This window comes from Tyto alba, unplaced genomic scaffold, assembly GCF_018691265.1.
Source record: "Tyto alba isolate M040663 unplaced genomic scaffold, T.alba_DEE_v4.0 Super-Scaffold_27, whole genome shotgun sequence".
Taxonomy (NCBI): Eukaryota; Metazoa; Chordata; class Aves; order Strigiformes; family Tytonidae; genus Tyto; species Tyto alba.
The window spans coordinates 7,314,741-7,375,688 of record NW_024881301.1 but is presented as its reverse complement, the minus strand read 5'-3'; the positions used below and the strand labels follow the sequence as shown (position 1 = coordinate 7,375,688).

At 41.7% G+C, this 60,948-nt stretch overlaps 2 protein-coding genes across 2 annotated transcripts; both read left to right on the top strand.

Annotated features, from left to right (window-relative positions):
* Positions 1 to 2,350: 2,350 nt before the first annotated feature.
* On the top strand, positions 2,351 to 8,820 carry LOC104361756 (histamine H3 receptor). Its single transcript, XM_009967953.3, has 3 exons — positions 2,351 to 2,639; positions 5,246 to 5,412; positions 7,746 to 8,820. Exons 1-3 carry the CDS (start codon positions 2,351 to 2,353, stop codon positions 8,538 to 8,540), a joined length of 1,251 nt encoding a protein of 416 aa, XP_009966255.3. The 3' UTR covers positions 8,541 to 8,820.
* A 5,121-nt stretch (positions 8,821 to 13,941) lies between these two features.
* LOC104361747 (histamine H3 receptor) lies at positions 13,942 to 19,662 on the top strand. Its single transcript, XM_009967941.3, has 3 exons — positions 13,942 to 14,238; positions 16,976 to 17,142; positions 18,877 to 19,662. The coding sequence occupies exons 1-3, from the start codon at positions 13,950 to 13,952 to the stop codon at positions 19,660 to 19,662; spliced, it is 1,242 nt and encodes a 413-aa protein (XP_009966243.3). The 5' UTR covers positions 13,942 to 13,949.
* The last annotated feature ends 41,286 nt before the right edge of the window (positions 19,663 to 60,948 follow it).

Genomic DNA, 60,948 nt, shown 5'->3' with positions numbered 1-60,948 from the left:
GCCTCATGGCATGCCCACTTGTGCGTTTTTTATAAAATTATATTCTTTCAGAACACAGTTTGGATCTATGATTTTTTTTTATGCTTTTATAAGATTTTTGCAGCCTTTTAATCCTCGTGGGTCTCCTCATGGGAGATTGTAACAAATCATTTTCTTCTGAAACTGGTGGCTGTGCATTGATTGATCATAGATACCAGTCTGTAGAAAGCCTGCCAGCTCAAGCTGGCACTTCTGGCCATTTCAGGGCCAAGTTAGGAATCAAAACTATATCCAAAAGTTTCCAATAGAAAAGAATACTTAAGAGCTTGGGTCTTCTCCCCTCTTCCGCAGTTGAAAAGGGGGAAGCGTTACTGGGAAGGGGAAACCTGTCCCAGGACTCCTTCCTGACTGAGGGCAAGCAGCCCCATGTCTAAAAGAAGAAAACCTTTTACATACTTTCCTCTAGGATATGCGATTCAGTGCAGTTTCTGAGCACCCACTGATGCAAGTGTGCAGCAGGTAGTACTGTGTGTGTACGAGCTGCCCTTGTTTCAGTGCTTCTTACCAAGGGATTGTCTCTGAATGCACAGGAATGAGCTGCTGCTCCCATGATTAGGTGTGATCAGTCAAAAAGGACTGGTTGCATTTTGTATAAGGAAAGAAAAAGTATAACTGGGACATGGTAAAGGTTTATGTAGGATCCATGATGTGGCAGTATCCATGGAAATTTACCATGGCAATTTTACTTTGAATGCAGGAAAGCAATCACAGAAGGACTGTTACCCTCCTTGGAGACATATAGGAACCCTGTGATGCCTTTTATTATCAATAAAATGCAGAAGCAGAAATTCTTGGGGTAAGAAGGTGACTGTTTAGAAGAAATGGTGAAAATAAAATGATCAAATGTCACTTCTGGTACCATATTGGCACCTTGAGCCACAAATCACTGGAAGCATGGTAAGCACACCCGCACTGTATTTTGCCATGTTCTTACATGCTTCCTTAGGCTACAGGCAACTGAGAGAATACAGGCTTCTATGAACCCTTAATTTGACATCACATTTGTTCACCACTTTATTTGCTTTTCAACGACATAAATATCTTGAGTGTCAAAAACTTCAGGTAGATCAACTTCAGTATTGCTAGCAGAAGTAAGTCTAGTAGTATTACTTAGTAGTCATTGCCAAAGTGTGTTTTATAAATTTCAAGCATTACCTGGAAATGAAATAGAGCTTAAAGCAGTAATGGACAGACATGCTGTGAAGATATTTGTATGGATAATAAAGTTTTGCATTTTTTGTACTGCTGCCATTCAAACATGTAGTAAAAGGACTTGGTAAGTTCTAATGAATTTGTTCCCACAACAGAAGCACAGACATGACAGCCAACATTTTTCAAATTTAAGTATCTAAAATTAGACATCAAAGTGTTTTTAGAACCCATAATAAAAATTATTGCATTTTTACAACTATGGAATACTCACAGCTCTCTGCAAGTGGCTTCATTACTCATACAAAATATAAACACTTGTGGAAGACACACAATTTCTCCCACCAGTGTGGAAAGAAAAGCCTTGTCATAGTAAAGTTAACTGCCAAGCTCTCTTTCAGGGAGTCAGTATTTCTTTCCTGGGTTCTGGGATGGCAGCAGCCAGTGCTGTGTTGCTGGGGCTGCTGCTAAGTTTTGAAACTGATTTCAGTGGGAGTTTTGCAACTGACCTCTGAGGGTTGGACCATTATTTGTTAACTGCTCTGCTAAGTGATTGTATATATGCTTATTTACAGCATATGAGTTTTCAGCCCTAGGGTCCACAGAAAGAGGAACAATAACAGCAACAATGAAGATGACCAGTCAACAAAAAGATATAACACAATAGTGGGACACCACAGACTTGCTAAAATACAATGACACTATATAAACAAGGAGGAAATTAGAAAGTTGTTTAAATTCCCACAAGGATATGTACCCAAGATTAATAAAAAATTCCAGAAAAAATTGTTGTCCATAATGCTAGAAAGAAAAATGGTTCTGCAAGGGAGGGAATGAGAGAGGAAAGCAGGGAGGAAGGAAGGAAAGCATGAGAGAATCTCAAATCAGCCCTCTTGACCTCCACAGATAAGGATCAGGTTGCATAAAGAAGAACTTGCATTTTAAAATATGAGCTTGGAAAAACTGTGTATTTCTTACTGGTAACTCTTCAAGAGATATACATGGTTTTAAAAATCCTGGGAAAACTAGATTTATCTAGCATCAGAACCTTTTAAGTTTTCCCTTCCTGAGTAATTTTTTTTTTTTTTTATGTTTATTGGCTTTTTTGGCCCATCCTGTTTATATTCCTTATGAATCTAAACCTTTTGGATAACTCTGCCAGATGCGACTTTCTTCCCAGACTGAACTGACCTGGATGCACAACATGCACAGCAGCACTGCAGAAACTCCACAGACAGCTGGAACGTGTAATGAGACGCTGCCCACGCAGTCACCAAGCTCCGAGTTTTCACTGGGCGTGTTGGTGCTGCTGGCTTTCCTCATGGTGTTGCTAGCCCTGGTCACCATCCTCGGAAACGTCCTGGTGATCCTTGCTTTCATCATGGACAGAAACCTCAGGCATCGGAGTAACTACTTCTTTCTCAATCTTGCTATTTCTGACTTTGCAGTGGGTAAGTCACAACCATGGAGGCATGTGCTATTTGCTTCTTAGGAGTCTTAGGAGACACAATGGGGCTTATTTTCTGGGTGATTTCTTCTAAGAGAACTCTTTCCAGATGTTTGTCTAGGGGAGGGGTAAGGAATGGTGGAAGCCACATGAAGAATTTTAGCAGCCTATTATTTTTCAGAAAGAAATGGATCCTTTGTCCAGTAAGCAGGTAATGTTTAATGTTATTGCTTCAGGAAAAAAAATACTACTGTGGGTGAATCTATGTGGAATAAGAAGAATGGGTGTTGTCTGTGAAGAGTCTTGGCTGAAGTCTAGATAGTCGAATTGAATACAGCATATATTATCTGGCAGATCTTGCGTACATGGTTGATATCTTCTGTTTCAATCTACTCTCACACAATACAGATAATCATCTGAAGTTTGCAACTGAAGAGTGATGAATAGTATTTTAAAACATTTTGCTGCACCTGCTTTATCTAGAACCATATTTTAGTAATATGTGTTTGTATAGGTAATTAAAAATAACAAATCTATTTCTAAGAAGTTTGATGTTATACACGTATACTTATACATAGGGAGATATTTTATTTTGAAACTTGTACTCAGAAGAAGAACAATTAAAATCCTAGTGTGATATGGAACTGGGGATTAATGTACTGTGATATTCTGTGAAATATTGAGTGTCTCTGGTAAAAGTATTGGTTAAATTATTTGGTATGCAGAAGGATGGTTTTAAACATGTGTGGCTATTTCATTAAATCTATATTCTGACTTGTGACAGCACAACAAAATCTTTCTAAATGGTTTTTATTCTACTATCTTGCCTACATATTTACAGAGGATACTGAAAGAATGGAAGAAACTTTTCTTAAAAATTATTGCCAGTGTCAGAAGTTCTGTTAGGGGCATGTCTTCTAATAGTTGAGTCTTTGTGATGTCCAGATCTCCTTGTATAATGTTTTGATCCCTTCCACTCCTTGTATAATGTTTTGATCCCTTCCACCATACGCTTGACGTCTTCCAGCTTATAATTGCCTGGTGCTGCAGAGCCCTTACTGCCTGTTGTCCAGCTACAGTACACAGGAAAAAAACACAGCAATGAACAGAACAACAATAGACAGAGTGGTGTTTTGTTATCTGGCTCACAACCTAGCAGCATATTGAACAAATGCCAGCATCTAGCTGAGAAGTACGAAGTAAATAATGACTTCTATCAAGGAAGGAAGTAGTTTACTTGGTATTACTTCTATAAATACTTGTTTTGTGATATTATGTTTACCTGAATGTCTAGGGTGTTTTTCTAAACCTGGTTAAAAGCTTTACATAATTTAGAGTCAAACTAATTTGTATTTCTGTAGCTACATAATTTAGATTCAGGGTGTACCTAAATTATCCTTAATTTCTGCTTGATCCTAATTGCTAAAAGCACACACTTTCATGCTTGCAGAGCCCTTTGCTTATTCCTTTAATATATTTAATCTATCTGATTTTGACCTTCAACAACTTTTGCTTTATCTCTGTTCTTCTGAACAGAGAAAAAATCTTGATACTTAGTAGAGGGAGAATAACAGGAATTGTAAGATTTTTAGGGAAATGGAAACTCTCAAAATACTCTTCAGTACCTGTCACAGGAGTACACACCATTATGAAGTAATCTAAAGTTGAAAAAATAACCTTTTTTCCCCCCGTGAATGTTAAAATCTATAATATAATATTTTGCTCAAAAGGACAAGTGTTAGTTACTCTGTAGATGCAGTGATTCCAATTCATTGCAGCATTGATGCTGTTCGCTGCATTTCTGCAACATGGCAAACTACACTGTTAGCTCTTCAGCCTTGCAAAGCTGCACTGTGACTGTGTGTGTAGTGTGATCACCTAGAAATTCAATAAAATGAGATCATATCAGCACTTTCACAACATTTGGATTAAACAGCCTAAATTTAGATACCCATGGGTTGCAGGTCACTCATGTATGTTCCCACCACTTGGTGTGTTCCCATAGATAATACCCTATCAGCTCCCCGCTGAAAAGTGGTTATGATCAGGAATTGTGATGACAAGAAGTGTTAGACTGGGTGTACTTAATTAACTGTGAAGTTTTTGTCAGCCTTTTGAGCATATAGTTTTAAAGATTAGTTTGAAATTCATATTATATTTCTATAAAAGCTACTTCTGGAGCTCTTTCAGTCACCATATCATGCATGTTTCTAAGAGGACAAAAGCATGGCAATTAGATAATTTATTGTAGAAAACAGTTAGTAAATTATGTGGTGGTGGTAAATAAGTTTTTTGTTTGTTTTCATTTCAGTAGTTAATATGGAATAGTGTTTACTTCAGCAGGTAAAAAAGGTCAGCTGCTCCTTCCTTTAGCAGGTGATATAAACAGAAGTAATAATGACGCACAATAAACATGATACATTCTTCAGAAAGATATTAATTATAATAATGTTACTGGTGCCTAGTTTGTAGTAAAGTGTTCATTGGTTGCATGAGAATATACAACTTTCCACATGGCGATTCCAGTCAGTATTGTGCTTTTATCAGATACTGCAGAAATGTTTCTATGCTTTTACAAGCACTGAATGTGCATTTTGTTTATTTCCATAGGTGCATTCTGTATGCCTCTCTACATCCCTTATGCCCTGACAGGGACTTGGCACTTGGGAAGAGGTGTCTGCAAGCTCTGGCTAATTATGGACTATCTCCTGTGCACAGCTTCAGTGTTTAGCATTGTCCTTATCAGCTACGACCGTTTCCTGTCAGTTACAAAAGCTGTAAGAATATTTCTATTTATTACTTTTTATATATATATATATATTTATATAAAACTCAGTGTTCACAATTAACACTAGAAGCTAGACAGTCCTTCATTACTGTACTGTTTTTTTTTCTGGAGAAACGTTGATGTTTCAGTGTTGCATTGGGACTTAGAGATAGCACAATGCCCTGCCTATGATTTCAATGCTTCTCTCCTGCTGCCTGGATTAGAAATTATTTAATTACACTACAGAGGACGTGGGAAGGTCAAGATAGAAAAGGAGCAGCAGAAGTGTGTAGGACTTTGGCTTTGGTCATTAAAAGAGTGGTAGCAAAAACTAGGTTGAGTCAACAATATGCTTAGGCTTGGGATAGGTTTTAAAAGAAGAGGGTAGGAAGAGAGATGTCGTATGGACTGACTGAAGATCAGGTGAGGATTTGCGTTACTGCAGGGGATGACTGACATGTTCTGCCAACAAGCAGTTTCATGGAAACTAATCACTTGAAGCAAAAAAAAAAAGAAGGAATCAAAATATGCACAGAAGTAAGAGGTGTTTCTTGAGTATTATAATTCTTCTGCTTCAGAAGATATCTGAGGAATGCAGTGGTAAATATTATCATTCACTATTTCTACCTGGTGTGTGGTCCAGATGGAAGATGATCAACATCCTTTGCTTTTGATGAGTTTGCTAGCTTGAATGACATGGGCTGTGTTAGATTGGGAGGTTTGCATTTGGGAAGTACTGATACAATGTCTAATCTCTTTCTCTTCTTCCCCATTATTGTTGTTTTAGGGTTGGTTGTTGCTACTTTTATTTTAAAAGCTGAACAATAAAATTTTTAAATCCCTGCAGTTAAGAAATAGTAATATTGAAAATTATTAATGAAGTTGCAGAGCTCAGAATTTGAAAAATGTAAATTAAAAAGGCTTCTGAAACCCGACTGATCTCCATGTTCTTACACACCATTGATGGTCTTTGTTTACATGATCATATTCTGTTTTCCTCCTTCAGGTAATTAGGATGGAGTGAGTCCAGGAGTGTGTAACATAGGGCTGCTATCCAAAGAAAAGATATCATGCTTCCTCATGGACCTGGGATCCACCTCTGCTGCAAACCTAGTTTATGGCCAGGGGCCAGTCATTACAGACTTAACTATTTGTGAAGATATGCTGAGCTTCTTGTTTTCTGCCTATTAAACTGGGATGCTTATGGTCCTGTAAAGGGCTGCAAATTCATTATTGAAGAACTGGAGCTGTGCTCTGAGCCAATATGATGCTTTAAGATGTAGAAGAGTCTGAATCTGCAGGCTACAGATGTTTAAAACAGAGAATCTAAAATAATGTGTGTAACACTGCACTACTGCTCTGTTACTCACTGGTAAAATAGAGACAATGCTCCTTGTGTTGTATGAGCCTGTGAAGATACCGTTCATTACTGTTTATATGGCACACAGGTGCTATGCTAACAAACAGCATAGGAAGCTGATGACGAAGGCAGTAGTTCTGGGTTTGAGTAGAGCCTGGGATGACAAATGTTAAACAGGGTAGAGGAAATAAAATTATCCATCTTCTCATTAACTGATCATCTTGTGCTCTGAAAGATGCAGGGGACCAAAAGCTAGAAGTATGTATTGTACATACTAGCTGGGCTATTACAAGGGTGCTTTTAATGCTCGTATTTCCTAACTTTGGATGACATGATTTTAATTCTTAATATTTTTTTCAAAGACAGATATTTATGGCTAGAGAGTAAAATAAATTAATGCAGTCTGGGTAGGCATAAAAACTTCAAGATTTGCAGTAATACAACGAGCTGTTTACAAGGTAAAGTGAGTGTTAAACCAGAATGTTTCAACAAAGGGATGTTAAAACATATGTGCTGGATATTTTTTTTCTGCTATTGCAAGAGGAAACAGTATTAAAAATTACATTGTCTAGTGTTTACAGTCTCACATTACAACCTGTCTAATACAGAAGGCTTCTACTTTTGTGTGTGCAGGAAAGGAGTCCCACAGCTGCTTTCATTCTCCTCTGAGCCCAATTCTTTATTGCTACCTTACTGGGGTGGTGATGAAAACAAGTCATGTCTTTTCACACCTGGGAGCCAAACGTTAGTTTAGCCATCATAATTTCTATTCCTCTCCAATCCTAAATATTAAAATCAATCACAGACTGCAGTAATTGATGAGCAAGACTAACAGGGTTTTTCAGAACCTTACATAAGTGAAGATGTTCTAGGTGTCTGGAGAATTACAGAACAAATATTGTATTTGACTTGCTTGCTTGTGTTTTTTTGAAATAGTGGTTCCAAAATGTTGCCTGAATACATGACGTCCTTTCCCCTTGCAGGTATCTTACAGAGCCCAGCAAGGAGTAACATCCAACCCTGTCGTCAAGATGGTGGCCATCTGGGTCTTTGCCTTCATCCTCTACTGCCCAGCAATCCTCTTTTGGGAGCACGTGGCCGGACACAGCGTGGTAGAAGCAGACCAGTGCTACGCCGAGTTCTTCAACAACTGGTACTTCCTCCTGTGCGCGTCCACCCTGGAGTTCTTCGTGCCGCTGCTCTCGGTGACCTACTTCAATGTGCACATCTTCCACAACATCCAGAGGCGCCAGCGGCGTGGCAGCACGCAGGACTGCGAGCCTCCAAGGAGCGGCAGCCTGTCCTGGAGGTTTTGCTTCTTGCCAAGGCCAGGAGCATCTTCTCCTCCATCGACAGCAGAGGACAGTGTTTCATCATTAACAGGATCAGGTAGACCCGCAGTCATGGCTAACTGTCCATCTCCAACACAAATCAGTACCACGGCTCTCAAAAGGGACTTTTCTGTTTCTTTCCCTTCAAGGACTGGGTCAAAACTGCATCGGGACAAGAAAATAGCGAAGTCACTTGCCATAATTGTGTGTGTCTTTGCCATTTGCTGGGCCCCATACACTTTACTAATGATTATTCGTGGGGCCTGCAAAGGAAAGTGCATCCACAATTCCTTGTATGAAATAACCTTTTGGCTTTTGTGGATCAATTCGTCACTGAACCCATTTCTTTACCCTCTCTGTCATATGAGGTTTCGAATGGCATTCATGAAAATATTATGTCCCAAAAAGTTTGCAACATTGAGATCACATAACACACTATCTCTTTAGAGGGTTGAAAAATGACTCACAGATAAGGTTCCTCTCTTATTTAGTGCTATTTTTGCATATGTATCTTCAACTGAAATAGACAAAAACTTTTACTAATGGCATTGGTGAAGAATGCAGGAGAGGTATGTATTTGCCATGATTTTGCTAGTTTTCAGGATCTTGTTTTTGTTTTTGCTAGTGTGATGCCACCATCTAGCTCATTGAAAAGAAAAACAAGTTTTGCTGGATGTCCTTCTTCATTTGTGGGTTTGAGGTACTTTTTTTTTTTTTTTTTTTTTTTTAATAGAGCTTGTACTATGAAAGAACTTTTCCATCGATGTCTCCATATAGGTTCATGTAAGGGAGATACCTGTTTGTGTATGGGTTGAGTTAAAATTTATGTCCTATTTGTGAGCCTAAAGCTATCAGTGAAGAAGCAGTTCTGCTACGTTTTTGAAAGCTTATATAAATACTCTCAGGAGCAGTATAATTTCATTTTAAAAACTGTTATGAAGACTAGATAGTGCCCTGTAATCATTGTAATTCCCACCGTGAGCAATATGCAAGTGAATGGACTGCCTAATCTGGCATATCTGTACTTTTCTAATTTTAATATAGTCCATACCTGTTGTTGCAGGACACAGTACATGTAAATTAGTAATTCTGGATGATTTTCAGAGAACGAAAGTTGCCACGATAATGGAATTCTGACATTGGTTATCAAAATTGTCACAGGCGTTGTCACTCTTTTCACCAGTACTGTCTTTTCTCCTGACAGTGGCTGCCTCTTTGGTCATGCTTAAATGATATTTGGTGTCAGATTTGTGCGCTTTTTGATTACCTAAAAAATAGGCCAGGCTTGGGCACATGATCATGTTCCTGTTGAATTAGCAGAGCAAGCAATACATACTGGATTGATGATTTTGGCTGGCTGTGCAAGAATAGACAATACCCTCTTGGGTGTAAAGCTTTGCAAGTGCAAAGATATTCCGTCAAAACGTCTGGAACAAATTTGAACTGACAGAGTGATTTTTATACTGGATCGGTTCTTTGTGCCCTGTTACTGTGACATTATATGGATTTTCTCGGCCACTGAACCAGTATCAAACTGGATTTTTTCTATCACTGAACAAGGGCCATTTTCACAGCTTGAGAATGGGATTCAGAGAGGTCTGAAAGCTGACACAGAGGTGTCTTAAGCAGCTGTTAATAAACAAAGCAGTTGAATATGCAGTACTGAAAGGAGTGGGTAAATACGTTGGAGAAGGCGATGGAGCTTTATTATAACCCATTCCGTGTGCCAAACTTTCTTACCTTGTGTTGGGTGTTGCAACTCACCCAGAAGGCCTTCATGGATGGGTAAGTCACGGTTAATTTTTATTCCTCTCCTTATATATAATCTTTCCTCTTTGTAGATAGAAATGTACAAAATATGGAAAGAGAAATCTGAAGCAGAGAACAATGAAGAACAATAGTCAATTTAAATAGTATTTTTTATCTAATTTGAAGAAGTAGAAGTGTTGCAAAAGCAGACTTTTGCAAGCACAATTCAAATGCGTGTAAGCAGCTTAATCATAGCACAAAAGCTGATGGCTTTGAGGAGCTAAAATGCTCTTCTGTTTAGAGGTCTGGAACCAAAGACGACTTCTGTCAGTTTTCTCACTGGTGGAAGATTATCTTTCACCATTCTTTCTTGTTCTGCTGCTTTGCCTCACATGGATAGTGTTATGGGTTGTGAGCCTGATCGCTAAGAGAGAGACAGCTTCAGGAGATCATCGATTCAGCACAGCTGTTTTCACTGTCATGAGCTAAGGTGCTGGCATAGATTTTGTGGGGTTTGTTTTTCTGTGAGGCTTAAAAAAACCCAAACACACACACATATTTAAAACATTTATAGAATAGCTGGTGTACTAAATAAACATCTGTTAAACAGAGAAACTGTAGGTAGGCCCAAAATGGGAAAGTATTTGAGTTGTTTACTTTTCTATCCCTATGCTTTTAGTATAAAAATTCAGTTTGCATTTTGTGATTAAAGAATGTGTTGTTTACTTTGGAAAAATGGCCTACAAAATTAATTATTGACTAGGTAAACCGTATCCACATTTTGAAGTACTGGAAAACTAGTTTGTCAGGGAGTACAATGTGCAGCAGATTTGAAGCCACATAGAGTAGTGAAGCTACTAGAGATCAATGGTTTTGATGTTCTATATTACACACACAGTGTTCAAACTCTTTTGTCACACCACTCCTGTATATTTGAAGAATTTGTTGTATTTTTCTAACTGTTGAAAATTTTGCTTAGTGCTCCCAGGGTAAGGTAAGCACTTAGTTGCTGTGCTCACAGCATTAAAGCTGTCTTGGTCAAGGTGGCATCCTAAGTCTTCTCCCTATTGGAAATATTGCAGGGTTATGGTAAGATACTTCTTCAGCATTTGTTCTTGGGCATACCTTTCATGCACTGACAGAAATTAACTTTAATTGCCAGAGTGATTTCTAAGCCAAGTCTCTCTATCCACTCACTTGTCCATTTCACTATTTCATGTCCTTGAATTTTCTTCTGTATTTGAAGACGTCCAATAGGTCTTGTAAATACATGGTGACAGTAGGCGTATGACTGTGCGAGGTTCAACTCAAACCACAACAGTGTTTGTCTGATTTGACCGTCCCAGATCTTAACCTCCCCTGCCCCAAATAAAGCATACACGTTGGCAGAAATTGTGTTATCTTTTGTTTGTTTGTTTGTTTGTTTATTTCTAGAATGAGTATTTAACCCTAATGAGCCTCATAACATCTGTCTCCTTTATGTTAGGCTACGGTTTTCCTCCACAGGAAGGAAGAAAGCAGAGACCACATAGATTTCTCCCTCAGCCTCATAAAGGACTATGATTAAAACTTCAACATTTCATTTATTCCTTAATTTTTAAAGGCAAATGACTACTCTTTCCTTGTCCACTAATCTAGTCATTTTATCAAAGAAGATAACCACGTTTCTCAGGCATGATTTATTCTTGGTAAACTCACACTGATTGTTTCCATTCACCTTTTTCTCCTTTCCTAGCGGATTGTCTCCATTATTTTCCCAGGGACCGAAGAGGGGCTGACCTTTTGTCCTTGTGACATCATTTGAAGATGGTCGCAACATTTGACTTTCTTCAGTTCTTGGGAACCTCTCTTCATTGCCATGACCTTTCGAAGAGGATAGGAAGTGGATCTTCAAGAGTGGTAGCTGCCTCTATCAGCAGCCTTGGGTGCAGCCCTTTGGGTCCCATGGACTCTTGTGGGACATGTTGTCTCAAGTAATCCATGCCTTAGTCTCACCTGCTCCTGACAGGTCTCCTCCTTGAATTCATTTACTAAGCATGGCGGAGAGGGAGACCTAATTAGTGAAGAATGAAACAAAGAAAGCATTGTGTACCTCAGCCTTATCCACATCTGCTGTCACTGGATCACTCGCTCCATTCAACAAAGCACCTACCTTTTTCTTACTCAACATTTACTGTTAATGGTGTGGCATGTTGTTCTTGATGTTCTTTACAAGCATGAACTCTAGGTGAGCTTTGGTTTTCCTGACATCATGCTTATATGGCCAGGCAAAATTTCTAAATTCCTCCTTTGTAACCTGTCCCTGCTGCAAACTCCTCCATGCTGCCTTTTTGCATTGTTGCTTCCCTGGTTAGCTGGTGTCTTGGTATGTCTACTTGTTTTCTTGAGAACAGGGATGGTCTTTTCTTGTACATGGAGGTTGCTGTCCTTAGAGGCCTGCAGGTTCCCTGAGCTCCTTTTCACTTCAGAGCTTCCTCCCATAGGATCCCACCCACCACTTTCCTGAATAAACAGAAGTCTGACCACCTGAAGTCCATGGTCTGTACTGCTACTCTCCTTCCTCACCCCTTTTAGGATCTTGAGCTCCACTACCTCATAGTCAGTACAGCCAAAGCTGCCACTGAATATGCATCCCTAGCCAGCTCCTCTTTATCAGTGAACAGCAGATCTAGCTGAGTGCTACTTCATTGGCCCATTCAGTACTTGTATCAGAAAGTTCTTCCTGACACCCTCCAGGACTCTTGTTGACTGCTGCTACCTCCTGTGTTGCATTTCCAGCAGACGTCATGAACACTGAAGTCCTGCACAAGAAACAGGGTCTGTGATCCAGAGGCTTCCTTGATTTGTTTAAAGAAGACTTCATCACCTCCCTTACCCTGATCGGGGGGCTCTGCAACACACCCATGTCACCTATGTCACTGGCTCCATGACTGGTGGCTTTGTGATTGCAAAGGCAGCTCCAGTTCCTCTTGTGTATTTCCGAGGCTGCATTTGTGCATGTGCACCTGTGGCAGGTTTCTGTTTGCCATATTTTATCATTCCCGAGGTCTCTTCTGTTCTTTTTTGCCCTACACCTTTTGCTTTAATTACGCTTTACAATATATTTCCCTTTGTTCCCCAAGACAGGATCAGAGCACTGCACCTCTCCTCCCCGCATCTTGTCCGCTCTCTCTTTCCTTGTTTCTTGCCCTATGTCTCCTCAAGCACCCAACATGATGGCTGCAATCCGAACAGCCGGTCACAGGGTGTGCTGTGGTGCTACGGAGCTGGTGAGCTGCAGGAATGAGTCACAGCCATGGCCTGCCAACTTCTGTGCACTCTTATCAAAATAAATGAAATTGTGATGAGGAAGGAATATGCCTTCTCACACCTACAAAGGGATAAGGGTTTGGCACTTTGTGGGGTGGAAACTTACCTGGAATTGCTTGGGAAATGGGGGATTAGATAGGCCACGCTTATAAAGCCCTCCAAAGTCTAGGTATTTTGTTTGCTGTGCCCAGGACTTGACTTGTTTCTGATCAGGATGAACTGAAAAGGTACTGGTGATACCTCTGCTGTGTATAACTGAATTTTAAATGCTCTGTAACCAGCAGCATTAAGAAATATTCATCTCTCTTCTTAACTGTAAAGTTTTGTAAGTGGTATAGCAGCAAGTGCAACAGTGCCTTCATTTTATTGTAAGAGAAATAGAATTGTAATAATTTAAATCCTGTAGACCACTGGGGAAGTGAAAATGAGATCTGTTTTTAGCTTCAGTAGAATTCAATGTGTAAAAATGCTTACTCAATGCTAACATGCAAACTGCTTGACTGTGAAAAGAGTTGTTTTCAGACTAACTTTTCTGACCTCAGTAGATAAGGATCAGTGTTAAGGAGAGAAAGAGATAATTTGTTTCAAAGTGTATACTTGCTGTTGCTTATGAGGTGTCTTTTTTTTTTTTTTTTTTTTTTTTAGGCCAGTAGGTGCATTTAGATCAAGGAATGTTGGAGACTCCAGGCCTTGATATCTTGTGGTCCATTACTTTGATATTGTGAATTTTTTGGATATGTCAGTATTCAGCCCAGCCTGTTAATAGACTTGTCTCAACCTTTTGGATAACTCTGCCAGATGCGACTTTCTTCCCAGACTGAACTGACCTGGATGCACAACATGCACAGCAGCACTGCCGAAACTCCACAGACGGCTGGAACGTGTAATGAGACGCTGCCCACGCAGTCACCGAGCTCCGAGTTTTCACTGGGCGTGTTGGTGCTGCTGGCTTTCCTCATGGTGTTGCTAGCCCTGGTCACCATCCTCGGAAACGTCCTGGTGATCCTTGCTTTCATCATGGACAGAAACCTCAGGCATCGGAGTAACTACTTCTTTCTCAATCTTGCTATTTCTGACTTTGCAGTGGGTAAGTCACAACCATGGAGGCATGTGCTATTTGCTTCTTAGGAATCTTAGGAGACACAATGGGGCTTATTTTCTGGGTGATTTCTTCTAAGAGAACTCTTTCCTAGGTGTGTTTCTAGGGAACGGTAAAGAGTGGTGGAAGATGTTTAAGTATTTTAGCAGTCTATTTTGTCTCAAAATATATTATAATGAGAAATGCATCCTTTTTTATGTAAATACTCTTAACGTTGCTTCGGCAAAAAGGAGCAACTATTGTATGTGAATACCAATTGAAGGAAAGAGGTTGTTTGCTACAGTTTATGATTTCCCTTTGTTCCTCCTGTAAGATTGTTCATCACACATTTCAGAATATCCTTATATTTGACAGTGTAACTGTTTTCTTATACAGCTATCTGTGGTACATCCAGATAAATTACTTCTCTACACTGTACTAATGGCTTATGAGTGTACTACACTACAACAAAACACTTTACCACTATGACTTTTTACTGGCTTCAACTCAATGCAGGCTATGGATCAAATGGATTGTTTGGTGCCAGCAACACCTTGCTGGCATTTCCCATCTGTTTTCCTTATTAGTCCCCTCTTCCCATAGTGTCATTGCAGAAGATGAGGAGACCTGGCCCCTGGAGGTGCTGTGGATCTGATCCTGGCAGGAGATGCCAGGCGAGGAGGTGGGGGACTTGAATGCCAGGGAAACGGCCCATGCAGCAGAGAAAGCCTGACAAAACCATGGTCCCAAGGCAGACGTTTCAGCAAACATCTTGACTTGAGGCTGGCAAGGAAGTATATCTGCACACATGTGCTTTCTCTTCAGGACAGTTACAGACCCCAGTATTCACTGAATCATGAGGAGGGAAAAAACACTCATTGACGTACTCACTTCTGGCAATACCATCCCCCCTAACTTCCATTCCTTTATCAGTGCTGTGTAGTGAAGTGTATTAGTTTAGCCTTTAAGTTTTCCTTTCATTTATGCTATCTATAATCTGTGGTGCCTAATTCTGGGGCTTGTCTTGTGGGGCAGAAACAAAATGATGTGTGTGCTGGAGACTTTGCTTTCCTGCTCCAGGCAGACAGTTTGATAGAGATGTAATTTCTTTGCTCAGGTCTTCTGCAAAAGTCTGTTTCTCCTCATATCTTATATTTTAGTCAAGAGATTTAAATGTCAACCTTCTAAATCAGTTCTTGTTTGTGGCTGGTGCCTCATGGAGTCTTAAATCAGCCAAGAAGAAACGACTGGTATCAGTATTATGTTGGCCTATAAACTATGTGAATCTAAGACTTTGTCTCTGAGATCAGTCAGAAAATACTTTATTTTTTGAAGCTGGTGTGCTATTTTTAAAAATTTCCTAGAAGTCTGGAATCTTTCCAGGCATGTCATTCTTTTCTTTTGCATCCACTAATTAGTAAGTGAGAATAGTTTCAAATATATATGATTAAAACCTGGTTCTTGCATCTGTATTTATATCTATAGCTAAAAGCAGTCATTACTTTTTGACATGGTGCCAAACATTGATCCTGTTGAAGTTGGTGAGAGCAGTAGTTGTCATCAGCAACTATGAAATACGAGCATTTTGTACAAAAAAGATGCTGCTTGTATTTAAGGTATATATTAAAACAAGCCATTGGGATTGAAACTGCAGTGCGCATTTCCCTGTTGATAACAGTCTGTCAGCTCATTGCCCAGAGATTTATTGTCAGTTGGCCACATCAGTCTGGATATATTCAGTAACTTCTAAGAACCTGATGGACCTATTAATAAAAGAATAATCTGAAGAGTTCAAAGTGAATCTTGAGGCTGCACGTAGTTTTCTATTTGTTTCTGGTAGATCAGCATTTTCAGGAATGTAGCATCAGACATTGCATCATACTTTTGAAAGAATATTAGTGGTAAAATGAGGAAGTTGCTGACTAAAAAATAAAACATGAACATATTTTTCTTATAAAAGCACTTCAGTGGAAGACCTTTTGGACAAAAAACATATGTAACAAACCCAAAAATAGTTCTGGACTCAATTCTGGCTGGAGAATGAGCATGAGATTAAAATGCCCCTTAAAAATGGGACAGGTTTCATACCTCTGCTGTATCTGTCCTATCTATGGTAGAAGAGGTTTCCAGACACCATGGAGACAGTCCAATATATTGTCTCTAGCTTACAAATGCTAAACAATCTTACAATAATAACTGACATCAGAAATATCTGTAGATGTGTTTTGGGAAAAACTCTAACAGAGATAAAAGACTAAAGGGTATACAGTGATGAGGTTAAATTTCAGAGCACAACCACAGTGCATATATGCTGCAGCACTGATTATATACCTTTAGAGACTCCAAGTTATTTAGTCTGAAGTTTTCTTCTTCAGCAGATCCTTCTTTGATGATTTGTCCTGAGCTTATTCCCATCAATCAGTATAGAATTAGTATAGAATCATAGAACGGTTTGGGTTAGAAAGGACCATAAAGATCATCTAGTTCCAACCCCCCTGTCATGAGCAGGGACATCTTCAACTGGACCAGGTTGCTCAACATAAATACACTAAGATCTAATACATAGAAAGTCACTGTCAGATTTCACGAGAATGTAAAAATTTCTGTATATAAATTACATATTCACCTTAATAGATTTATTTATTTTTTTAGCCAAATATCAGAATAGTGTCTCTCTCTCTGCTTCCAGAAGTACTGTTTGCAATCCATATGAACCACATGGTGTCTCTGTGGTTTATTTCCACAGGTGTGTTCTGCATGCCTCTCTACATCCCTTACAGCCTGACGGGGAAATGGCATTTGGGAAGAGGTGTCTGCAAGCTCTGGCTAGTTATGGACTATCTCCTGTGCACAGCTTCAGTATTTAACATTGTTCTTATCAGCTATGACCGTTTCCTGTCAGTTACTAAAGCTGTAAGTACCCTATTTATAGCTTCTCTGATTTTGTCGCAAGATCTTTAGATTATATTCACCAACCTTTGTCATGTTGGTGAGTATAAGCCCAAATTTATTAGAGATAATATCCCTCAAAAATGGGCTGGCATGTGGAGATTATTAGATATTTGCAGCTAGATGTGGTGAATACTCTTCACTGAACATGCTCCAGCGCAGAGCCAGTCAAACAGGACTTTCTGCTGCAAGTTGCTATTGTGCTACTGCTTGAGGGAAAGCTGAAAAGGGTAAGGTAGGAGGCTGGTAAAAAAGGGGCAAGGAAGGAGGAAATTGAAAGTAAACTGGATTTGGGCTTGGACCTAAAATCAGGCATGAGAGGAAGCGTCAGTAGGACTAGGGCAGTGAAGAGAAGGATTGGGGGGAGGGATGTCTAGACCTGAGACATGGTCCCAAATGATCCTGGAGTATATTGGGAGCAAGAGCAAACGGGGCAGAGACTGGAACAAGGGTGGACCGCAGCGACTGCCTATGGACATGCAGCAGGAAACTCTTCTCGGTGCCTGGAGCAGAACCCAAAACCTCAGATGCACTCCATGTCTCTGCTTTCTGCAGAGCATCCTGCACACCTTATGTGTGCTTTATGTTTTGGTTCATGCTAAAGATGGAGGCCAGCATTTCTCACTATTTCTTGCTATTAACTCAAGAGGCAGGAAGATGTTGTGGAGAGCTAAAGGTTCCAGCTATTTGGTGATCTAAGAGAATGTCAATCTAGTGTCATATGATAGAATTTTAGTTTTATTTTTGTTAATTATAATTAATCTAACTTACTATAATTGTCTTTTTATTACATTTTATTATTTTATGTTATTTTATTTTATTTTATTTTAAGGAAAAAATCATGGAAATCAAACACTAAAAGATTTTGCACATAAGAAACATTACACTGGAAAGCCAGACTCAGCATTTACAATGTGCAAAATTAAAACCACCAACACAAATGTAATTAGGACCTATGGACATTTGCATGATAGTCTTTACTGACATTAACTTGTACTTTTTTTTTTTTAATCAATTGGATATCTAAGCTCCCAGAATTACACATTCACCCTGTCATCCTGTGAAAGGGATGGAGCAGGATGTGAGCTACAATATGTCTGTCTGTTCTGCAACATACACTGGAAAATATGTACAGGCCCCAGAGTGGGGGAAGGAAGAAAAGGGATGATTTTGTGTTTCATCAGCTAAAGGCTGCATTGCAGAGCTGAAATGTATTCCTACCTCCTCACGAAGTGTGCAATAAACAATTCTCTCAAAGGTGGGTGTTAAATATATGTGACACATTTTCTGTTGACCACTGTGATGCTTATAGTCCTATTTGCTTGTAAAATTCTGTAAAAAGCAGTGCAGTTGTCAGTGAATGGGAGTCACGCTCTGAACAGCTATAAAGCGTTAATTACTCTGGCACTTAAGACCACAGATGTCTCAAACAAGGCATACCAAATTACTAGGTACTGATGGATGATCATGTTTCGTCATCTAGACGAGGACCCTAACACAGTTACATTAACTTGTAGAGAGAAAACCCTTATGTTATGTCAACATCAATGAATTAAACATACTTGAGTGAGCTTCAGCTGATCAGCATAGCTGCAGCTCTAAATTACCAAGCACTCTGTTAAGTTCCTCTTCTGCTACTTCTGTTGGTTTCAAAATGTGTTGCTACAGGTGCGACCTTTTTCTTTTTTTCCCTTGCAGGTATCTTACAGAGCCCAGCAAGGAGTAACATCCAACCCTGTCGTCAAGATGGTGGCCATCTGGGTCTTTGCCTTCATCCTCTACTGCCCAGCAATCCTCTTTTGGGAGCACGTGGCCGGACACAGCGTGGTAGAAGCAGACCAGTGCTACGCCGAGTTCTTCAACAACTGGTACTTCCTCCTGTGCGCGTCCACCCTGGAGTTCTTCGTGCCGCTGCTCTCGGTGACCTACTTCAATGTGCACATCTTCCACAACATCCAGAGGCGCCAGCGGCGTGGCAGCACGCAGGACTGCGAGCCTCCAAGGAGCGGCAGCCTGTCCTGGAGGCTTTGCCTCTTGCCAAGGCCAGGAGTGTTTCCTCCTCCATTGGAAGCAGAGGACAGTGTTTCTTCCTCCACAAGGCCAAAGAAAGGGTCTTTGGTAACTGAGAGCTCATCTCCATTCAGAGGCAATTCTCTAACCCCAGAAAATGACTTTTCTGTTTCTTTCCCTTCAAGGACTGGATCAAAACTGTATCAGGACAAGAAAATAGCGAAGTCACTTGCCATAATTGTGTGTGTCTTTGCCATTTGCTGGGCCCCATACACTTTATTAATGATTATTCGTGGGGCCTGCAAAGGAAAGTGCATCCACAATTCCTTGTATGAAATAACCTTTTGGCTTTTGTGGATCAATTCGTCACTGAACCCATTTCTCTACCCTCTCTGTCATGTTAAATTTCGAATGGCTTTCATGAAAATATTATGTCCCAAAAAGTTTGCAACATTGAGATCAGGCTCTTTTTAGAAGGAAAAAGAAAAAGAAGGCTTCAGAGAGGGTAGATGAGGGATGTACATAACCACAGTTTGAAATTAGACTTAGTCTCTTTCAGGAGATTCATCTAGTCAAAAAACCTAGATAAGCCTTCTGTGAAATATGCTCTCCTTCAGATAAACGTGCATGCCCAAAATTTGTGTACTTTTTCAAGCTATTTCAATTGGATGGTTAAAGGATAGTGCCTCTGTCTGACTTTCCCTAGTAGTCTATTCATATCACCTTCATTCTTGTTGAAGATACTATCTTCAATTACAGTGCGGATTGTATTTTTGTTCACGGGTGGTATTAGTTAAAAATACAAGAAAGGTGGGTATTTGCCATAAGGTCAATAGTATTCTAAAGTTAATGTCTTCTCTATTCTATTTCTTTTGAACAGTTTGTACTGCATTTTTTTCCTTATCATGAAACATCCAGTTAATTTATGACTTTTGTTGTCAGGCACATAGCAGTATTACTTCCTTATACTAAGGCTGTTTGGACATCAGGGGAATACAGGCACTACTTCTAAAAACTCAAGTGAATGTGTTCTCTGCAGAAGGGCATTAATCTGTGTACTTGCTCAGGTGCAACAGTATTTAGTTGTGTAAAGCATTTATGTGCATCTCTGGCTGTTTTTAAAGAAACAAGCCTTTTACAGCTATAGTTTTGAGAGATCATAGAAGAAGGGTAGTATTTGTTCTTACTCATTCAGAGAGAAAATCTGCTGCTGCTGGCCCAGGGGAGGATGTGAGCAGCAGTCCGAGTGACTCTAGCACTGCAGAGCCCTCTTTGTATTGTTTTGTGACTCCCGGTGAGGTTCTAACTCATACTGTGAAAAATGCTGGTCTCACAAGCCCTGCTCACTTCTGAATGCAACAGGATGCACAGGGACCAACTCAATTCCACACCCGAGCAAATCCCCATTTGGTTCAGTGTGACAGAGAGCAAGCAATTTCGAATAATCAAGAAACAGGCTAAATGTGAATATTATATTTAATTTGTCCTCTTTTGTACCTCTTCTATTTCTGAAACAAGCCATTTGTTGGAGATTATGATAAATGGGTAAATTTTGTGTGACTGTGGAAGGCTGTTTTTGGTTTGCTACGCAAGCCAGGAAAATGACTGACCTTGATGACTCCCTATAGTATGTGTGATGACTTAGCTGAGACAGCATAGAGGTAATCGTTCAGTGCACAGTTTCCAAATTGTTAAGGGTTGTTTAGTTGCACAACTCTGCAATTACTAGGTACTAGATTCCTTACTAAATAAACAGTTGTAACTCTCTAGAATGCAAATAGTTTATTTTCATCACACTGTCACTAAGTATCAGGCTAGCAGATAAATGGAAGAATAAATACTGAAGAAATGTGAGAGGTAGAGGATGTCCCTTCTATCTTCCTGTTTTATTTAGTGTATATTCATATAGTATATTAGTATATTTTACCTAACACTCTTATGAATTTTCTCCTTCTGGGCTGAACTACCACTTAACCACAGTTATTTGTTTAGCTACACTATCTGATAATTTAAACTGATCTACTTACACAAGTTACACATGCATTCAGTAATGTAGGAAGTGTTGTCTCTCAAACATGAGCTGAGAACTGTAAGAGTCAATACAAACTACTTCAAAGACCTGTTTTTAAAATACAGCTTTACTGAAGATGGTAATTATGGGAAACAATATAAGAACTGAAAATAACATAATGCAAAGAATGTGTAAAAGAAATACATAACTTTAAAACAAACAAACAAACAAACAAACAAACACCAAAACATAAAGGGAAGAATCTAGATTTTTATATTTTTCAAGTTTTTTAAATGCTAGGAAACACTGATGGGTAGTCAGACCCATCTGAATAAACTTGCTTAAGATTCAGGTATGAAGTGCTGAGGAAAAAGCGTCATTCTTCCACATGTAAGTGGAAACATGAATGTGAGTTCAGTGTCAGGAGAATGATGGCCAGGGTCACAGCCCTAATTTGACCGTCTAATCACTAATAAAAAGCTGCATTATGACAAATACAGCAAGAAGATGTACTTCCATTGACACCATCTCCAGACAGAACAGGTGATTACTTAGCCCAGCCTGGTCTTGTTCCACTGTCATGCTCAGCTGTTGAGATGAAAAGTTCTTTCCCGCTAAGGCCTCTGGCCCATTATAATTTCCTTTGATTATTATTATTTTATTTCTGTTACATTTCTTTTTGGACTAACAGAGCCTGAAAGGTAAACTTACAAAGCCTATGGTGTAACTGAGAGGTTTACAAAAGCATATTAGCTTTTCTACCTCCTCCAGCATTCTCTGAATACACTTCTTTGGTTTTTAGACTAGATGTAATCTTTTTAGTTGATAACTAAACAGCATTGGGCATTATAAGATCTTGGCCAATGAGATGGACGTGTAATTGCTAGAATTCTACAGATATATCCAAAGCAGGTCAGAACATAAAACACATGTGCCCACTACACCCATCTGTATTCTTTAAGATCAGTGTGGACCAGCCTTTTACCCTGCAAAGCTTTTGTCATTCTTTTAAAATGCACCCTGTAGAGTCAGTAGTGTTGATCATGTGCAAACAAATCCCATTGCCTTGTGTAGATAAGGACACATACTCTTATATGTATGACATTTTTTTTTGGTCTTCCTCTTCCTTGCTCCCATCTTTTGCTTGCTTCTCATACCAGCCTGGTCTCTGCCACAACTGGTTGGTACAGGCCTGAACAACGGTTGAATGCTGGTATCAACAGTGACTTATTTTTAAGCAGCCTGAGGCCTTGTGAAGTCTGCAGCAGTGCCCTGGGCAAGGCCTAGGAAAAGCAAGTTGAAGTTAGTTGATAGAAGATACTGAGCACAAACCTAGTTCTTCTGAGGGGCAGCGAAACACTTCATGATGTGACCATGTGGGCTTCGATATGTTAGAAGTTACTGGTATAGTTACTCTAACTGGACAATGCTTCTTGATGCAAACTTGGTTTTAGGGGCATGGGCAGACATTTCAGTAATACCTCTGGTTTATTTCTGGCACCCTTTGCAACCGTACTGGGAAATAAGTTGGGAATCTAGTTGCTCTTGTCTCCCTCACCTTTTGTGAGCTATTGCTAGTAGGATAGGGGATTAAGAAAGAAGCTGATGGACAAGAAAAATTGAGTGGTTTAGGTGGGGGGCTAGGTTAGTCTCTTTATTCTTCTCTTGTAGAAGTTATTTCCCGCAGAGAAAGACACAGGATCTCTGTACATTGCACTCCTTATCCTTCTGCTAAGCAGCAGAAATATTTGGAACTATCAGAGGGAGCGTATAGTCCAAGAAGGTTCTTCTGGACTGTGGGTCCCCATGGAAGTTGCACAAGTAAGTTGCATTACTGACCTAAGTGTTGATGACATTAAATTCTCCCCACACCTGCTCTGAACTCATGGTCAGTGCAGGTCCTGCAAGCCGTGGCATGGGGTCCGTGATGATGAAAGGCATCATTATGGGTGCTGGTTAGAGGGAAAAGTGATACTGCTGCCAGACACAAATTTCACTTCTCCCTTGGATTGACACAACCATATGGGACTTTTCACATAGGCATTATTTGATAAGTGAGAGTGACCAGACAACTTCTTGTCTTTCTTACACACAAAAAATAAATCCCTGTTTCAAAATACCAGAGTAAAACTTTATTTTGAAATACAGAATGTACTTGAAAATTACTGTGAAAATGTGTGAAGAAAAAGCTTTTGTAAACAAAATTCAGATGTATATGTAAGTACAAAAGCTGGAGTTGAATAAAAGACAGTATCACACTTTTTAGGAAGAATCTGTCTAGATTCTGGAGACATGGCTTTTTAATTTTATTACTGAACAACAACACAGTCCTTCATAAAAAATCTTCTTTGGGCTCTAACCAAAAGAACTGATGAAGGATCTCTTGCTGAGCAAATCTTAGTCAAGAACAATTGAGTCTTACTGCTATTTGTGTGAGCGCCCTGTGGGCACCCAATAGTCTTTAACTGCTATGACCAACCTCACCTGGACCCCCACCCTTGCATCAGCCGTGGGCCCTGGAACACTGTTAGACTGGAGTGGTCCTGGTTTGGGCTACATGAGTGCCTGTAGGCTGCTCTCAGTTCTGTCTTCTGCATTTCTTTTGACGTTTTGAATGGAATTCTGAGGTTGGCCTTGGACCCAGCTTGTCACCTCCTGTTTGTATCATGTTCTCAGTCAGACGTACCTGGGGAACTGAAGCCATCCACAGTGGCATAATCTGTGATATCACTCTCAGAAAGAAATCACGCAAGTGGAGCAAATCCAGTCTGATCAGGGGTTCCACAAGAAGTTCTCAACTCTGCCTGCCAAGGGTCTCTTGTCCTTCTTCCCACAAAACAGTTCCAGATCCCATCCTTTCTTTTTATTTTTTTTTACCAATGCGATTCCAATACTTAATCGTTATATCAATCTTCCCTTCAATTGTATCCTTCAATGCTGTTTTTATTTTTCCTTTCAACCTCGCCATATTTTTTGTATTTCTGTAGTACCTGGTTTCCCATTTTGCATCAGGTGATTCATGTTCCTCCATGTTGTTGCAGTGCCTATAGATTTGCTATGGCACATATTTCTGTGTGCCTTGCTCAACAGTTCCTCAGGCATGTTAGTAAGGCTTTTTCAGTAAACTTTTTATAGATTTGATCACTGTTGTCACTTGCATTATCATTTTCTTTCTAATTTCCTATACTGTAAAAATATCTTTATTTTTAAAAGATCTACGCAGAAATTGAATATTCCCTGAGTAAAACCTGTTGGTGTTAATGAGTTAGCAACCTAACACAACCATAAGTACCTCCCCTTACTTTATACAAACTTTACCATTCATAGCTTACCTGCTGTTAGGCTGCTATAATTTTCAGGCAGAATATACGGTTCTTGCATATCATCACTTCAGAACAGGTCTCATCCTCAGTATTTCTAAAATGACAGCGCTGCCTTATCTCACAAGTGCCAAAATCTAATGACCTATGTTCCTAACATATATTGTAAAATCATAGAATGGTTTGGGTTGGAAGGGATCTTAAAGATCACCTTGTTCCAACCCCCCTGCCATGGGCAGGGACACCTTCCACTAGACCAGGTTGCTCAGAGCCCCGTCCAACCTGGCCTTGAACACTTCCAGCGAAGGGGCATCTACAGCTTCTCTGGGAAACCCGTTCCAGTGTCTCACCACCATCACAGTAAAGAATTTCTTCCTTATATCTAATCTAAATCTACCCTCTTTCAGTTTAAAACCATTACCCCTTGTTCTATCCCTACACTCCCTGATAAAGAGTCCCTCCCTAGCTTTCCTGTAGCCCCCCTTAAGTATTTTAAGGTCTCCCAAGAGCCATCTCTTCTCCAGGTTGAACAACCCCATCCCTCTCAGCCTGTCCTCATAGGGGAGGTGATCCACGTGGCCCTGCTCTGGACCCACTCGAGCAGATTCATGTCCTTCTTATCTTGTGGGCCCCAGAGCTGGACACAGTACTCCAGGTGGGGTCTCACAAGAGCAGAGTAGAGGGGGAGAATCACCTTTCTCGACCTCCTGGCCACACTTTGCTTGATGCAGCCCAGGGCACAGTTGGCTTTCTGGGCTGTGAGTGCACGTTGCTGGCTCATAGTCAATTTTCTATCCACCAACACCCCCAACTCCTTCTCCTCAGGGCTTCTCTCAATCTACTCATGGCCCAGCCTATATTTGGGCTTGGTATTGCCTTGACCCATATTCTGGAGCTTGCACATGACCTTATTGAACTTCATGAGGTTTGTACAGGCCCACTTCTCAAGCCTGTCAAAGTCCCTCTGGATGGCATCCCTTCCCTCCAGTGTGTCAACTGCACCACACAGCTTGGTGTTGTTGGTAAACTTGCTGAGGGTGCACTCAATCCCACTGTCCACATCATCAACAAAGGTGTTATACAGCACTGGTCCCAATACCAACTCCCCGAGGAACACCACTCACTGTTCTCCACTTGGACATCAAGCTGTTGACTGCAACTCTTTGAGTGCAACCATCCAGCCAATTCCTTATCCACCGAGTGGTCCATCCATCACATCCATGTTTCTCCAATTTAGAGACAAGGATGTCATGTGGGACCGTGTCAAATGCTTTGCACAAGTCCAGGTAGATGATGTCAGGTGCCCACAATTATAGCTGATTCCATTTTATAGTGTGGAAGTTCTGGCACAATATTTTGCAAGGGTTTTGAGAACTTGGATTAAACATGGTATAAAATGCAAAATTTTTGTTTAAGGCAAAGTGTCTAAAAAGAAAAAATCAACCAAGTTCAGAAATTAAGACATTTTAAGCAAAGAAATACAACAGATGTATCCAGACCAGAAAAATCCAATTTCTCTTTGGTCTTATTTTCTACCCACATACATTTAGTTTCAAAGCAATGTTTTAACAGCAGTGTTAATGAAGTGAGTTAGAAGTAGCTTGCCTAGTATAAATAAAGTGTTATAAAGCTGTGTGTGACAAAACTGGAACAGCATCATACAATGAGAGAAAACGAAGATTAAGTTCAATTTTTTCCTGTGCAAAAGAGACTGATTTCTTGAATAGAGGGGAAATGAAAAAAGCAGACTGTCTGCTTCCTCACATCACCAAAACTAGGTATTGCCTTCTCAAGATTTTCCCCTTCTAGCCCTTTATTTGGCTACTATACTTCAAGCTGAATCAAACTTTCTTGCCTTTAAATGTTTGTGCAGCACTCTGATCTTCACTCATGTGCATAGTTGCTCACCCATTTACTCTCCTTGCTAAACAACTCCACTCAAAGTTTTTATCTGGTGTATACTTCCTTTTTTTTTTTTTTTTTTTTTTTTTTTTTTTTCTGTAGGAACTCTCCCTTATCACTCTTTCTTTGAAGAAGAACATTCATTAGACCTATTGGTTGCAACAAAACTCAATATAACCATTAGTGACTCTTCACTGATGTGCTCTCTCTCGAGCTGTGGAAACATTTAAAATCAGCTGCATGCTTTCCCCCCACTTTCTGTAGGACAAGGTACAATGACTTTTGTTTGTCCTCTTCTCAGTGGTGTCTCCTGGTCACCCCACCTAGCTCTGACAGAGGGAGCAATGCACCCCCCCCCCCCCGAAGATCATGCTTTTATTTCTCATTCCTAGGAAGGAGGACAGTCACGCTGCTGTCTGGGTGCCCTGTAAAACAGAAGGCCTGCTTTCCCCAGCTGCCTGCATTGCCAACGAAATGCTCCTCCAGAGCATGATTTAGAGGAGGGGTCTGACTTAACTCCTTGAGAGAGTAGCTGACAGGGCCTGTTCATCCCCAGGTAGGCTTGTGAAGGCAGGTGCTGTGAATGCATCTGCTGGCTTTCCTTATGATAGCTTCTCACAGAAGCCTCATTCTTGGCGTTTTTGCTCTTGCTGTTCCAACTGACATGCACCTGCAGATGTCACTAGTGCTACATGGTATTTTTAAACCTTGCAAATCCATGGGTTTTTCAAAAGCTGCCATTCGTATGTGTAATCTTGCATAATATGACACCAGCACATTTTTGCTAAAAATGCCACAAGATCTGTTGTGTTACATCTAATATTTACTCTGCTGTGGGAAAGATTAGGGGAAGATCTTATTATCTTGGAAAATAAAGGAATATTTAGTCGTACAGACAATCATAAGTCAGTGCAGGGCTTCTCGCTAAATTGCCCTGCATAGAAGTAGTCCTGTGCTCTCTGCATTTAAAGTGGAGCCTTCTATTGCCTGTGGAAAAGGATCGAGAGCCATACTGAGATGAGAGCAGGTCCTTGGCATTGGCTCATTGAAAAAATGTGTTCTCTCCTCTGATATAAAAGTCTTTGTTCTCCTGATTGTTTTAAGGCTATTCTAATAGTGGACTACTGCTAAAAAAGCTGTCTGGCTCTCCTACCCTTCCTGCTGCTGCTGCCGCTCCTGGCCCTGTGGTCCTGCCCTGCTGCCATCCTGGGTGAGGGCCCTGTGCAGCTGTGCAGGAATTGATCCAGCTGAAAAGTAACTGGTTTTATGTTTGGTTGGTTAGTTTTGGGTGAGTACCTTATTTAGCTTATCACAGAAGCATAGAAGTGCTAGCTGCTGGTGTAACAGAAGAGGTGAGACCTCTCCCAATGATGAAATTGCATCTTTGGATATGAGTACTTGAATATGTTTCTCAGTCATTTTCTACAGATCAGAGCTTTAGCTTGATTGTCTTGGTAAACATCCAGAGACTTTAGCAAAGTTGTCTCAAACTAGAATGGAGCAGGACCTTGCCTGATCTGTACAGTGGACAATTGCAAGGGGATCTGGTCAGCCGGGTTTTTGGGGATAGAGGACTTCCCCAGTGGGACAGATCTCAGTTCTATTGCTTTCCCTGGCATGCTAAGGGTCTTAACAAATTCAGCTCTGTCTCAACTCTTTGTATGGGGGACCCCGTCTGTAACTGTTAAAATTAGTGGAGTTCCCTGCTGAGGCATTTACATCCAACTGATTCTGCTGCTTTTGACAACTGGCTGCAAGTAGAGTCAGTTCTCAAGTATATACAAAGACAGTATGTCAGTGCAAATGCCTGTGTTATAGGACATGAGCCAAATTAATTTCTGGAATAATGCCATGGAAGTTAATGGGTATAGTCTCTGAAGTTTAACTGTTTGCATTATTTGTACTATATTTCAGTAGTAATATCTGGTGTATGCTGATCAATCAGTTTTCAATCTGATCTACTATTGCTATTTCAGCTTAACCCATTGCCTGGATTTTCTGGTATTATACTGACAGACACACTGTTTCTTTTCTGTTCTCTGTTAGGAGGTTGCTCACAGTGGTTAATGTCACAATGCTCTGGTTAATATTTTCATTATTATACATCAGGTTTCCTTTGCCGTGTTCTGCCTGGACAGTTGCCCCTTTGCACCAGACCACCGGGTTATGTGTATCCTGATAGCAAACAGCCCTGGCCTCTGAATCATCTCCTTTTACAGCCTTACATTTGGGTGTATCCTTCCTCTCTATCATGTCAGAGGAACTGGAAATAGAGTCCTTTGAGGAGCTGTATGTAAATGCCTGTTTTTGTTTTGTTTTTTTTCTTTTTTCTTGATAAAGAATGGCTTTTTTTTTTTTTTTTTTTAATATTCTTCCCATCTAACATGCAGGTTTATGTCTTCCTTGCTACTTGAATCTGTGCATATATGAGACTGAAAAAAGGAGAGTTTAAAACAAAACTGCAGTGAAAAGGTGCTTTAATCTCCTTCAGAGTTTCTTTCCATGTCCAGAGCTTAGGCCTTGGTCTCTGTGCAAGTTACTTCTTGTGAAGTCACTAGATTTCTTGCTCCTTGGTATCGTGGGAGAGCACATCTGGACAGGGAGGAGAAGCAGGAGGTTGTTCCAGCTTTTGAGGCTTAAAAGTGAGACCTGAACTCCATTAAGGAGCCAGCATGGAGAGTGAATTACCAAGGTATTAGACATGCAAAAACATGCCATGCTAGGCTGAGAAGCTGCTTTGTCATGTCATTTAAATTATAGAATAAACCCATGACCAACTCGGAGATGGCAATGAGGGCAGGGCTTATTAGGGAAAAATTAATGTCTAATTTGAATGGGGTCACAGGATGAAATCAGTGGTTTTCCTAACACTCATACTGATGGGACTTCAGGCTTCCAGTGACACTGGGAGGTGGGAGGAGAATGACACTAAATCTGTAGCTTCATTTGAGGAGTGACTGTGCATTTTTTTCCTGTTGCACTGGGATACTGGATCCAGTACCATTGGTCAGCTCCAGGAGAGTTTTACTACTCCTAATTTGGCAAAAATATTTACCTTCTTTAACTTTTGACCTGGAATATAGAGCAATAAAATGCATTTTATGTACCAGTGATCCAATGGATAAAAATACATAATCTGTTTTATGGGTGAATAAAATATACATAGACTAGAATACACAAACTGCTGGCATACCTGAATGCAATGTTTTGAACTGCCGTACTTCTGTTTGGACCACACAGATCTTGACAGGTAGGAAGGAAAAGCCTGAACCAGATCAGGGATGTGAGGGGGAGTAATTACTTGCCTATTAAAACAGCAAACAGGCAAAACCCCTCTGGTTTTGGTAAAGAACTTGAGTCATATCTGATTGTCTCTTCTCACATAGCTGCTTACATGCTAGAAAGGACTGTCTGAAGACCAGCTGAATTAGATACTACAGAGGGGTCTAGCAGAATTCTTTGTATGTATTTTTCATGAGAAAGGGAACCAGCAGAGCAATAGGTTTGATTCAGTGCTATGCTATATCCAGTTCTGGACTGGAAAAGATCTGACAGGTTAAACAGTCTTTTTTTTTTTTTTTTTTTTTCCCCAAATTTGTTAGACTTTTAGCTAAGTGCCTTTTCAAAAAGATGTTAGTAGCATTGGTATAGTTTATTAGATTTCTGGGGTTAAAAAAATGCTTTCTCTGATGCCAGCTGTATAAAGAAATATTCAGGGATGGAAAAGTGTGAGTTGGACTTTTGCACTGCTGATAATATCACAGCTTTATGGTCAGGACAGGGTGAGGGGACTACCTCACCCACAGTGGAGCAACTCAAAGTCTGTCTGTAGTGATTAGTATTCCTGCTGTTTATTTCCTTCACTGGAAGGCACAAAGTGATCATATAGGCCATCACCCCCTCTCCTTCCTCCACCTGATCATCCCAAAGCAAAAATTGCCAGTGTAAGAGTTCCCGTGGGTGCTTTATGATAGACCTTGCTGTTAGGATTTTTTAATCTTGGATTACATTTCTTTCTTTCTTGCTCTGGGCCATTAGCCTTTGCCTTGTCCCCTTTGACTGCCCTGCATAATTCCTGCCTCTCCTTGGCTCTCCCCAGTTTAGATTTATTAATTGAAAGGAAAGCTGTCACCATGGCACCTGATGGGCTGCTGAATGAGCCTGTGGTAGGGCAGAAGCCTGCAAAGAGAAGTGCTGTACTTCAGACAGCCCTGATGGCTCTTGCCATCAGCTGGGCATTGCCAGGGAACTTAGCATCCAAATTAGCTTTTCCAATAGGCCAAAACAGCTCCACATCTGTGAGGTGAATTTGAAAGCTGTTCCCTGTCCCAGAGAGAGGAGAGCAGAGATGCAAGGTGGGCAACATGGCACCATGCCCAGGGGACACCTTTCAAGGGCTGGGTACCCTGTGCACAGGGATGTGGATGGCGCAGGAGGCTCCAGTTCTAAATTATTTTCACATGTATCAACAAGCATTGAGGGCAGGTTTGCCTAACTGACGATCTTCCTTGAGCTTGTGAGTTCAAAGCTGGGCAATGTCCTCTGATTCTTTCACTAAATTTCAGGCTTTACAAAAAAAACCACTGTTTTTTTTTTGCCTTCAAGCTTTTGTTTAATTCCTGCTCAAATTTATAGCCAAAAGGTACTTAATCCTCTTTAATACCCCAAATTAAGCTACAAATGCTGTCTCAGGAGGTTTCCAGGCTATAATCTGTTTATTTACTGGTCAGGAGTGAGCATGGTTGAGGTGTTTGCTTGAAGAGTGAAGCAAATAGACGAGGGCCAGTATGGAAGGCCTTTGGTTGACGATGCACTTTGGCTGGGTCCTTAGGCTGCCCCATCACCCCTGCACTGTTGGGGTGTGTAAAGGTGCTGCAGTCCCTTTTCTCTGCTGAGCCATGAATTCCCCCTCCATTGCAGTGTTCAGGGTGGCTCCAGCGACAGGAGCTGCTAGTCCTTTAAAGCCTCTTTTCTTTCCTTCTTTTCCTTCTCTTATCCTTAAGTGCTCTGGACATCTCTTCAGTGCTGAGGAAAGCAAAAATCTCTCTCAATCTCTGTGGTTTTGTTAAGAGAACAGAAAGAAGAAGCAAAGCTACCTTTTATTTACAACAAAAGATGTGATAGGAGGAAGTACAAGGCTACTTAACACTGAGTAGGGAAAGTAGAGTTTCTCTGGAAAATGAGGGAAGTTTTGAAAAAGAAAGCAGAAGAATATGCTGCAAGCCTATTTAAGTTTCACAATATTGGTGACTAATATTTAACGTGTCACTAAAACCCCACTGAGGGAAAACAAAGTCATAGACTGCAGTTATTCATAAAAGCTTCAAATACTGTGGGATACATTCCTTAGTCATAAAAAAATTCTATGGTATCATTTTATTATTCCTTTTTATAGTGTTCCCCAACCCCGTAAATGACAAAGAGGGGTTCCCAAACTTAAGGGATGTCTGCAATATAGAGAGTAAACTATCTCTGAAGTTTGAACCTTCACACAAGTGCAGACTGCCTTTGTGAAGTCAGCTGAGAGCCACATTCAGTCATGACATTTCAAAAACTTCAAAACTTTTTAATAATACAAAGTTTCTACTTTTATTTACATACTTAAGTTTAACAAATATTGATCAGACTGATGCTTGATATAATGACACTGGGATCTTAAGTTCTTTTATTTTAAGGTCCTTGGTGAGCTAAGAGTTTAAGGTGATTTAAGGATTTAGACCAGTAGAAAATAACATACTGTCTTGAAACCTTTAATGCAGCTTAGCTGCAGATTTGCAGGCCATCCCTCAGACATTTTAGAAATTTTAAGGCTTCCTCATGCAGCAGAGTTTGCATCAAATCCAGCATGTTTCAAAGTTGACTTGGTTATACATTATGTCCCTCTCAAAGTGATCTATGCCATTAAAATGACTGTTACCCAAAGTTTCATTTTTTCTCCTCAAACAGTCATGAGTTTAGGGATGCTGTAAGCAGTTTTCTTGTGGCTTGATCTTACAGTGTCACCCTTGTAGGTAGATTGTACCTATGCACTGAACGGAGCCTTCCTGCTTCACGTTGTTTCCAGCTTCCATGAGAGTGGACAGCTGGGGGAAGGGGCTGAAGGGGCCCGTAGTACCACTTCATATAACTGCAGAATAATTTTGGTTGGAGGGGACCTGTGAAGGTCATTTAATTCAAGAGAGAACTTTAAATGTGTAGACAAGATTTAATTTTTTTTCTTTTTTTTTTTTTTTTTTGGTCGTTTCTTCCTGTGTATCAGTTTTTCTGATTCTCTGAGGAAGTGAAAGCACAGAAAGTACAGTGCTACAATTCACAATTATTTTCCTATTTAAGAGATGTCTAAAAAAAGACAGATTTTATATGATGGGGAATGTTTCTCGGACAATGAAATGGGAATAGTTATGCATGGGATCCACCCCAGTGCAATACTTACCTCCCCATCCACCCACCCTGACCCATCGGAGCTTTCACAGGTCCGGGGCACTCTGTCAGCAGCCAGCAACACCTACTGCCACCTCACCTCCTGCCTGCCACTGCTGACGGGTCCTATTTTGTTGACTAGTTATGTAATAACATAGTTGGTGTCTAGCGAAAACTGGACATTAAAGGTGGCAAGTATTAAAAGTGGCAGTGGACACAACGTGAAAACAACTTTTTTCTCTGTTTCTTCCAGGGCTTTACTTCCATTTACTATGTCAGTGCCTCCCAAACTTTGTGCACCTACAGAGCACTGTGAGCCATCACAATTTCTTTTGCAACCTGGTCAGACTTAATAAAATTTTGATTGAAAATGCTATGCCCTGTTACAGTGCTACAGATGGGGAAACCAAATCAGAGTCGGGGAGTGCATGAGTCTTGTCCGACTGATTTAACTGGAAACAGAACTGGACTCTGCATCTTCTCTTACTCACATGGGAAGTCCGTATTAATAGCTAGTAACATCCAGCCCATACCTATACCAATAACTGTGTATTGCTGCTGGGCTTTATTTCTATTCCTAATTTTATTAACTTAGCCATGTGATAAATTATTTTTAAGATTATATTCATTGACATTAAAATACAAGAAATTTTAATACAAATTATGTGAAGCATTATAATGACCCACTTATGTTGGTTCTCAAGTAACCTTGCATTTAATTGCCATTTTGAAAAATTAATAGTAATGCTAATTTTATGCTGTATTTCTTACCATAATCTTATTTAAATAATTCAATTTGAAAGTTAGTTCAGAGCACATTTGATGTAAAACCATAACAACAGTCTTTGAAAAGCACCAAGTGGTAACTGAGGAAATAAAGGCAACCCCCAAGTGTATTGACAGTTCCTTATTCTCAGGTCACTTTGTTGGTCCATCGTTTCTCACATACCCACTGCTCATTCTGAGATATAATTAGCTTTCTGTCTCACAAGTCTTCTTGGAAACCTTTACCTGAGTTGCAAAGCTTTTGCAGCTTGTTTTCCTTCCAGCCTAAATTTACTCTTGACCACTTTGTATGGCTAGGTTCTGTGCCAATGTTGTCCTTTATTTTAAGGATATCTACTTTCCCCAGGCTGCTTCTCGCAGATGCATCCCCAGCCAGCCACCCCTTGTTAGGCTGAACAGTCAGAAGTCTCACATCCATTTTCCTAACCTTCTCGCTGACCTCTATTTACTTCTTCCAGCTGAAAGGTATCGCTCTGAAATGTGGGTGACCAGGATTGTATGCAGTTTTCCATATGGTATCACCTGGATCTTGTACAAAGACATGAATGCTTCCTTATTTTTACTGGAAATACCTCCCCTGATGCCCTCATAGTTACCTTTTCAAAAAAAGAAATTGAGTGAGTCTGGCAAGGTCTACCTTTAGTAAACCCATGTTGCATTTTATCCCATATTGCTTTTACCTCTGCATCATTAATTAGACTCCCCACAGGATGCTATTTTAAAGCCTAGCAAGCTAGTCAAGTGGCTCTAATAGACCTGTAAATATGGGTCAATTTTTTCACCTTCTTAATTGCAGGTCATACCCTTGTTGTTCCTCAGTCCTATGGCACTGTCTACAACTTGATTACTTTATCAAAGAGATTTGCTAACAGACTTGAAAAATCATGTGGCAGAGCTTTCCTAACTTAAGGCAGGATATTTTCTCATCCTTCCTATTTGAGCACCCTGGTGACTTTTGTCTTAGGGAAGCTGTACATGTTCTTTGTATTCAATATTCAGTTTGACTGACTTACCTGCACTTTTGTTCTTTCAAATCAATGATCTAATTTACAAAACATTTTTGTTGTTTTTCCCATTTAATCTAAGCTGAAGCAGTTTGTAATAACTTTGTAAAAATTATTTTCTATGATGAACTGTCTTGTATAGTGCCTTTAATATGAACCAAATCAAGTCTAGACTGTGATCACCTCAAGTTTGTTGAATTAAGGTTGTTAAGGATGAAGATACTTGTTGGCCATCGCAGCTAATGGTATTGTCAGACCATACTACCATTGGAAACCTTTGGTTGCTAACCTATATCTAGGCTGTGATAGTTTACCATAATAACGTTTCTGACAGTACTTAGCCTTCAAACAATCCTAGTGAGATTGTTGGGCATAACCAAACGTGGTAGTGGAATTTAGTGGCTGATCATTGGAAAATGGCTTTGTCTCTCAACAGGGATTTATTTTTTTTTTTCTGTTCTCAAGCTCTTTTTGTATACTGGTATCATCCTTCTTATTATGGCTTCCTTCTCATATAACCACCTTATAAAGTCCAGGTTATTTTTTAAATTTCATGGTGAAATTCAGTGGTCTCAAGAACAAAAAGAAAAAACTCCAACTATATTAATCTCAGGAATAATATTGCACACTTTAAAATGTGCCCTTGCTGTAGGTTTTGGAAAAATCAGTGGGGTCAAGCGTATTGTATAAACTATGTTGTAAGTGTTCTCAGTTGTCAAAGTGGGCTTCTTTTATTGATGGCTTTGATTAGCTGTTATTCAGTTTGGGGACATAGGGAAAATTTGGGAAGAGTGGAAGCCCATAATGAATGGCTAGAAGAACACATTTTTCTAAAACAAAAAAAACCACCAACCAGACTATTCTATAAGCAAATATGCCCAATGGAGATAGTCCAGACAACTGCACCTGGACACCACCTGGATATAATTAGGGTCCCAGAATGGAAGATGTGTTAAACTAGATGCCAGAAAATTTAACACTGTCTCTCCTTTATTCACCTGTGGTAACGGGATGGCATATTGCTCTGAGCTAGATAGTACAGTAGCATGGACCCATAGGACTATGGACATCCCCGAGGAAGACTGTGGGTTTGTGGATCTGCCAGTGTCTCTCTATATATATGCATTGGATTTTCACTGTTTCTTGACCCTGCAAGGAACAACCAGACACAAAGGGTATCACCATGTCTTATGTTGGCTGTGCAAGAAAGAATTCCTTTGGGTGTCTCCCATGCTCATATCCATGGGTCAGGCACAGTCCCTGTGTGTCTCCTGTTCTTCCTGAAAGTGTTAATTCTTTTTAAAACAGCACTCACCACATTGTTTCTTTCTCTTACCCATTACTGTCCATGTTATTTACTTCTGAATGTGTCATTCAGCACTAAACTTTGGAAACACTCATTTAATGTGCTGCTTTATTATCCTGAAGTGGAGAAAACACAAAAAAGTTTGCAGATATTTAAATTTGGCCTATTCAGAGACTGACTTGGTTGAAATGATATCTAATGCTTTGCCTGAAAAAAGTGAAGGGGAAAAATTAAGTTCAGCAATGCAGAATGTAGCAGTTGGTTAAAAGCTAACATAGTGCCTTCATTAATTGTTAAAAATCTCTGTTGAAACAGTATTAGCACAGCAGGGTTGTGAAGAGCCAGAGGTAAATAATGATTCAGAGCAAATAGGCCTCAGCAGGAAAAAAAAGTATGTTTCACCTTATTGTGATCCGAAACTATCCTCATATATGTTCAAAATTATACCTAATCTCATTATTATTATCATTACATATGACCTTGCTAAGTTTCTATAGTAAGTGTAAATGGAAAAAAAAAGCAGTATGAGTGAAGACTTTCTATATATTATTATGTATTATTAGATTTGTAGAGGAACTTGGGACAGGAGTCTGTTGCAATAGACAGTAAAAAGCATGACTTGGTCATGCAATCAGATATTATCATGATTTACATAAATGGAGGCTGACAGACAAGCTGAACCAAGATTTGGCTGTGCTGGGTGCTTTATAATCACAGAATGATCTGATCCTTGCCTGAGAAAGTGTTAACAGCCTTGATACGCAATAGAGTAAGATAAATTTAGTACATGAAGAGCATCTCAGACATCTGCAACTGCTTCTCAGCCTTCAGAGGTACTGGAAGAAGGAGGTCTTGAAGAGGGATCTAGGATGGTGGGTCAGACCTATTTTGTCTGTTGTTGGATTCAGTATTGCTCCTCATTAACAGAATATATGGTAATAAACAAGTATGTGGTGATACATATATAAGAGCAATAACAATGATAAAATCTCTGCCAGCGTGCAGGGTCTTCTGGTACCTCTCTCCTTTGGGTCTTGAATCTCCCTGATGTGGAGTTTTGGTGATTCATCTTTGTTGGAGAAGCTGGGAACAGCTTGGGGACACAGTGAGTGACCAGCATTGTGGTAAGAGTGTACTGCAGGAGGTGGGATCAGCGCGGAAGAAGGTGTGAAAAGGAAAGCAGAGGGAGCAGTAGGTTCATTTGCTTCCTGTGGCTCAAATGGGAAGCAAAGCGGACAGAGGAGCAGGGCCTGTGGGAAGAGGAGGGCAGGCAGAAGGGGTCTGCGCTTTGGGAAGCTTGGCCCTGGCGCAGCAAAAGACTGTAAGGCAGGAGGTGAGCTTGAAATCGGGATCTGCATAAGGAAAAGGACAGACATCTACAAAGGTGTCATGAAATCTGTTTTGAATAGACCCAAGAAGTAATGTGCATCTTGGATTTTATCTCATGTAATCTATGTAAATGATGATGAAGGATTCAATCATGTAGAGATGTTAGTATTTTAAAATCAATTTGTAGTGACTATCTTGGGATACAGACATTGTCCATAGGGCAGGAAAGAGGGTGGTGGTGTTAGGATTTTCCCCATGATAGGAAATAAATGCTGAGCATCCTCACACATAGGATGTCTGTGTAAAAAAGGGAACCCATCTTGTTTCTTTGTGTGGAAGCATGGCTCTATTCCCAGCCAAACCTTCATGATACAAGTGAAGTTAGAACAAAAGAGTATCAAATCAACTAAAGAAAAAGAACATAGGCACAAATAAGTCTTGAAATATATATATTTGGGCACAGTATGAATGTTTAAAAGATATTAATATACCCTCTGAGAGATGAGAAAAGGTTCTGCCATCTCCTATTATCTGGCTTAGTAGGCTGAATAAGTGAATAATTCAAAGAGCAAAGTTTCTCCAATGAATGAGTCACCTATACTCCAAACTATTAGCATGCAGCCAAGGCACATTGAAAAAGGATAGTTCATCCACACTGGTTTTAGTAACTGCTCCACTCAGTGGGGAAATAAATCAGTTTTTCCTCAGTTAACACAAGATGTGAATAACCATCAATTCCCTCCACAGTATCTGCAGAACAAATGGTATCACAGATGCTTGATTGTGGGTATAAATTAGCATATTATGCCCATAGGGGGAGGCTAGATGATGATGGTTTAGTAGCTGAAGCCTGCTGGCCTCTGGGAAAGTGCAAATGTAATGTCAGATGACTCAGTCCTCCAGGTGAGCAAGAGGGGCTCTGCCTCTGCAAAACAAAAAGGTGAAAAATGAAGACATATTTTAGAGCTGTGTCTGTGGTTACAGATGCAGTGCTATGTGACATCAACACTTACTGATGTTTAGATCGGAGGAAAAGCCCTCAGCACCTTTGAAACTTAAATCACTGAGAAGAAATAATAGAGAATTATCTGGGTAAAATGCCACTGCATGGGTCTTTCCTCTTACCTACTGGCCTCTTCTGGAGGAAGGGATATGACAAGTACTTGGAAGTCTTATGAGCTAAGAAGAGTTTTAGCAGCTATCTGTGGAAATTCAAAACTCCATCTAGAAGGCAGTATCTGTGACTGAAGATCCTGACATGGTTTAACAGTGAAAGATAAAACAGGGTAGAAGTCAATAGATTTGCAGATTTTTGCTGGCAGCAGAGACTTAGGGAGAAGACAGAACTGCTGTAACATTATCGTGGTGCCAGACCAAGTTGAATATGGACTTAATTAAGAATCGCAGGTCACTGCATACATAAGCAAAATATTTCAAGTTCTCCACTCAAACCCCAGTGGGATATCATGAGTTTGTGAAGGGCTACTGGGCTAAATATACCAGGAGTCAGTAGGATCATGATGACAAAGAGCAACAAGTGATGGACTTTACTGGTGTTGCAGTAGAATTCCCACAGAGCCACTTCTGGTCCCCAGGGATAATAAGCAACATTACCGCAGGACCAAACCAGGAGGTGGGATCAAAATCAGCACAGCACTACAATTCATCACACCAGCCTGCCTGGGCCACTGCCTTCTTTCCTGTAGTTTATTTCTCTTATTGGACTTCCTCACAACAGGTTTTCCTCCCTGTCTTTTTTCTGTTCTCATCTTTTTTTTGTTCTTGCCACCCACATTTTTTTTTTCTCTTTTACAAAGAATAGTTTGATTCCTATAAATCTTCCAACACTCCACACCTCTCTCCTGGTGGCCTGTTGTTCATGAGGCAGCATCTGCACGGTGCCAGGTGGGATCCTTTGTCAGCGATTGACAGGAGATGCTGCTGCTGGTAGCTATTATGCACATGAAAAGGAAGGCGCTGCCGAAGTGAGGTTGTTAGCGAGCCATGTGGCTCTTTCCTCACGTCGGGAGGACAAGTCTACAGATTTCTCCTTCGTTGCCGCCTGCCAGCATGGAGCTGTCAATTACTGCCTGTGCTTTGACACCCGAGCAGCAGCCTGGCCTCCCCCTCCTTGGCCATCCCTGCCTCCTGCGCTGCACAGAGCTGCCTCTCCAGGTTAATGAGGTGCTGGTGTAACTCTGGCACCCGCCTCTTGTGCTGACAGCCGTACCCTGGCTCCAGGAGTCCTGGCACGTCGCTGACCCAGGGCCCTCTCTGAAGCTGCTGCACACCTAGCAGCAGCTGGTTTCCCATGGGTTTTTCTCTGTTAGGCTTGGGGAGGGAAGACAGCAGCAGTAGCCAACATTGTTAAACAAGCAACTTGGGTGAGAAGGTTTTTCTTACAGGCTAGGTCAGTCCATCTTTCGCTGCAGCTGCTAATGGAGGGGTGGAAAAGCAGAGGCCATCCTCCTCCTCCTCAGCCTCCACACATGGAGCAGTCATGGGTGCCCTGTGATGGGAGTAGCTCCCTGGTGAGGACAGGGAGTGTATCCCTCTGCCTGCCTGCCTGCCAGGGCAGCCAGCAATGGTAACTACAAAAGCAGCAGTGGTAAAAAGTAATTTTATTCTCATTAAATCAGTGGGGTGTATCCTGGGAAAGGGGAGTTTTTCATGTCCTGGGTGTGCACCTGTGCAGGTTCTCCTGTGCCATCAGTCACCTGCTGGTGCCAGTTCATCCAGCTCCGCTCAGGTGCCCATGGCATCCCCAAGATGTTCACTGCTAGTGAGGAAGCCACCTCCAGGATTTCTAGAAAGAAAGTGATTCTTAGGAGGCACGAGCAGTGCTGGAGCAAGCCTGGGGACAAGGCGATGTCCCATACACTGTTGTGAGTGGCAGACAAATGGGAGAAGCAGGCAATGATTTGGAATAAGAGTGCAACCTCCTGCTCTAGCAGGACACCCCAAGGGGACCTGTCCTCCCTCAGATCTACCATGTGGCAGGAGGGGGTGGCCATACTAATGTCCTGCCAATGTCTTCAACCAGCTCAAGGGATGGAGGTTGCACAAGAAAAGGGTTCCACTTCTGGGGGTTGAGGTTGCAGGGGATGACCTGTAACAACGAATGTCTACTTCTTGATTAGTTACTGATTTTTTTGCTATTCACTGAGAGTCCCTAGAGCTGTTGGGAAAGCTAGAAATAAAACTACCAGTTACCTTAATTAATTATCTGTTTTTCTTTCCTCTCAGAAACAAAGAAGCCACTTATCAACATTCATGGGTCATGGATTCCTATATCAGCATCCATGTAACTTATTTAAATGTTAAAGCTATGATATCTACAGTGCAGCCAAGGTTGATGACATTGGAAAGTGGCTTCTCATGTAGTTATTCCAGTCCTCGATCTTTAATGCACAAGCAATAATGCACATGCATGGAGCCCTTCTCCCTCCTTTATGATGGTATTTTTCCACCTGATGGGTATTTTTACTATTACAGATCTTATGGGAGGAAAGATTGTTGTAATGTTCTCAGAAATACTGGTATGTTGCTGTATACAGGATCTTACAGGCAAGGGTGATGATGAAGGGCTGCTTTGTAGCAGGAGAGCTGAGCTGGCGCAGCCGCAGAGCCCTCCAGCACAGGCACAGCTCACAGGCAATGGGCTGTGGCTCAGAGGGAGGAGGGTGAGGAGGGAAGGACACTGAGGCTGAGCTAGGGCTGCCCCAGGCACCGCTAGCGAGCGGAGACTATTGCCTGTTAACTTGCTTCCCATCACTCCTTCGCAGGAGCTTTTGCTAGTACAGCTAATCCTGCTCTAGGGATTTACCAGGAATAAAAAACAGGAATAAAAATGTCACCGCTTAAACCAATGTGGTTCTGCAGATAGAGGTTTCCAGTGCAGACTTAGCCTCGGGTCAGTTTTGTAAGGGTAGCTTTTGTCATCGGTTACACTAAAGCTGGACTGTTGGGGAAAAAAAGTCAGAGAGGTTGGAGCATCACCGACCCTTTGATTTTGCCTGTTTCCCAGTACTCACTATTTTGGAGCCAGGGTTCCTGCAATGGGCAGATATCAGGAGAATCACAGTATTTGGGTTTTTTTCTAAAGTCCCTTGACTGTGGATGGAAGATTTACAGCCACAGTCATGAGATTTGAAACAAGGAGGAGACAGAAAAATAATGTTAAATCAATTTCACTGATATGGGGCTACACCCCATCACTTTTTTGGTTTTGGGGGTTAGTGGCCAAAAGCATGGAGGTGACCTTCCCCTTCCAGAAATATCCTCTCCCCGCTCACCGAAATATTTCAGCCTGCATTCTTTGTGCAGTTTCTGACCCCAGGTCCCCCTGCCTGAACCTCGACTCCTCCTTTGCAGTTGCCTTTAGTAGCGCACAGGTTTGCTGCTGAAGAGCTAGACCTGCATTTCCCGTATGGCTGCTGTCTCACCAGCCTGGTAGTACTTTGCACATCATTTTTTACATAATGAGGGCAAAACATCTGCACGCTCTCGAGTAATGCCTGCAGCGGGAAATACACAGCCTGGCCGGGTGGCTGCAGCCACGGGATGTCACTGTTGTTCTGTGGAAACCCCTCGGCAGCCACCAACAGAGAGATGGAGGCAACTGAGTCATAGAGCACAGATTTTTCATACCCTCCGTGGGATCTGCTGCTTTGTGTGGCTCTGAGCTGTCCTGTCTCACACAAAGGATCCGTATGGATGCTATGGGTGTGGGGTATGGATGCTATGGGTGCCACATGTGGCAAGCTCTGAGGCTGTGCCCTGCCAGTGCTGTGTGTTGTTTGTGATAGTCTGTCCCTTATTGATGCTGGAAGGAAATATTGATGAAATTACCTGAGTTACAGGACAGAAAGAGCTTCCCTGGAGGACTGGTTGGGGCTGTGGACTGGTTCAGAGGACTCTCAGCTGTCTGGCACACAGCCTGCAAAAATGCAATAGTCAGAAAGAGTGAAGAGATAAGGCAACACAAATCTTTGGCCCAAATGAAGCGTTGTTTCAGCCAGGCCCCCAGCAGCAGGTTTAGGATGCCTCTGACATTTTCTGTGGCTGCTCACTTAATGCCTTCTCGTTGCCCGGAGGGCTCTGAGGGCAGTGGGAGTTGAGCCAGGGTGCGCAGGCTGCATCTCATTGTCCAGCGATCGTGGGGACCGAGCCGCAGGGTGCCAGGAAGGGGGCCGGGAGGAGCACATCACCCCCCGCCGGAGCCCGCTTCCCAGGGCAAGCAAGGCTTGAGGGTCTCACCTGGGCGGGGGGTCCGGGGTGCAACTGGGCTGCCCAGTTAGGGAGCTGGGAATTACTCCTGGGTGCTCCCAGTGTAGACAACAGTCGACAAACACCAACAAACCCAGACCGGTGGGTCTGTACAGAGGGAATGATTGCAGCCAGTACAGCGTAAGGCAAACCTGTGAATACTCCTCTTTGTGTTAGGCCTCAGCAGGCTGTAGGGCTGAAGAAGCAGAGAGTGAAGAAGTAATTTTGCTTCTCTTTCCCTCCTTCCCAACACTTGTGCTGAACACAAGCCCCTCATGGGTGAGGACTGGTTTCTAGATCTGAGAGTCCAACACAAAGCTGTTGTGCTTTAAGGAAAGTTTTTTGCCCCCAATTGCCAGTCTGGCTTTAGATTAACCCTGTAGAGATGTCAAGATTTGTCTTCTCATGTCAAATGTCCTACATTTCATAAGGTATAAAGTGGGTATCTGTTGTTTACCTACTAAATCCTTACTGTCCAGTTCATGCAAAAAATTCCAAAAGCGTTTCTAGCAAAAGGAGATAGTCAAATGGTAAGAAAATAGATGTGTACAAATTAATTACTTAAATAAAACTTCAGGAAGTCATAGGCTTTTCCAATACCTGAATAAAAAACGTTCTGGTGAACAAGGTAAAATGTTGCAAAGCAACATTGCTTCTTTGGAGATTTTTTTTTTTTTTAATGTATTCCTTTTCACTTGAGTCTTGACCCAATAAGATATCCACATGTATGACTAAATCAAAGTCATCTGGGCCTAATTCCCTTGGGTTTCTGCAAACAAGGGACAGCCCCATGAGGGACACCCCAAAGTGACCTTGACTGTACTTTAAAAGTAGCAATATTAAAAGTAATTAGGAAGATGCCATGGAAGAGTGAGAAAACAAAACAAGATTGAAAAAGTGAATCCAGCTAAAAGAAAATTAATTGCTGAAATTTCACTACTAGAAACAGATACTGAAGAAAGGCTGGAAATCATCCAGCACCTAGCAGGTGACCTAACACTTTTAGTTAAGTGGTAATCTGTGCAGAGTGCAAGCATCCCCCAGTTAGCGTTAATCCCACAGAAAATCTCCCATGACATAATGAAGCAGTCAGAATATCCCAGCTCAGGTCTAGAAACAGCTTATCCATTCCTCAGCATGTCCCCCAAATGCCTTTGGAGAAACTGTGACCTTCTCAGCCCCCATGTCTCCGTGCCCAGCCAGAATGGGACCCTGACTGTGGCAGGCAGAAGAGGCAGTGAGGTGCAAAGAAGTGTGTGGCTCTCTGAGCCCATCACGCTAGCATCATGCTGCTCACAAGCCTTGCTGTGAATCTTGGAAATATTTGATACTAACATTGCTACCTGGCCCGTGGGGAGGGCCTGACTCTTTTCTGGATGGCTGGGAGAAGGGAAAAGTGAGCACATAAGGTCTTCTGTCTGTGTGGATGTGCCCTATGGATGCTCCCCCTCACCTGGGGGCCTCTGTCCCTGGAGAAGCATGCTTTGCCCCTTAATTTTTGTAACCCAGGAGACTGCTTGAATCATGATGGGCCACTCTAATACAAGGAAATACCCAGACTAGTGACTTCTTAAGCTTTTTTCTCCTTTGATCTTTTCTTCCTGGAGGCATTTATTTGATCTTGGAAGGATCTTAGGGCTACAGTCTGCCCTAGCAAAGATATGACAGACAGTAGAGGAAAGAGATTTTGAGTCTTTTCTTCCGAATATTCCCCTATATAACACAGGCAAAATATTGGCATGATTCTCCCAGGAGCATAGGGGTAGGACATAGCAAATCTGAATGGAGAGAAGCTAAGTGAAATTTCTAGGATAAAAGCAATAGGAAAAGGTTATGGCTATGAGGGGTAGGATGCTCTTCTAGAAAGTATAACATGTGTCTCAGGAGGCTTGGATCCAGGAGACCTGACAGCCTGTGTAAAACCAGGCCTGACAGCCTGTGTAAACCCATGTAAAGGCCACCTGATTGTTTTGTTCCTCAGCTCATCACCTGTGAAATGTCCCCCCCGCCTTCTCTACTTAGCTCTAGCAGGACTGTGACTTTTCCTGTTAATACAGTGATGGACCAAGGGGGTCTCACTTTCTGTTGGAGCCACTAGAGGGGACCAGTGTAAAATGAAAATGATTTTACCATGTAGGCCAATAAAGGCATGTAATCTTTACCCTTTAAATACCGATCTCGGAAATCAACCCAAATGTCAATTAGGCTTCCAGAGTTACCTGCCAAAAATTAAACACCTTCTCTACTTCTTCTTTCTTCCTTGTTTGAAGTAAGTTTCGTTTGCATACCTGGCATTTGCATTGCCTTGTTAGAGGAAACAAATGGTGCTCATCTGTAGACATGAAATATGAAGGGGCCATTTGGGCTGCTCAAGTGCTTCCCTCCCCTCACCACACTCATTCCTGAAAGCACTGAGAGGAGTGTTAAGCACCGGAGAGAGATCAGATTCAGACACAAATGGAGAAAACCTGGGGAAAGCAAAATACAGCACGTTGTTGCTTCCCTCCTGCCTTGTTGTGGCTAGTGAAATAAAGCAAAACCAGAAGGACTCCAGAATGAACCGAGTGGCTGAAAGGAAAGCCTGAGCAAGGCAGCAGCTCGCAGTCCTTCCCCCACTGCTTTGCAGGTCCCAGGACTCCCTTCCCCACCGCCCACCCATTTGCCATCGGCAGTGATGGTGAGCCAGGCAGGGCAGGGACACTTTCCCCGACCTCTCCGGGGAGGGGAGCACGCTGGCAGTGCTATGGGCATAACAGCAGCTCCTAAACCACATCGTTGACAATCAGTCAGAAGCTGAAAGTAAACAACTTATTTACATGCATTTTAAATACAGCTTGGTGCCCGGCAGACCGATTATTTTGAAAAGTGGGTTAAAAAAGTCACTGTAAGGCAAGGACCTTACATATCAAGCTCCAGCCCTCAGTGCATTAATATGGCTGAGTGGAGATACTAACATAACCTTACCTGTAATGGCATGAACACACCACTGTAATAATTCATTTAGAATGATGACACCTGAGACCTAATTTAAAACTCCTAGATGAATACTGTTCTCACATTCAAACCCCAAGGCTGCTGCAAACATACCTAAGAAATCCTAAGAACTATAGTGAGCCTAATTGAATTGGACTTAAATGGACCATTGAGGTGGCCTCACAGAGCTCTGGGGAATTTATATTGTCTATACTGTATCAGAATCACAGCTTGAACTGAATAACGGGTTACATTCAATCATGTTACTGTAACTCATGCTTGAGGAAAGGGGGAAACCTTTTGCTATCAGCAAGGCTGTATGGAAAACAATTTCAAATCACTTTAAACCCGGCTGGCAACTACTTTGCCAATTATGGAGTCCTTTGGGAAAGGTGTGTGCTAGGGCTCGGGACTAAATGATTTATGTCAAGCGCCCCAGTCCCTGGAGGCACATACAGGAGGCTGGAGAGGAGGTGCTTGTGGCTAATTATTTCTCCTAAGAATACTTTAGCAAGGTAATTTGTGCTTGCAGATGAGTCACTCTGCACACTGAATATAACACAGGGAAAGCAGAGACTTCAGTGCTACAGCAAGCAGACAGATAAAAGCAAAATGAACGGCATCTTCAGTCCTTAATCTCATATGCAAAACCCCAGCCCCCCTGGCTCCCCTGCCTGCCCCCCTCTCCCCCAAGGGCCCCTCACCATCGGTGCTCAAGGGGGACCACGGAGGAATGCCAAGCAGAGCCTCATCACTACACCTAATTACAGAGAGGTGTGAGCATTTAAAAGGCTGATAAAAGTGTGCACTTTCAGTGACGGGGGTGCAAATCTGCTGGCGGATGGGCATGCAGGAGGGAAAAGCTCAGCAAGCCGAAGCAGGTTGTGGCCAAATGCCTTTCCAGCGTTTCTGCCTGCACGTCCCCTTGGCACACTGGCAGTTTCTTTGCTCCTGTTGTCTAAAATCTCCTCACAGGTGCACTGTTGACACTGTGTTATAATTTATGAAGCTGCAGATGCCTGGAACATGTAATTCATTTTGCAGATGGCAAGTGTAAATTCTGCCGTTCCTCACATGGCACAGACCTACCTGTTAATAAAAAAGCCGACCTCACAGATCCAGACTACTCCAAGAGAGGTGTAGCAAACCCCTTTTGGATGTGTTGCTACCGCTGGGTAAGGCGTAAATAGCATTTGTCTTGCAGATGATTCAAGTCTGATTTCAGGATCCCCTCTACCCCAAAGATCAGGGGTGTGAGGTTTGGGAGTGACTCAAAGCAGGGTGAGTTACAGTCAGAAATTTGGGGTTGATTTGCAGCTGAAGCACATGTTAGATGGTTGTGCACTTTCTGAGTACTGCCTCCAAGATTTTCAGCCGATTTTAACCCATATCATGTAATTGAAATTGATTCAGCCTCTCTCATTCATGCTGGCTGAGGTACTGGCTTTGGGATTTCAGTACCAGTGAGAACATGGATTCATGACAAACGCAGAGCTGCTTTTCTCGACCAGGAGTTAGTAGGGGTGCAGACACTTTTGAAAAATATGGTTTTGGTTATCTGCTTCTTTGAAGCAGCTGAGAAGACAAAAAAGTGCTGAAAGTCCTGGTGGAAATGTCACTCAAATCTTCTGAGCCCAGATGGGTGCTCAGATGACCCCCAGGCCCCCAGCTGAGCCCAGGGCTCTGCACAGCAGATGCACTGGTTGCACTGGTGCCTTCTAGTATGTGGGTGGGTTGTGAGCCACCAGGGATGCAACCTGCATCTGCAGTGCTCTGCATGGATCAATCCGCAGTAATAACCTGGGAAAGATGTAAAGCACCTTTCTTTTTTTCCTGCAGTGATATAGGCAATAACACAGCTGTCATAGATGGAGAGGGGCCAATGGATTTGCTAAGCCATAGCAAACAGATGAGTTGTGAAATACCAAGTAGCTAAACTGACTGGCTTCAAAACAGCAGTCCGACCAAATGTGGCTCCTGGGTAAGTCTAACTTGTCTGAAGGATCTGAGGACTTCTAGTCTGCTCATGCAACAGCCTTTCATTGGGAGTGTGAAGCAAAATCCATTCTTGTTGACCCGATTAAGGCTCGGCTGCAAGGAACAGCCACTGCTGAGAGGCTCCTCTCTCAAGCACCAGCCGCAGGGGAAAGGCAGTCTGATGCTGGCTGCCAGGGCAGTGAACGTGCAGTATTAGCAGGCATCATAAACCTGTGGTTGGCAATAAACGTGTCTCTAGTTTGTAGGATTCTGGGCTATATACGCTGAAGTAAGCAAGCTCTGAAAGAGCCTTCAGCTGAGAATTTTTTGTTGTTGTTTTTTTGGCTTTTCTTTGGACATATTTGAGCCTGGGATCGAAACATTCACACTGTGCTGATGAAGACCCTGACTCCTGGTATCTGTTAGAGAGGAGAGGAAGAGAAGCAGCTAAGAGGCAAAACATACAACCTTGTTTCCTCCGCCCCTGCTCACCCTGTCTCCCCTGCCTGCTGGATCTCTCCAGAGTGCAGGAAGAAGGCCTTAGGTTAGATTAGTCTCATAAAGGAGGCAGGGCATGCAGTGCTCATCCCTTGTGGATTTAAGCCATGGTGAAGGTTGTGTTGGAAGCTGTCACCTGGCATGCTGGCAGGGTGTTGTCCTCTGCCTGATTGCTCCAGCCCCCTGTTTTCTTGGGCACTAGCCTGCCCCAAAAGCCTGCCTGCAAAAGGGCAGCTGGAGCGCATTCAGTGGGGAGTGTGCATGAAACAGAGCACTGGTTCAGCAGAAGGTCTTTCACTTGCTCTTTTTCTTCTTTTTGATCCACTTCCCTTGAGTCTTTTCAGGCATGCTCACCATCAGCCACACAAATCCCTGCTAAAATAGCTTGAGTGATTCTTTCCATCCCAGCTGATGAGAAAAAACATTATTCTGCAGTATGGTCAAGATCTTCCAGGTCTTTTATTACCCAGAGAAAGATCACAGAAAAACTCCTCACAACTTTTCCTCTTTCAGTACAGGGAGTTTACAGCTATGTTATGCAGATCTTCTATGCATTTCTTTGTATTTTATTTTTTTATTCTTTCCAATCTCTTTTAAGCTTCTTCCCCTTTGCACATCCAAGCTTTGCTGATCACAGAGGTCAAACAGATTGAAAACATGTGTGCAAGTAAAGTGGCTTCACCTTTGACCTCAAGCTATTCCTCCTTGGGAACATTTAATTTGCTCTAACCTAATGTATTTTTATTTTAATGGAATGCTCTTTGCCTGAGGCAAACTGTGTGGAAGTCCATCAGATGTGTTTTCATTTTACCACTTTGTAGAAAAGTGTATTAATCCATTTTGCTTTACATCTGGAATTTTTTTAACACAGCCCTGGGATTTTCCCCTCTATCTGCAGCACTACCCATGGCTCCTGTGCACAAAACCAAAACAGAGCAATATAAAATAAAATGGACCAAAGAGGCATGTAAGAACAAAAGTTGATCCTGATTGCAAAGGGCAAATTTTTTCGGCATCCTGGGTCTATATATTTCTATCTCTGGTAGGTCATATATTTTCCAAGTATGATGCTATGTGCTATGCCAGAGTGCAGAGGATGTGAAAATTTGGCTTATAACGCTATCCCGGATCCTTCTGGTGAGGTGAGGTAAGCTTTATATTAAGATCAAGCTGTGGCTACAGCTCCTTACTTTCAGCTTGTGTCTCTCTGATTTAATTCAAGGCTCACAGCACTTTGTGGTAGAACACAAAGCAGAAGATGTCACCATTTCAGAATCTGTTAGGGTTTTGATTGCTTTGAAAGTCTTACACATTAGTTTCTCCTCAGCAGCTCCCCTAAACAGTTTGGAGCAGTTTTCAAGCTGCTATGCAATGCAATCATGCACAGCCCATGCATATCTGCCCAGCCTACCGGTTATTAGTATAATAACCAGGAGATATAGCTAGCTTTAGTTTTATTCTTTTGTTTTGTAAGAGAGAATTTCCAGCTCATGTAATCTTCATTGTTAGCTGTCTCACCATTCTGATCCTGCCACCTCTCATTTCTGGGTCAAGTACTGAATTCAACACAACACGATAACCCAATGTGAGAAAGCTGGAGTAATTGTCATCCCCTGACAGACCCGAATGATGGAGTGAAGCCTGTGCCTAGGCATCTCCATTCATTTTGCATAGTCCTGGCATTCTATTTGTGCAACTTGACACTGGAAGGAACATCCCTCCCCTTGAAACCCGAAAGGGTGAATGAGCCCCTGCATGGCTGCAATGCTGTCCTACTTTTTTGCTGTGCCTCCACTTAACAGTCTGCTGTCAGAGGAAATTATTTCAGTACTACTGCTGTCTAGAAAACTACAAAAAGCCATAACAGCAACAGAAAAAAAGAGGATGTTGTGTAGATATATAAAGCTATATTTCCCCCTCTTGTGGATCCAAGGGAGGATTCCCATAGTTGCAAGAAAGTAGAGACTATTGAGATTATTCACTGTGAATAAATTCAGTAAATTGGGGGGATGGGAGGGGTATTTTTTTTCCCTTTTTTTCTGTCTGTGCATCAGTTATTCCTCAACAAGATCCAATTTCTGTCAATGGGAATATTATTCCTAAGTATTTGTTAAACAGCTTGGACAAAGCATTTTCAGTCCAGTGAGAGGTTCACTTTGGCTATTCACTATTCATTATTCACGGTGTGTGTGTTCACATAAGTCATATGGTATTGTCTCTGCTCCTTACTTGAATAACTCTAGTTAAACAGGAGACTAATGAATGTTGTAGCACACATGGTGAATAGCTAATAACGAGGAACATGTTCTTTCACTTGCACCTGTACTCAGCAATAACCAGGGCTGTCTTACAGGGTGGAGTGGTGAGACCCATAATCTGGGCCTCCCAGTTCCAAAGGCCTCTTTTCCTCCTGTTGTGGCACTGTGTTTGCTGTGAATGTGCCATACATGTCACTCTGAGTGTGCAGCATGTTACGGTGTGCCATGAGACACTACTGTTTGGCTCAGCTGGACCTGGGGCCTTGGGAACCCATACAAGGACTCTACCAGTAGACACTGTTATGTAAACCAGATAACTTCTCGATATAGGGGGAAGGAAATGGGGATCTGCCCTTACTATCCTTATTCATCCTTTTAGGCATGTGTTCTTGTGTCTTACATGATCTTACACTTGCCACTAGTAGGTTAAAGCTGGCATGCTCATGATAACATCCTGCAATTTGTTTTGCAGCCATGTCCACTGCTTCTGAAACCCAAAGGTACTTCTGAAAAAATGGTAAGTATACTTCATATACACCATCACGGTCACTGATGAAGGACTGCGGAGGAAAACATTATTATTTCAAAGCATCTTATTCCTCTGTATTGACATCTTCAGTTCATGCACTAGCATATGCTCACACTCCTCATATGCTGTGCTAGGACCTCTCTCCGAAGGGACTGAAGGCATGTGTTAAAGCTGCCAGGGCTCATAAAGACTGTGATTTAGATGAAAATGTGTGTCGTGGAGTCGCTGTCTGTTAAGCAACTCCTTTTCCATGCCCTACTGTTTGATACTGGTCAGAGTACTTCTGAGGAATGGATACCTTTATTAATTTAACCGTCTGGCTCATAAAACTTTCAGAATTCAGGGAGAGTTTACTGAAGTAGCATTTGTGACCATCCAAATATATCATGTGATTTATTGCTCACAAGAAATAACAAATTGAATCTATCACTATGGATATGCTGAACATATCTTAAAAATTGTTTGTACTTATTAGGTAGCACGTCTCTCTGAAATCTTCAAAGAGCTGGTAGGTTTGAGGGTAAGGCTAAACATTTTCAGCTGTATTTTTTGAGAAGCAGTGGTGGACCTGCCATTGAAGTTACCAGTAGGGAAAAGGAGAAGGTTTGGCTGTGGCCCCAGGCGATTGTTAGACCTTGGATTTATTTGGTCTCTTCTGGCAGTTTGTTCCGTCGCCAGATACCTTCAGCCAACAGTGGTGGTTTTGCCATCACAATTGCCTCTGTATTTTTAGGGGTTGTGTAGCCATAAAAGAGGGGTTTATGCCTCCTTCTTGTTACTTTGGAAGCTGGTGGGACAAAACTACATTGCTATGTTTCTTCTGTCTCTTCATAGTCTTGTGCTCTCCCATCTGTGGACTGTTTCTGGCTTTTTTATTTCTCACTGGGGAGACTACAAGGTCTCTTGGTCCTGGGAACATTTTTCCTCATGCGTTCGCAGTGTCTAGCACAACAGAGCCCTGATGTCTGCCGGTAGATACTAGGCACTCGAGAAGTACAAATAATAAATAATACTTGTTCCTGTTGCATCGGTCTACTTGTGCTATAGATCAGATGGGAGAAGGTGGCTCTTAATCTTCTTACTGTCAGGATTATACAGGTATATTTCTGATAGAGAACTTTTAAACTACCATAGAGTGAAAAGTTGGAAGGTCTCTTGTAAATCATACTATACTCACATATAAACATAACTTAAATCAAGCTGATGAGCAATACCCTCAACAGGATAAATGCCTGATATTGGATTTATTTCAGATCTGTTTACACAAAGGATTGATGACGATCAATATCTGCCCTCGGGATGAGCAGGGAAACAAAAATGCTAGTGATCCGCTAAGCTAGACCACTTGATGTCACTATTGCTTGACAATGTGCACATGCAACTGCGAGAGTATAAATGGGGTTAGATCAAAAGAAGAGTGGGACAAGGGGTTTAAAGAAGGCCTCTGGGCCATCTATTTAAAAAGACTGAGAAAGATACACTATTTAGGAATGCGCATAAATTCTGCTTCTGTACATTTGGCAGTGTTAGTGGAGAACTCCCCTTCTGTATGCATGGCTGAAAGTGCTCTGTCTGGGTTTTGAGCAGAAGGATTCATATGCTTCTTGCTTGCTCCTTACAAGAACAAGACACTTTCTTAATTTCTCTGACACCTCTGTGTGAAAAACATTGTGGTACTGGGCAGAGGGCCCCTCTGATCCAGTAGTCCAGGCTTATATTAATAAACCTCTGAATTTATCACACACCAGGTAAAACTGGGTCCATAATGTTAACTATGGAGCAGAATACTTTTTTCCACTGGCATGAGGCTTTCTGGCTATGATGGCTAATTTTTACAAAATGCAGCCTGGATTTCTTTTGATGACTTTGGGACCTCACCTGTGCAGTCAACAGAGGAAACATTTCTATTTGCTTACTGCAGAGATTTCACCATTCAATGATCTTGTTAGTCGCAGTTGAACCGGTAAATTATTTATCAAAGTCCATGGTGAATAAATATCTAATACTCCTACCCACACAACTTCATCTAAGTCCCATGGAACCGGGCAATGAGTTTCTTCTCCTTTTGAAAGGTCTGAGGTTACTAAATAATTCAGAAGCTTCTTTCCTGGCTGTGATAGGATGCACAGCTTTAAACTACCTCAAAGTGCTTTTTGTTAGGAATTAAGATATACTGGTCACTCCTCTTTCTCTGTCTTCTGGTAATCTGGGTATTTATTCAGATGAAAAGTGGGTGAATGACTGTGCGTGAAACTCTGACACAAATTTAAAAACTAATTCTTTGTTCTTGGAAAGGCTAAAACCATGGCAGTTTGAGTAGCTCTTTCTCTCTTTCTTGGATCATCCTCCTTTACGGAGAGGTCTTGGAATTGTCCTGTTTGGGAGGAGCTGCAAGTGTGTTGTGCTTGCTCTGAATATTTGTATTTTATCTGCTGGGAACTTTTAACTTTTTTTTTTTTTTTTTTTTTTTTTTTTTAAATTATCAATAAACAATTCACTTTTTCCCTGCTGTTGGCTCTCTCCACTGAGCAGTGGTGCTAGTTATAGCTGCTTACATGGCTCTGATTACAGTTGAGGGACAGAGACAGGCAATGTCTAAATTATTTACACACAGAGGATGCCCATAGGTGGGATTTAAACCATGTCTCCTAAGCCATGACCTTTCCTTACTGTTAGGAAAGTAAAGCTTGAATCTCATCAGGTTTCCCACAGGTCCCATTTCTTTCTAAAAGAAGCTCAGCATCACAAACAATATCTGTAGGAACCAGGGTTTATTTCTTTATTTTCCCTATAGAAAGCCTATGTGGATGACTACAGTAACAGGTGCTGTTTCTCTCTTTCCCAGGGCAAAGGGAGATGAACCCTTGCAAGAGGGGTTATTGTCTATCACTTCAGCAGCTTGAGGACTCCAATTCCTGAGACCTGAGGAACTGGCTTAGGTGCCGCTTGGCCCTTCTTAACTAAAGACAGAGACACAACACTGAGTGAATTTTAAACCTGAGGTAATATGTAGCAGCTCCACTGACGTATTGTTGGATGGTCACTAAAAGCAGACAATTCAAAATAACGGTGCACTGAATCAAAAGTCTTCTGGTTTGTTTCCAAGTCTTTCTGTCCAGGCATCACACTTTGTATGAGCTGGGGGACAGAGGTGAGATCCCAGCTGGCACGTCAAACAGAAATGTTGAGGAGAGGCCTGTGCACTCCTGTGGCACAGTGTGCTCTTTGCTGTTAGTCTAGCTGGCTCCAGTGAAACTGCTCATGATAGTGTGATCATGATTTAATCATGTTAATAGTGCTGAGCAGTCGAGAGAAGCATGGCAGAAAAGACAAAAATGCATGAAAAATACCCTTTCTGCCAAGCATTGCCAACACAATAATGCAGCCTCTTGATAATTTTAAACCACCCTAAAGAATTTCATATTGGTGCAACTGCTCTTTACCAAGTCCTGTATCTTGTTTTAAAAATATCAGTAGAAAGGCTTTTTTTGCTCTATTAAACTACATATGTTTTAAGAGTAATTTCCATGGACTCCTTATTAATTTCTATAGCTCCCTGTTTAATTTTCTTTTTTTCATAAAGATTGTAAAATGCTAACTAATGTGATTGGTGACCAACTTTCACGGATGTGTCATGTCATCTTTAAGTGAATTTCCCTTCATTTAATTCAGTCCATTCTCTGGCAATCTCCAACCAACTGTACAAGAACAGAAGAAAGATCTGAGCATTTAAGCTAGATTGTGAGTGGGAAGGAATTGGAATAGTCTTTAATGAGCTGTAACAGTTTGGTTTTACTTCTCTGACAGTCATGTATACTTTAAGTAAAAGACCAAATTGAGCATTTTAAGATGTCTCAGAGTCACTCTATCATTTCAGCATTACCTGGGCATTCTGGTGTGCTCTCCCATTACAAGACCATTCTGGAATTGAATGGTCAGTGATGATAAACAGTGGTAATAGATTACTGGGTAGGGGGGAAGGTAGGAGATATTAATAAGGTAAGATTTTTAATTAATTTTTCAAGTTAATTAAAATGTCCAAAAGCACAATAAAACTGCAGAAAATCTGGCAAGGGAATGGCAGCTTGTCTGATTAATGCAAGTCAACTGTCTTCTGAGGGTAATAGTAATAATGATGAGATTATGGATATGGAAGAACCTGTTAAAGAGATATGAGATGCATGTGGAATACAAACTGTGTCCTACTTACTATTTTATGGTGCACAATGGATCTTATTAAGGAGGAATAGCAGTAAGAATTACCACTGAATTGCTCAATAAAAGTATTGTGTAATTAACAGTGCTGCACCATCAGCTTGAGTGCTACCTCCCATTGATACTCCATATCCTCCATTTACTTTTAGTTTTTAACTAAAGTATGGGAGTTTCAACAGCAGTTGCAGGCAGCTTGAAAAACATGCTGCCTTGTGCGTTACGATGCTTGGAGAAAGGCAGGCAAGTGCTGAAGTGCTGGAATGGAATATGATATTCAGAAGAGACTGGGAAGAACTTCCACAAGTGAGAGTTTGATACTCCATTCCCTCAGTGAAAATAACACTGAAACAAAATAATAACAATAACCAGAGAAAGTAAAAATACTTCCTTTCTAGCATCCTAAGTCTAGTGATGTTCCAGTTTTGCAAGCATGTGCCCCCCATCCAAGTAGAAAATAAGCCCCACTGAAGTGGTTGCAAAAGTAGTGAATGGGATTCACTGATGGTTATTTTTTTGCAGCATTAAGTTTCTTATTACATATATATACCACATGCCTACTGCATTGGTGCTCTGGCCTTGGCTGGGTGTTCCAGGCAGTCTCCAGTTGAAGTACTGTAATACATTAGAGACATCAGTGTCATCCAGGAGAAGATATTTGTATAGTTCTGTCCTGATGGGAAAGAAGAAGTCAATATCATCAGGTAAAAATGTGGCATTTCTAACCCAGTTTTGCAGATCTTGTGTTAGTTCACTTAACTCTCAATGAAATATCCTTGCCATTGAAGGATAGATGTAAGCCAAAGCTCATACCCTTTGAGCTTTGCCCATCATTGCTCTTTACAGATAAACACAAGCTGCTGTCTGCAAAGCCAAACTTTTCAAAATTAATACCGAAAGACCAGTTCAACCACAGATTTTGACAGACCAGAAATGAGATCTCAGCTGCCCATGTGTTTCAGGAGATTTGGAGCCTGAGTTATGACAGAGCAAGCCTGTGCTCATAATGAATCACCAGGTTTTTTGGGGGGTTGTTTTTTTTTTTTTGCTATTTAATTTTTTTCGGGTTCCTGGCTAGGTTATGCTATGTCCTGTGTTCATTTTATTCAAGCTTCTTTCTGTCAAGAGCAAAATTCTTAATTCCATCTTCAGTGTTTACCCAGGCTGCTCTTAAAAATTAAAATAGTATCTGGAGGATTTTAGTATTGGTGAAATAATAAAGTAAAGTAAAAGTCTCCTGTCTTGGATTCTGAGTAGGCTGCATCACCACATGCAAGAGAAATTGTTACTATAGATTGCCTCGTTATTAAAAGGGGAGGGTGGGGAATGGCAAGGAAGGCTTGAAGCCTGTTGATGTAAAACAGAACCAGTTTATAGGGAGCTGGCTGAGGACTGAAGTTTTATAAGGTGCACTTTAAACAACCATGCAGTGTACTAAAAATATCATAAAAACTATAGCTTCTAGCTACACATTTCAGAAAATGCTTAGTGGCAAAAAGAGAAAAAGCTGCAAGAAATAGGGCATAAAGAAAAATCTGATACACAGAATAGAGGAATATGTAGGTCTAGGCATTTGCTTCAGGCTCCAGTGCAGTCCAAGCACAAGAAACCACATGATGTTCAGTAGGACAGTATTCATCTCTCTAGTGGCAGAAGTATAGAAATGCCACAGGAGAGGAGTCACAAAACATTCAGTATCTGAGACCAGTTTAGATCTTTCTCTCCACCCTCTGCAGATCCCATTGACACCCACAGAGGTGCTGCCATCCATTCTGCTATTTTTCTCCTGAGACCTCATAGGATTCATCGAAGCAGCAAAACTTCTTGATGCTTGTCAAAGCCCATTGCTCCTTCACTCCCATTTAGTCAGAAAAACACTGCCTGCAGAGGCTGGGGTGAGAGGTTCCCCCCCTAAGGCCTCTGGCCAGACATGCTCCCTAAACGGGCTGGACTACTGCTGGAATGGCAATGGCCCAGAGATGGCCCACCGTGTTTCAGGCTTGGAAGCCAGTCCTGAAAAGGACTACCAGAAACCAGCTGCTGGTGATGTTCACATCAGGGTTTTCTTAAGGCTTTCCTTGGTGGCTATTTGTGCCCAGTGTCTACGGAAAGTCGAGGTAAGAGCTGGGCAGGTTTGTTTGTCTCTCATGTTTACTTGTGAATTGGCCTCTGGAATTGACTGCTCTTGGAAACACGAGGAGGAAGAGAAAGGAAAGGGCAGGAAGGTTGAAATGAAACAGAAAAAACTTGCAGGCATGTCATGCACATTTGTTGTACTTACCGGGGCATTTACAAGCTTCGTTAGAAGTGCATGACATGGCCCTGTCAATCACAGGATTTTATGGGGCCCACCAAAGATGTCTCTCCGAGGCAGAGTACCTGCCTCGCCCCACTCCTGGCTGCACACCCTGTCAGAAAGGTATTGACTCACTACTGACCTATGACAGGAGCAAACTAAAACATCCAAGTGCCAGCTCAGCTGTGCTACCTGGCACAGACAGGATCAAACGAGGGCTCCTTCCCTTCCACCCCACTTTTGGAGTCAGCTGCTCCACCTCATTTAAGGAGAGGGAATGATACCTTGGTCTGCAGCTTCAGTAGCAAATCCTGTGTGGTGGTTGCAAGGCAAGAGGGAGAAAATAGTAATTCTGAAAACCATTGCAAGTATTTTTTTTTTTTACAGGATGTTAAAAGCTAGCTTTTAAACACTCCTCTCCCAGTCCTCTCTTGCAGTAACAGGAGCTGGGGTCAGGTATCCTTTCTCACCGTGATTAATACCTTACTACAAGAGGACTGCCATTAAAGGGAACGGGGCAGCCTGCTGAGCAAGGCTTTCCTCTGTGGGAAAAAGAGTTGCTTTCTGTCTGCAAACCATGGCAGACACTGAACTTCCTGGTTTTCTCTGCCACTCAGGCAGTCAGATCTCCAACTGACATCTCTTGCATCCACAATTTATGGCAAATATTAAACAGGAGGCCATTAAAAAAAAAAAAAAAAAAAAAAAGATAAATCAGACCCTAAATTTAAATTGTGGTGATATAAATCATTCATGCAACAGATTGCATTTATTTATTGCCTTTGTTTGCAGTGCAAGAAATCTGTTAGATGCACCTCATAGAATTCATAGATTAAAAAATAAAAATCCTTATGAGATACAGGCTTTGTGCCCAAAATGCAGCACTTTCCTATTAAATCCTTTATTCATCTTCAGAGGTAATATTCTGGCACTGTTTCCCCCATCATCTTCTTTCTCCTTCTCATCTCTGAAGTTCCTTCCCAGTTACAGGGATATGTTTTGTGCTCCAGCTCTGGCAGCCCATGGCCCTTCCGATCTCAGCTGCAGCCCACCTCCTGACTGACAATGCAGCAGCTCTTTCCCCAGCCTGGATGAGACCTGGTAGCAGCCCCATGGGCAGCAAAGCACTAGGGAGGAGAAAGTAACCTCATATCTACTCTTGGGACCAGAAAGAGAGGATGAAAATTCCGTTCAAAAAAATCTAAGTGGGGCAGTCTTTCAAAGACCGAGAGTCACCTCTCAATAGTGGGACATCTGGTGACATTAGCTGAAGTTTCATAAAAGCTCCCTATGGCCTTTTCAGAAATAGAGCAGGTTTCAAAAAGAAAGAAAGAAAGAAAATACAGAGCCCTATGTACTGGTGTTGATTTATCTCCATCTTCTGTCATAAGGTACTGCTAAATCCAGCAAAGGATCTTAACTTGATTTTCTTCTTCTCTGAAACAGGAGAGATGGCTAGTCATGAATGTATGTTATTTACAAAGACATGGTTTTGTCCTGCTTTCTTTCTTTATTTCATTATTTATTGAGTAAGATAATAGCTTATGGTACTTACACAGAGCCAGCTGTTTGCAGGATGCCAAGAGCAGGTGGTCTGGGAGGCCTCTGATGAATTGCAAAAGACACTTACCAGCTGCTATCGCTGTGTGAAATGAGCAAACCTGCAAAATCTTTATTTTCAATTGGATTGTACTTTTAAGTAAGCAAGGGAGACAGCCAGTATAACTACAGACCATGACCAACAACCCACATAAAGTGTGTGCAAACACAAGTGATTAATGTACCAGGATTTCAAAACATCTAAAATGAACGAGTCAGGTTTAATAGGGTGCATGTGAGGGAAGGGGAGCAGGAAGGGATGGGTGGGAGCTGGGCTATGCATGGTGGGAGGGGGGCTCCAGGGCAAGGGATTGCTTACATGAAAATAAGAATAAGGTGAGAAGGAATGATTTGATGAGTCTTAATAGTCTGTACTGAGTTCATAGTGACTCCCATATTTTTATTCTGTCTTGTAAACAATGATTTTGGACTTGAAAGTTTTTATAGCCTTTTTCCTTCTTTCTCTCATCACACCTACCCCTCTTTTTTTTTTTTTTTTTTTTTTTTTATTCGATTATGTAGGGCACTCTTGTGTGCTGCCTCACCAGGGCACAATCCTTTGGTGGTAACCACATCCTCAAATGGTCACCGAAGAGATGCAGGGATAATGGGTTACAAAGACAGACATTAATAAGGTAAGATAAGAGAGGGGAGGTTTATTAATTTTTCAAGTAAAGTTAGGATGCCCAAGGGCACAGTAAAACTGTAAAGAATCTAGTGAGGGATGAGAGGCCTAGCTGATTAATGCAAGTCAGCTGTCCTCAGAGGGTGATTGCAATAATGATGAGATTATGGAAGAACCTGCTGAAGACAAATGAGATGCATGTGGAATAAAAACTAAGTGTCCTAGTTACTCTTTTGGAGTGCGCGATGGATTTTATTAAGGAGGAACAGCAATATAAATTACTGCTGACTGAGATGCCAAAGTGAGATGCTGGGCTTTGCTGGAGTTTCTTTGCCTGAGACGTAGCACACAACCCAGGCTGCCTCTCTTGAAAACAATCCAAAGAAAACATGGAGAAGTTAAATCGGGGCTTCCTCCCCTACTGCAAAAGAAGATAATATTTCTGCTTGGTCTCTTTGATTTGCCTTTCCCTCTACTCCCCAACCTCCTCCTTCAGCTCCATTACCTCATTGCTTCCCTATGCTGGGGTGGATAATTCAGGACTTCCCAGTTTGTCCCAGGAGCCCTCACCCTGTCCAGAAGCAGCTCTTCTCCAGGCAGCCCCACCATGCAGTGCATGAATAAGGCAATGTTTCTGAGGGCAGCAGTTTTTCCAGGCTGCCTTTCTTCTTTTTCTGATCTATCTTTCCCATCTTCTCATTCCTTGCCTTTTCCCCCTGCTCTCTTGCCACCCCTACCAGTTTGTCCTGGGTTTCCCCAGCTTCTCCTACCACCTGCTTAGGCTTTTCCCCCTCTCCCCTGGGTGTGGTGCTGCCGAACAGTCCCATGCAAGTGGATTTTCCTGCCAGCCCCATGACCACCACCGTGGCCTCCCAGCACCTCACTTCTATACAGTAATACAGGGACCAGAGGCATGATGATTATCACATTCATGGATGTTTGGGAATTGATCAGCATGCAGAAGACCTGGCAGGGTAGCATGTCCTCTGCAGCACCTAAAAGGCGTAGGATTGACTGCCCAAAGCAGGAGGGCAGGAGATGGCTTCCAGATGCAGGGGGCTGGCGAGCCTGTGCCGAGTCGCACAGTGGGAACCGAAGTGTCATTAACAGTGTGGTAACAAATGGCACGATGCAGACTCTTGTATAAGTTTTCCAGGTCCTCTGTTTCTTTTCAGTGTACTAACTGTCCATGGTAACAGGAAATAAGAAATTATAATATTGACTGCTTGTGTTACAGTGCAAAGTCAGCATTTCCATTAGAAAATCTGTTTCTAATGGGTTTGAGTAATATAATCATGAACTTTCACTTCAGGATTAATCCTGGTATTTAGAGGTCTCAGATGGACTGTGTTTTTCCCCCCTACAAAATTCAGTAGATCAGTCTGGGCATTATAAGATTTTACCACCTCCCCACAACCTAGTTTGCTTTTCCCTGCACACTTTCATC

Bases quoted from the DNA above. Each gene is read 5' to 3' on its own strand.
- LOC104361756 (XM_009967953.3), top strand. From the start codon at position 2,351: ATGCGACTTTCTTCCCAGACTGAACTGACCTGGATGCACAACATGCAC. The intron at 2,640-5,245 runs GTAAGTCACAAC...TTATTTCCATAG, and splicing joins TATTTCTGACTTTGCAGTGG to GTGCATTCTGTATGCCTCTC. The intron at 5,413-7,745 runs GTAAGAATATTT...TTCCCCTTGCAG, and splicing joins TCCTGTCAGTTACAAAAGCT to GTATCTTACAGAGCCCAGCA.
- LOC104361747 (XM_009967941.3), top strand. From the start codon at position 13,950: ATGCGACTTTCTTCCCAGACTGAACTGACCTGGATGCACAACATGCAC. The intron at 14,239-16,975 runs GTAAGTCACAAC...TTATTTCCACAG, and splicing joins TATTTCTGACTTTGCAGTGG to GTGTGTTCTGCATGCCTCTC. The intron at 17,143-18,876 runs GTAAGTACCCTA...TTTCCCTTGCAG, and splicing joins TCCTGTCAGTTACTAAAGCT to GTATCTTACAGAGCCCAGCA.